A 72,089-nucleotide genomic window follows, 5' to 3' on the forward strand; every position below is an offset into this window, starting at 1 on the left:
TGGGATCAGCAACTTCCATTATCAGAGTAATCAAGCACAGCGGAAATTCTTCAAGTTGCAAATCTACAAGTCTTCTCCAGGATGTCAAGACATCTCACGTGACATCAGCTTTCTGCTTCTGCTCCCCCTGTCTTCATGCTTACTGCAGCATCTTCTATCAGCTACTAGTCTTTTCCAGAATGTCAAGACATCTCATGTGACATCCACTTTCTGCTCCCCCTGTCTTCATGCTCTTACTGCAGCATCTTCTATCAGCTTCTAGTAGCTTACATCAGTCATCCTCAGCAGCAGTCTCCCCCTCAAAATCATATTCATACAACTCCCCCTCAAAATCATGAATCATGCATACATCGTTTCCTACTGCCATACATCGTATCAATCATGCATAAGACGACTATGGCATACATAGTATCCTACTGCTCAAAATCATGCATAATAGCAAGCATAATACTATTACTCCCCCTTTTTAGACATAAATTTGGCAAAAGTAGGATGCATGAAATTAAAGTGCAAATATTACAGACCAATAGTAATCAATTGTTCAAAGGGACATGCCCCTTTAGCTAGTAAAAATAAAGATAACGGTCTGATGATCATGGGGTTGCTTCAGAATCATCATCTGATTCTGTCTCTTCTGCTGCATCTTCCTCTTCCTCAGCAGCTTCTTCTTCTTCTTCAGCTGCTTCTCCTTCTTCCTCAGCTGCTTCTTCATCATCAATGCCACTCTCTGAGAGCCTTTTGATAAGTAGTTCCAGCTCCATTTTCTTCTCTGTGGTGGCTTTGATGGTTGCTTCCAGCACCTTGCATGAGTCCTTGAGTTCAGCAATCAGAGCATCCTTGGACACAGCACCTGAAGCAGCAGCTTTCCCTGATGTCGAGACAATGTCTGGGACATGTGTCCCCTCAAACAGTTTGTAATGCAGGGATAGAGGAGATTCTCTCTTCATTACAGAGTCAATGTTGTTTAAAATATTTGAATGTTGACTCAACATAATGCCACACAATACAGTAGGGAAGGCAATGGGTAATTTGACAGCAAATGATTCTGAATGCTTAACAGTTTGATCAAAAATATAGTTTCCAAAATTAAATTTGGACTCGGTTCCAACAGCATACAGAAATTTACCCAAACCTGTGGCAACAGTGGAAGTATGATTGGTGGGAACCCAGTTTGCAGCTCCAATCCTGTGCAGAATTGCATACTTCACACTTAGCTTCCCTGCTGAAAGCTTCCCTTTCTTTGGCCAATGCTGGACTCGTTTGGCAGTGATTTCCTTGGCAATCTGATGCTCAGAAACATCAATATCTATCACTCCATCAGTAGGTCTGCCCAGATACTTGTTGATCACAGCAGGGGAGAATCTAACACACTTTCCTCTGACAAACACTCTTTGATAATCATCACTTTTTCTGTTTGATATGTCAGAGGGAATGTTGACAATGAATTCCCTGACTAGTCCTTCATAACAGTCTCCCAACTTGGTGACTGTCTTCAGTAGTCCAGCAGCCTTGATGAGGTCCATGGTCTCCTTGCAATCCAAGGCAGCTCTTCCCAGTTCTCTTTCCAAGGCAAGTCTCCGTTGATACACGAATTTCCACCTTTCTGCATTGCCAATGGAGTGGAAAGAGATGTTGTCCAATGGTGCATCAGGAACATTTCCAGGCACCTTCTTACCTGATGTCTTGGCCCTCTTAGATGTCGAGACATCTAGTTCGACATCATCATCAGAATCAGATGAGGAAATTTCTTTCCTCTTCTTGGAGGGGATAGCAACCTTGCTTCTTCTGGATGTGGCAGGAGTGATTGGAGTACTCTTCTTCTGTGCCATTGTCTTGATTCGTCCAGACCTCTTAAGGGGGGTTTTTCCCTTTCTGTTTTGAAGTCTTTCCGCAATGCCAGGTGCCAACCTGTTGGCAATGGGTTCTTCATCAGATTCGACTTCTTCCAGGTCAATGAGGTCACCTGGAGCAGGTTCTGGTGCCCTTGGTGCAGGGGTCTCCTCTGCGGCTTGATCCTCTTCTTCCGTTGATTCCTCTTCACTGGGTGAAGGGACGGCTTCAGCATTTGGAGCGGAAGATGTTGGAACATCTTTCTCAACATCAGGCACAGAAACACTTGGGGTGGAAGATGTTGGAACATCTTCATCAGCATCAGGAACAGAGGCATCTTTCAGAATGCTACTCACAATACTGCAGATTTTCTTGTCCATCTCCGTGTCTACTTCCCTAGAACCTGTTGCAAGGCTAGGGTTTTCCGCAATCTTCACTCCCTGTTGTCTTCTGGGGACCAGTTTCTCAGGGACAGAAGCTTGACCAGGAATTATTTGTATGGGTTGGATGTTGAATTTTGGTTGTTCCTGGTGCGGAGATGATGGTACAGCGGGTGAACCAGGAGCGGAAATTTCTTTTGGTGCGGTAGCCATGGAAAAACAAAGCGTTTGGAATGATTTCGTAAATCTCAGAAAACTATTGGGAAATGCTGGTGAAAACACGAATGTCAAGCAGATATAAATTTGAATGAAGAATGTAGAGGGGCGTGTGAAGCAACGGTCGAATTTGCTTTGTGGTGAACGTGCTATTAATGTTAAGTGATTCGTTTGGGCACGTTCAGATTGCAGTAGCTGCTATAATTCCTCTAGCAGACAAATGCCCAGCTTGCCCCTCAGTTTTTCAAACTGATTTGCATCCAAAGCCTTTGTGAAAATATCTGCTATTTGTTCCTCAGTGTCAACATGCTTCAGTGTGATCACTTTATCATCAACAAGATCTCTGATATAGTGATGTCCAATGTCAATGTGCTTGGTTCTGCTGTGTTGAACAGGATTTTTAGAAATATTAATAGCACTCATGTTGTCACAGTACAATGTCATGACATCTTGTTCGACATTGTACTCCTTCAGCATCTGCTTCATCCAAACTAGTTGTGAACAGCTGCTTCCTGCTGCAATATACTCGGCTTCTGCAGTAGATAGGGACACACAGTTCTGCTTCTTGCTGAACCATGAAATAAGATTGTTGCCCAGATAGAAACATCCACCAGAAGTGCTTTTTCTGTCATCTGCACTTCCAGCCCAATCAGCATCACAATACCCAACCAGCATTGAATCTGAACAATGACAGTACATAATCCCATAGTCACTGGTGCCATTTATATATTTCAGAATTCTCTTTACTTGAGTCAAGTGACTTATCTTAGGATTGGCTTGATATCTTGCACAAACACCTACTGCATAGGTGATGTCGGGTCTGCTAGCTGTTAAATACAGTAAGCTCCCTATCATGCTTCTGTACAGACTTTGATCAACACTGGTGCCTGCTTCATCCTTTGACAGCTTCAAGTGAGTAGGTGCAGGTGTTCTTTTATGGCTGGCATTCTCCGTCCCAAACTTCTTGACAATGTTCTTTGCATACTTGCTTTGTGAGAGGAATATGGAGTCTTCCATCTGCTTCACTTGGAGTCCCAGAAAATAAGTCAGCTCTCCAACAAGACTCATCTCAAATTCAGATTGCATCTGTTGAACAAAATGTCGGAGCATCTCATTCGACATCCCTCCAAACACAATGTCATCAACATATATCTGTGCAATCATCAAGTTTTCAGCATCTTGTTTGACAAAGAGAGTCTTGTCAATTCCTCCCTTCCTATACCCTTGCTGAGTAAGGAACTCTGTTAGCCTTTCATACCAAGCTCTTGGAGCTTGCTTCAATCCATAGAGAGCCTTCTTGAGCCTGTATACATGATCTGGATGAGTTGGATCTACAAATCCCTTTGGCTGCTCCACATAGACTTCTTCATTCAGGTATCCATTCAGAAATGCGCTCTTCACATCCATCTGGTACAGCTTGAATTTGAGGATGCAAGCAACACCAAGTAATAATCTGATGGACTCAAGTCTAGCAACTGGGGCAAAAGTCTCATCAAAGTCTACACCTTCAATCTGAGTGTAGCCTTGAGCAACCAGTCTGGCCTTGTTTCTGGTTATGACACCTTCTTCATTGGTTTTGTTCTTGAAGATCCACTTGGTGCCAATCACATTAGTTCCCTCGGGCCTAGGAACTAGCTCCCAAACTTCATTCCGTTTGAATTGCTCCAATTCTTCTTGCATAGCATTGATCCAGAACTCATCAGTCAGTGCCTCTTTCACATTCTTGGGCTCAATTTTGGAGACAAAACATGAGTTGGAGACAATTTCAATCTCCCTTGATCTTGTAGTGACTCCTCTGTTTGGATCTCCTATAATCAGCTCCTTGGGGTGCATTTTCTGGATTCTAATGGAGGGTTTCTTGTCAGGTTGGTTGATGTTTGATTCATCTGTAGCAGAATCAGAGTTTTCTGCATTTTCTCCACTTTTAGCTGCATCTGCTACATTGTCTCCAGATGTTCTGACATCTTCTTCGACATCCTTCTTTCTTGCTGGAGTTAGATCATCAACAACCACATTGATGGATTCCATCACAGTTCTGGTTCTGGAGTTGAATACTCTATATGCTCTGCTGTTTGTAGAGTATCCCAGGAATATTCCTGCATCACTCTTGGGATCCATCTTTCTCCTTTGCTCTCTATCTGCCAAAATGTAACATGGACTTCCAAAGATGTGGAAGTGCTTGACAGTTGGCTTCCTCCCTTTCCAGATTTCATACAGAGTGGTTGGAGTCCCTCTTCTAAGTGTGACTCTGTTGTGGATGTAGCATGCTGTGTTCATGGCTTCAGCCCAGAGATTATAGGGAAGTTCTTTGGCATGAAGCATGACCCTAGCAGCCTCTTGCAAAGTCCTGTTTTTCCTCTCCACTATGCCATTCTGTTGTGGTGTAATGGCTGCAGAGAACTCATGAGTGATGCCTTCAGATGTGCAGAATTCAGTGAACCTGCTGTTTTCAAACTCTCTGCCATGGTCACTCCTGATTCTCTTGATGACACAGTCCTTTTCTCTTTGAAGTCTTAGACTCAACTCCTTGAATACTTCAAAGGTTTCTGATTTCTCTCTGATAAAGTTGACCCAGGTAAATCTGGAGAAATCATCCACAACAACATAGGCATACCTCTTTCCTCCAAGGCTTTCAACCTGCATAGGCCCCATCAAATCCATGTGAAGTAGTTCCAGCACCCTGGAAGTGGTCTGATGTTGAAGCTTCTGGTGGGACATCTTGACTTGCTTTCCAATCTGACATTCACCACAGATTCTGCCTTCTTCTATTTTCAGATTGGGAATGCCTCTAACAGCACCTTTGTCAATGATTTTCTTCATGCCTCTTAAGTGCAGATGTCCAAATCTTTGATGCCATATTCTGACTTCATCTTCTTTGGAGGATGGACATGTGGAGGAGTAGCTTGTTTCTTGAGGTGTCCATAGGTAACAGTTGTCCTTTGATCTGCTGCCCTTCATTAGAACTTCACTCTTCTCATTTGTCACCAAGCATTCTGACTTTGTGAAGTTTACATTGAATCCTTCATCACACAGCTGACTGATGCTGATCAAGTTTGCAGTCAGTCCCTTCACCAGCAGTACTTTGTCCAGACTAGGAAGTCCATCATGAACTAGCCTTCCCATTCCAATGATCTTTCCTTTAGAGCCATCTCCAAATGTCACATAGCTAGTGGAGCAGGGCTCAATGTTCACCAGGAATTCTTTAACTCCTGTCATGTGTCTGGAACAGCCGCTATCTAGGTACCAATCTTCCTTAGCTGATGCTCTAAGTGAAGTATGAACAACAAGACTAACAGTCTTGTGTTTTGGAACCCACATCATCTTCCTTCCACTGCTGCTCCCTTGAGTTCCATGATGTGGATGGCCATGCAAATGATAGCAGAAGGGCTTTATGTGACCATACCTGCCACAGTAGTGACACCTCCACTTCTTTCTTTTGTTCTTTTTCTGCTGCGTTCCATGATGTCGAGACCGATGTTGTGACATCGTGGCTCCAGTGCTGGTTTTGGCAGGAACAAATTCTGTCATGGTTTTTCTGCCAGCAGATTTACGATTAAGGCCAAGTCCTCTCTGGTCTCCAACATTCTTCCCAAGCTGTAGCACCTCATCAAGCATATCTGAGCCTTTATTCAACATCTTTATTGATTTGGTCATGTTTTCCAGTTTAGAGTTCAGAAAACCGACTTCTCCTTTAAGCTCAGAGATCTCCTCTTTATGTGCCTCCTTCTCAGCCTCCAGATCTGCAATGATCTTCTTCAGTTGTGCTTCTTGCTGAAGAATCTTCTCACTTCTGATGCATAGTTCTCTATAGGAGGTAGCAAGCTCATCAAAAGTGATTTCACTGTCTGTATCACTTGAATCTTCAGCAGTTTCAAATCTCCCAGTGAGTGCATTCACATCTCTGTCAGAATCACTTTCTTGTTCACTCTCTGTATCAGATCGACATACAGAAAGTCCTTTCCTCTGCTTCTTGAGATGAGTGGGACATTCAGCTATGATGTGTCCATAGCCTTCACACCCATGGCATTGAATTCCTTTGCTGTGACTGGGCTTTACATCTGACTTTTTCTGGTATTTACTGCCTTTCCTGATGTCGAAAGGGATGTTCTGGACATGTGGTTTCTGCCTCCTGTCCATTCTGTTCATCACTTTGTTGAACTGTTTTCCAAGGAGCACAACTGCATTAGTCAGACCTTCATCAGTATCCAGGTCATACTCACCTTCTTCTCCTTCATCATTGGACACGAAAGCCAGATTTTTACTCTTCTTTTCAGCCCTATCCGAGAGTCCTAGCTCAAAGGTTTGAAGGGAACCAATGAGTTCATCTACTCTCATGTTGCAAATGTCTTGGGCCTCCTCTATTGCAGTGACTTTCATGTCAAATCTCTTAGGCAAGGATCTGAGGATCTTTCTCACCAGCTTTTCATCTGTTATCCTCTCTCCCAAGGCAGTGCAAGCATTGGCAATTTCAAGAATGTTCATGTGGAAGTCATGAATACACTCTTCCTCCTTCATCTTCAGATTTTCGAATTTTGTAGCCAATAGTTGCAGTCTGGACATCTTCACTTTGGAGGTTCCTTCATGAGTGGTTTTCAGGATCTCCCATGCATCTTTGGCCACTGTGCATGTGTTGATTAGTCTGAAGATATTCTTGTCAACTCCATTGAATAGAGCATTCAAAGCTTTGGAGTTTCCAAGTGCCAATTCGTCTTCTTCTTTAGTCCAGTCTTCTTCTGGCTTCAATTCATCAGTGGGCTTTCCTTCTGTGTCCAGCATCTTGGGATGTTCCCAGCCTTTGATGACAGCTTTCCAGGTTCTGCTATCCAGTGATTTGAGGAAGGCCACCATTCTTGCTTTCCAGTATTCATAGTTGGTTCCATCAAGAATTGGTGGTCTGTTCACTGGTCCTCCTTCTTTCTCCATGTTCATCAGAATTTATCTCCCTAGATCTCACTCTGTGATTTCGAGTGTTGGCTCTGATACCAAATGAAATTCTGATACTGGGGACAGATGTCGTACAGGATGTCACGACATCACGCTTCAGAACATGCAGTTTATGTGTGTCTGTATGAACAGATTAAACAAGTAAATAACACAAGAGAATTGTTAACCCAGTTCGGTGCAACCTCACCTACATCTGGGGGCTACCAAGTCAGGGAGGAAATCCACTCTCAATAGTGTTAGTTCAAGGTCTAACAGCCCCTGTTTACAACCTTCTCACCTAACCACTACCCGTGCGATCTCTACCTAAGAGCCACTCTTAGATATGAGAACCTCTGCTCACTCCCTCTCACTCACACTCCCGTGTTTACAATTAAGTCAAATACACACCAGAGTTCAACTCTGAACAAAAGAGATCAACTCTACACACTAGAGATCAACTCTACACACTAGAGATCAACTCTACACACTAGAGATCAACTCTACACACATAGGTCCAACACTTGATGTTAGGATAACACCAAGGTGGCTCACAAAAGACTCAAGTCCCAAAACTCACAAAATAACTCTTCAATCCCGGACTTGGTACAGAACTCGTGCAGCCTCCATGATTATATAGCAATTTGCGTTTCAGGGCTGCAACGGCTTGTGCTGGAGGAGATCTATCTTCTTCTGAAAAAAATCTGCAGTTAAAGAACTAAAAGATAACTTTTGATCTTTTAGTTTGAATCTTTAATCTTTAATCTTTAATCCCTGAACGAACTCTTCTTCTTTGAAATTCGAACTTTAATTATCTTTTAATTCGTTCTAGAAGATAGATCATCTAATCTCTTGCTAACTGCACAATAATCTGTTAAAGATATAACAGATTTATATGTCCAGTATTATCGGGCCGGATGTCAGGACATCGTGTCCGACATCGTGGATCCTGCAGCTTCACTTCTGCACTTGACTTTTATCTTGCATTGTACAGCAACTCCAGTATTCTCGGGCAGGATGTCAGGACATTGTATCCGACATCGTGGATCCTGCAACTTCAATTCTTCATTTGACATTTTATCTTGCCTTGTGCATTGTGCAGCCCGATCTTATTCCTTGACATATCGTTGGACATCATGTGCAGCAACTCCAGCTTTCCTTCATTGTCTAAGTGCTTATGTTTTAACAAAATCTTAGCCAATCTTTTAAAGCTCAGTAGAGCTAAACACTAACAATGCGCACCAACATGACCACTCTTACACAGATATAGATGACATTGCTACTTAGCAACATTCTGCCCAGCGACCGCAATGCCAATCTCCCCCTGCAAAAGTATCAGTTGGTCTGTGTCGTCCCGACATGGGTAAGTATGCATATGGTTCAACTGATTTCTGATACCATCTATTGTTTGCAAGGATCGCACCCACAGAGACACCCAGTGGACCTGAAGAAGTCCAACAGGGCCCTGGGGTTTCCAGCTCTGGTTACGGGCCTCTGTCGGCCCTACAGGGCGCCCGTTCCCCCCAGCAAGTTCATGTCGTCGTGGCATAGGTAAGTATGCACCTCCCCCAACTGATTTCTGATGTCATCTATTGTTTGCAGGGATTGTGCCCGCAAGACACCTAGTGGACCCGAAGAAGGCCAACAGGGTCTTGGAGTTGCAAGCTCTAAATACGGGTCTCTGTCAGTTCTAGGGAGTGCCTGTCGCCCCCAGCAAGGTCATCAGGCCCCCCTACCAATCGAGCTTTCATCAAGAAGTACTGCGCCCCCAGGCAGGCGCAGGGCGAAACACCACATCAGCATTGGGATGGCCGGTAGTGGGCAATAGACACACCGCCACCACCTCTAGAGTTCACCTCAGCTCATCCATAAAAAGGTTAGAGCGTTGCCTACGACACATGGCCGACCAATAGGCGACCAAGTCCAAAGCCAAAGGTAAGCAAAGTACTAGGTCCATGACCGACAAATCATTAGGCGTCCAACTCAAGACGTTAAAGAAGCGCTACTAGGAGGCAACCTAGTAACTTTTAAATTTCTGCTTGCTATTTGATCACCTTTTGTTTCTCAAGTCATATTGGGACACACCTAGTTGCTCATGATCCTAAGAATTTAAATAAAATGAGCACAAGCTCGGAAGGTAGTCATACCTCACAAAATATATGTATGCGTGTTTAGGTAGTGAAAAATACCTTAGATATGCATGTATGTAATTTAGGTAGCAAACAACTACCTCACAAAATATATATGTATGTTTAGGTAGCAAGATACCTTAGATATGCATGTATGTAGCAAAAAGATACCTCATAAAATATATATATGTATGTTTAGGTAGCAAGATACCTTATGCATGTATATAGCAAAAATACCTCACAAAAATATACACATGTTTAGGTAGCAAAATACCTCATGGAAAAAAAGGGAAAAAAAAGCAAAAACAAACAAGAAAAAGAAATAAACAAATAAAAAAAAGAAAAAAAAGAGAAAAAAGAAAAATAAGTTGTCTAGCTGAAAAACCAACATGCTTTTGAAAAGAGATGACTTCCAACTTTTCTTTGAAAAAATTCACTGATCATAACTAGTTTTTGAAAAAATGTGTATACACCTGAAGGGTGAATGCTGTGAAATTTTCCCGAGTACCCAAAATGGACTAGGATGAATGCACAAATTGGTAAAAGAACATATTTTGGAAACATTGGGTTGACTAAAAATAGAGGAAATGAATCCTGAGCCCTAGCATCACATGACCATAAAAATTTGACACTTGAGTGTCCGCATAGGTGCATGCATGACCAGTTTTGCATAAAATTTCCAAATCATCATTTTTGCATTTATGTCATGGAAATAATGTGGGGCATCCCTTTTATCCTTGAACCAAACCAAACCCCGACATGTATCATGTCTAGCCATTCTACAAGCCTTGAGCCAAAATCCTGACTCACCATAAACCTTGACCCAAGGTGAGAATGTCAATCCTTACCCTCGGAAGCAAAAAAAGAAAAGAAAGGAAATTCCCAATCAAAGAGTGGGAGAAAGCGAAAAGAAAAGAAAGAAAATTCTCAATCAAAGAATGGGAGAAAGTAAAAAAGGAAGAAGAAAAAGGAAGGAAAGAAAGTTCCTGATCAAGGAAGCAGAAGAAATGTGCAGAAAGGTCTTTTGACCAGACAATATCTGAACAATACAGAATTGTCACCAAATGAACAAAAGGAAGAAAAGGAAACCATGACCTAAAGTGGTCTTCCCCCTTTGATTACCAACCAAAATCCTGTGCGTCGGTGACTTATTCGCCTCGCGTCAAACAAAAACAGAAAAGGAAGAAAGCCAGAAAAAATCAAATCAATCAAAAGCCGAAAAAAAACCACCAAAAGAACCTGTCCCCCCAGAAAAGTCCTATTGATCCATGATCACGCATGTAATCTTTGATTTGATAGGAAATGATTTGAAAAATCAAGTCATGACATATCTATGGTTCGGAATTAGGATAAAACACTTACCTGTGCGAGATTGATACACTTTGAGTGGATTTCTTCTATTTTTGTCGAACCCAGTGTTTCCTCTAAATGGTCATTTAGAAACGAAATGCTAAACATCCAAAATCTCATTTGTGGTTATGAGAAAATTTCATCAGCATACTCTCCTTCCCCGGTAGACGCATTGTTTTTCACTCAAAAAAGCATATGCTGCTCTAATAAGTTGGAATATTTGTCTCTTTGCTAAAGCATGTTTGCATTTTAGTGGAGAAAACACCGAGACTTTTTCAAGTCTCACAAGTTATCCAGAACTACGTAGGTCTGAGTTCCTCATTTGAGGATACGTAGGAGCAAAAGCCTTGCTTTTGTCGACCACACCGCTTTTGTTACCATGACCCAAGAGCTGGTAGCCCGCGGAGACACCTTACAGTTATCCGCACCTCGTCATTCACTGACCCCAAGTGTGATTGATGAGCAGAGGCCAATGTGGTCATCTGCGCCCTTTCCGGAGATGTCAACATCTTCCGGTGGAGACTTTTTCAAGTCTCACAAGTTATCAAGAACTACGTAGGTCTGAGTTCCTCATTGGAGGATACGTAGGAGCAAGAGCCTCGCTTTTGTCGGCCACCCTCACAAGTTCTGTCATGCTGGCACTGGAGTCGCGTGACATGCGGAGATACCCAAGTGGTTGTCCACACTTTCAAAACTTTTTGCTGTTTGTAAGACGAAAAGCCTGATAGCATGCAGAGACTAACGTCGTCTTCTGCGCCCTTCGTCAACCGCGGCCGACAAGCCCGTTGACACGCGGAGATTTACGTCATCTTCCGCGCTCACAAGATCTGTCATACTGACATTTGAGTCACGCTGACGGGCGGAAATACCCGAGAGGTTATCCGTATAAACTTTCTTTTGCTATCTGTAAGACAGAACGCTTGATAGCATGCAGAGACTGACATTGTCTTCTGCACCTTTTGTTCCCCCGGGGACAACAAGTCATTTACATGCGGAGGTATTTTATGGTCACCTGCGACTCTCGTCAACCGAGAGGAACGAAATTAGTGTCTTATCTTTACTCCCCTTTTATCTCCAATAAAAGACGAGTAAAGAGGGGCTACTGTCATACCCTAATTTCGTCCGGGGACCTTTGCTTGGTGGCATGCAACTTTTGTTTGGTCCTTGTGAGGTGCTTGGCACCCATCATTAGGCAATTTGTGAAGTTCCGGGACATGCCGAAAATCAAAAGAAGGTATTGATGCACAATCCGTAAGGTTCCGTGACACACCGGAAATAAAAAAGGAAGCATCGTTGCACAATTCGTGAGGTTCCGTAACATTCCGTAAGTCAAAAAAAGGATGATTATGTAATCCGCAAGGTTCCGTAACATTACGGAAAGAAAACAAGTATCGTTACGAAATTCGTAAAGTTTCGTAACGTTACGAAAAAAATCACCAAAAAAAGGCAAATGGGGGTGTATTTAGTAAAATGGGGGGTGCAAATAGCAATTTTTGAATCTGGGCCCTTCTAGAGGTTTCTGGGCAATTTCTTGCTTAAGGTTGAAGCAACCTAGCTCGCCTGGGCGAGCTAGGTGGCCACCACACCCCCTGTTTTGTTGAAAAATGGGATTCCGGGGCTTCTGGGACACCCGTAATGCTTCCGTAAAATTCCCATAACTCAAAATAAGCATAATTAACGTAATACAGGTGAGACGGAAGACAAAAAAAGAAGAAAATCAAGTCCTATATGCTTCCGTAAGGCTTCCGTAACTTTTCCGTAAATTACGAAAGAAGGGGGTGAACTTATCAAAATTGGGGGGTGCAAATAGAAATTTCAAAATTTTGAATTGGGCCTTCCAGAATGTTTTTTGAAGCTGGGTTGCTTCTAGAGGAAGCAACCCAGCTCGCCTGGGCGAGCTGGGCGGCAACCTCCTCCCCCTTTTTCCTATAAATAGCCTGAAGGGGGCTGTTCTAAGGATCCCGGAGCCCCTGGCTATGTATTTAAGCTGTTTTGGGTGAAAAAAATTGTTTCCGTGAAGAAAATCCAAGCCGAGGTGCTTCCGTAACGCTTCCGAGATGTTTCCATAAGCAAATCCGTGAAGGTTTTCGTCCGTTCTTCACCGTCCTTCATCCGTTCTTCGTACTTCAACGGGTAAGTATTCGAATCTGAGACTTTCAATTCATTTCTTGTTTTTTTAAGCTTTCATCTTTATTTCGTTCATTTTCGATTTCATTTCTTTTGTCTTTAACGCGCTTTTACCGTTTATTTAAGCCGTTTTCTCACCTAATAAATGATAAAATGAATTTCAACCAATCATTTGTGTTGTAATCTCATTTAATCACTTTTAAAACGAAATCTAACCGATCGTTCACGCTATAACCTCGGTCAAACCAAAAAATGTAAAATAATCAAAATATCTTTAAAAATAATAATAAAATAATCAAAATATCTTTGAATAAAATAACCAAAAAAATCAATTGGACGTTTTTCTTTGAAAGTTTCCTTGAATGAATTGATTAATAACCAAAGTGAAACTAAGACTAAAATCAACTCACAAATCAAGTTTTGTCCGAAAAATCACTAAAAACCGTTTTAAGGTCCAACGCCTTAAACGGTCCTCTTTGCTTTTATCGGTTAACATGGACCGTTCAAAAGCATAAAATCAACATGTGACTTTACCGCTTTTGCAAGAACTACGTAGGTCTGATTTCCTCATCGCAATTGAGGATACGTAGGAGCAAAAGCCCCGCTTTTGTCGACCACCCCAAGAGATCGCTAATGGTCCAAATGCCTTAACGTTTCTCTCCTTTCAAAAACAAGAGATCGTTAATGGTCCAACGCCTTAACGTTTCTCTCCTTTCAAAATCAAAAGACCGTTTAATGGTCCAATACCTTAAATGACCTTTTGTTCAATCAAAATATATCTTGCAAAAAAAGATAAAAAACAACTTAACCAACACTTTGTTCTGAAAGAACTACGTAGGTCTGATTTCCTCATCACAAATTGAGGAATACGTAGGAGCAAAGGGAAAACACCCTTGTCGACCACAAAAAGAGAAAAATATAAAAAGGGCATAAAAGATATAAGAACGTAAAGGGAACGTAAAAATCAAAGTCATGTTTGCACATTCAATTAAAGGCTGTCGTCCCTTGTGACGGACGTGTGGGGTGCTAACACCTTCCCCGTGCGTAAATACAACTCTCGAACCTTTCACTTAAAAATTCGTAGATCGCGTCTTTTCCGGTTTTTCCGACGTTTTCCTCAAATAAACATTGGTGGCGACTCCGCGCGTATTCCTTTCGTGGAACACGCATCCCGCGAGCCACGCGTCGCCCTCCCGCCGAAGGGTAGGTTGCGACAGGTGGTGAGCTGCGCCTCGGTGGAACTAAGTCCGTCCCTACCTTCTCTCTCCAACGCGGCCATAATGGTGGCACGTGTTATGCTTAGGAACGGATTTGAGCCCGGAATGGGTCTAGGCAAGGACTGCCTCGGGAATGCCGACGTGGTCGATATCAAGGGAAATCCATACAAGTATGGATTAGGGTACGAACCCGGGATGTCGGGGAGGAGGAACGTGCCGTCAAGATTTCGGGCGGATAGGGTATGGCCCGGCCGTATTAGCCAGTGTTTCACCAGCGCTGGAATGGTGTCCGAGGAGGAGGTGGCCGCAATAGAAGAGGAGTTCCCTCAAGACCCACCAAGTTTTGTGCAACGATGCCACCCCGATTCCCAAGTGGGGAGCTGGCGCGTGATAAGCCAGTCAGAAGTCTATGCCGCTGATTCGATGTAATTAGAGCCTTTAGATTTCCTTTCTCTTTTGTTTTGTGAAACCTACCTTATTAAATAAACAAAGAGATCTTGTTTCATCTGTTCTAGCAGTACCACCCTTTCTCATATCATTTTGCATGTTTTTTGTTTCTTTTGTCTTGTTTGGTATAGATATGAGGGTCGATTCTTTGAGGATCCTAACAACGAGGGTTTGACAATCGATTTCGATCGAGATATAAGCCAAACGATAAACGAGGAAGAGGAAGAGGACGTCCTGTCACCAGAGTTGGAGAGGTTGGTCGCTCAGGAAGAACGTGAAATGAAGCCTCACCAAGAAGAAACCGAATTGGTAAACTTGGGGACCACGGAGGAAAAGAAAGAGGTAAAGGTAGGAACCGGTATGACCGCGCCTATCTGCCAAGGCTTGATAACCCTTCTTGAAGAGTATCAAGATGTCTTTGCGTGGTCGTATCAAGACATGCCCCGTCTGGATTCCGACATTGTGCAGCATAAGTTGCCTTTGAATCCTGGGTCTTCTCCAGTTAAGCAAAAGTTACGAAGAATGAAACCCGAGATGTCTTTAAAAATTAAAGAAGAAGTAAGAAAGCAGTTTGATGCAGGATTCTTAGTTGTGGCACGGAACCCGGAGTGGGTGGCCAACATTGTCCCAGTCCCGAAAAAGGACGGCAAGGTTCGAATGTGTGTAGACTACCGGGACTTGAACCGAGCCAGTCCTAAAGACAATTTTCCCCTGCCACACATTGATATATTGGTAGATAATACAACCAAATTCGCCCTTTTCTCATTTATGGATGGTTTCTCGGGGTATAATCAAATAAAGATGGCACCCGAAGATGTAGAGAAGACCACTTTCGTCACCCTATGAGGGACATTCTGCTATAAGGTGATGGCCTTCGGGCTGAAAAATGCTGGGGCAACCTATCAGCGTGCCATGGTGGCGTTGTTCCATGATATGATGCATAAGGAAATAGAGGTCTACGTAGATGACATGATTGCCAAGTCTCGGACTGAGGACGAACACCTTGTCAATCTGCGTAAGCTGTTTGGAAGGTTGCGGAAATACCAATTAAAACTAAACCCAACCAAATGCACCTTTGGGGTGAAGTCGGGGAAGTTGCTAGGATTTATCGCAAGTCAGAAAGGGATAGAGATAGATCCCGAGAAAGTGAAGGCCATCCTTGAAATGCCGGAACCACGCACGAAGAAGCAGGTTCGGGGGTTTTTGGGCAGGTTGAATTATATCGCGAGATTTATCTCGCAACTCACCCCTACCTGTGAGCCCATTTTTAAGTTTTTACGTAAGAACCAGGCGGTCCTGTGGAACAGTTACTGCCAAGAAGCCTTCGAGAAGATCAAGCAGAGTCTCGCGAATCCCTCGGTGCTCATGCCACATGTAACAGGAAGACCTCTTTTCCTGTACATGACCGTGTTGGACGAGTCTATGGGGTGCGTGTTGGGTCAGCATGATGATTATGGGAAAAAGGAGCAAGTCATCTACTATCTGAGCAAGAAGTTTACCGCATGTGAGATGAATTACTCAATGCTGGAAAGGACGTGTTGTGCTCTGGTGTGGGCATCACATCGGCTTAGGTAGTACATGCTCAGCCACACCACGTGGCTTATTTCCAAAATGGATCCCGTGAAATACATCTTTGAGAAACCGGCCCTCACGGGACGAATCGCTAGGTGGAATGTACTGTTATCTGAATTCGATATCATTTATGTCACCCAAAAAGCGGTAAAGGGAAGTGCTTTGGCGGATTATTTGGCCCAGCAACCCCTCCAGGATTATCGACCGATGCACCCCGAGTTCCCAGATGAAGATATCATGGCCCTGTTTGAAGAGAAGCGGACCTATGAAGACATAGACAAATGGATTGTTTGCTTCGATGGGGCATCCAATGCTTTGGGCCACGGAGTAGGGGCAGTCCTTGTATCCCCGAATGATCAGTGTATTCCTTTCACGACTAGGCTAGGTGTCATACCCTAATTTCGTCCGGGGACCTTTGCTTGATGACATGCGACCTTTCTTTGGTCCTTGTGAGATGCTTGGTACCCATCATTAGGCAATTTGTGAAATTCCAGGACATGCCGGAAAACCAAAAAAAATATTGATGCACAATCCGTAAGTTTCCGTGACACACCGGAAATCCAATGGAAGCATCGTTGCATAATTAAGTGAGGTTCCGTAACATTCCGTAAGTCAAAAAGGGGATGATTATGTAATCCGCAAGGTTCCGTAACATTACGGAAAGAAAACAAGTATCGTTACAAAATTCGTAAGTTTCCGTAACTTTACGAAAAAAGAATCACCAAAAAAAGCAGAGGGGGGTGTACTTAGTAAAAATGGGGATGCAAATAGCACCCAGGCCCACTTGGGCCCTCCAGAATATTCCTCCAGAAGGCTGTTGCTTCTGGAGGAAGCAACCTGGCTCGCCTGGGCGAGCTGGGCGGCAACCACCTCCCCTATTTTGCTATAAATAGGGGAGGAAGTGAAGAAGAAAAGGGTTCAGCCCCTTAGGCACTTCTCTCTCTTTCGAATTTTCTTGGAAAAATTGTTTCCGTGAAGAAAATCTAAGCCGAGGCGCTTCCGAAACGTTTCCGTAACGTTTTCCGTGAGGAATTTCGCAAAGGTTTCAACCGTTCTTCGACGTTCTTCTTTCGTTCTTCATCGTTCTTCGATCTTCAACGGGTAAGTACCTCGAACCAAGCTTTTCGATTCATTCTATGTACCCGTAGTGGTCCACATTGTGTTTCGTGCATTTCTATTCTCGTTTTGTTTACTTTTTATACCCCCTGTTGACGTGCTTAAGCCATTTTACTTAAGTCATTTCTCGCTTAACTTAAAAATGAAATAAATTTCCACCGAACGTTTGAATTGTATTATCCATTAACTTCGGTTAAAATGAATTCCGACCGTTCGGTCGTGCCGTAACCACGTTGGAAATCAAAAAGAGGTAAAATAATAATATAATAATCATAAAACATCTTTTAGTAAAATAAAGCGGAAAATCAATCGGACGTTTTCTCTTTGGGATTTCTCATTCTTAATCGAATTGACTAATAACTAAAGTGAAACTAAGGCTAAAATCAACTCGCCTAGTCAAGCTCGTCCACAAAAATAGGTTTTTGAAGTTTGTCATTTCAATTTCTTACTAAGTAAAATGGATCATTTTTAAGGTCCAACGCCTTAAAATGATCACCACTAAAATAAAAAGAATCACTTGATAAGAAAGAACTACGTAGGTCTGATTTCCTCATCGCAAATTGAGGAATACGTAGGAGCAAAGGGAAACACCCTTGTCGACCACAAAAAGAGAAAAATTATAAAAAGGGTATAAAGGACATAGAAATGTAAAAAGGAACATAAAAAATCAAAGTCATGTTTGCACATTCGATTAAAGGCTGCCGTCCCTTGGGACGGACGTGTGGGGTGCTAATACCTTCCCCGTGCGTAAATACAACTCCCGAACCTTTTCACTAAAAAGTTCGTAGATCGCGTCTTTTCTGGTTTTTCCGACGTTTTCCTCAAATAAATGTTGGTGGCGACTCCGCGTGTATTCCTTTCGTGGAACACGCATCCCGCGAGTCACGCGTCGCCCTCCCGCCGAAGGGTAGGTTGCGACAGTTGGCGACTCCACTGGGGACTGTTTTTAGAGAGTTAGGCCATTTAATTTTGTGCAATGTTTTACCGTGACTTACCCCTTTGTTGGTTTCCTTTCATTATGTTCTTATGTATATAAACTCTTTGTTGCTTTTAGTGCGTTTTAAATGTATGCATGAAGTAAATATTTATTCATTTGATGCACACAAACACCAACACTATTTGCACACACTGTGAGTGAAAAAGGGCCCTATACCCGGGTTCATGGGAGCATAAGGAGCGGAGGTGAATCTGTGATCATGCTAGGTCTCCGACTTGCTTGATTACAGTGAACCCTCATCTAGAGCTTTTCTCTTTGAAAACCTATTGTTGCTAGTAGTCCCTACTGCTACAATATGTTCTTCAAAGGGGATGATACCTCTAGAAACCATCAAGAGAGATATAACTACCTTGGGGATTATTGCTAAAAGCCTAGTTAGTTCTCTCCCTTATAGGTCCCTTAAACAGGGGCACGAAGCAAACACGCTGCGTGCCATTTTTCACACTGCCATGCATGAGTATCATATACCCTTTTGCTTATGTTCGGTAAATATTGTCATACTGTGCACATTCCCGCATTGTGTCTTTTGCATAGGCATTGCATATAGGTTCTGTCTTGATCCCTACTGTAAACAAACCAACGGAGGGTCCGGGTCGCCTTCTTAAAAACGTGTGTTGGGGCATTTCGCTACCCCTAGACGTCGTATCTAAGAAGGGGACAAATTCCCCGGACCCCCGCTTTCCTAGATTGCATCTGTGTCATATGCATTCCATCATGCATTCATCCATCCCACCCATGAGATACCGGAGTTTTGATTTGCACCAGCTTTTATCTCACTTTAGTAAGCATGGGAACAAATCAAACCAGCAAGAGGTTCTACCAAGTCAAGGTCAAAAGCCTAGATACCACCAGCATCAAGGAATTAGGGCGGTTGATGGAACCCCTCCAAATGCAAACCTTCCGCAAGACTTACGGAAAGATCTTAGAGTTGACCATAGCAGAGGTGTCCATAGAAGCCATTGTATCACTTACCCAATACTACGACCGGCCTTTGAGGTGTTTCACATTCGGAGACTTCCAATTAGTACCAACCATTGAAGAATTTGAGGAAATTCTAGGATGTCCTCTCGGGGGAAGAAAACCATATCTTTCCTCCGGGTGTCTCCCCTCTTTGAGCAGAATTGCAACTGTGGTCAAGGATTCAGCAAGAGGTTTGGACCGCATAAAACAGACTCGGAACGACATAGCGGGCCTACCACAGAAGTACCTAGAAGACAAGGCAAGGGGTATGGCCAATCTAGGAGACTGGGTCCCGTTTATGGATGTGTTAGCTTTGCTAATTTTTGGGGTCGTCCTCTTTCCAAACGTGGATGGTTTGGTAGACCTAGCAGCAATCGACGCTTTCCTTGCCTACCACCATAGCAAGGAAAGTCCGGTGGTAGCTGTCTTGGCAGATCTATTTGACACATTTGACCGAAGGTGCGAAAAGAGTAGCGCACGGATCATCTGTTGCTTACCTGCCCTCTGTGTTTGGTTGGTTTCGCACTTGTTCCAACAAGACACAAGACATCCATGTCCGCTCCTGAGCCATCGCTCGTGTACTGAAAAGGGGAGAATAGATTGGGACCAGCTTTTGGCCGGGATAGGAGGTAGAACAATCAGTTGGTTCCCCCGATGGAAGGAAGGAAAAGAAGGAGTCCTTTTCTCATGTGGAAGATACCCAAACATTCCGCTGGTAGGAACGAGGGGTTGTATTAACTACAATCCCGCGCTCGCTATAAGACAACTAGGGTACCCCATGAGGGGAGCACCGACGGAAGAAAGCATCTCTCCTTTCCTTGTGAGGGATCTCGGCGCACAAAATTCCAAGACTATACAAAGAATCCATAAGGCATGGGAAACCCCGTTAAGGAAAGATCAAGAGCTTAGAGGCATTCCTAATGGCATCATTGGTGGGTACCACGAATGGCTGAAAGTTCATATACGAGGTTTAGATTGGCTCGCCAAGTTAAAAGTCGTCAGCGAAGAGAATTTTGAAGCACCGGAAGAGGACGAAGAAGTCCAAGCTCTCAAAAGCAAGTTAGGAAAGGCAAAACTTGCCAAGGAGAAGTTCAAGTTGGCCGCTACACACGTTCGGAAGGAGTGTGCCGGGTTACGGGAAGAGAATGCAATTACCGCAAGAGCCCTTGAACAAGAGACCAAGAGGGCTCGCAAGGAAGAGTATGGCCGGGACAAATTTCGCGGAGCTCTATGGGGTAGCAATAGTGAACTCAAGTTGCGAAGGGAAGAAAGGGACCAGTCGCGAGCACATAGCATGGTTTTGAAAGAGGAGTTAGTTGCCTGTTCAAGGTCCAAAAGAAGCTTGTCTCAGCGTTTATGCGAGACGGAGACCAACATGCTAGCTATCATCGCCAAGTACCAAGAAGAGTTAGGTCTAGCCGCGGCCCACGAGCATAGGATTGCGGACGAATATGCCCAAGTATACGCGGAAAAAGAGGCTAGAGGAAGGGTGATCGACTCTTTACACCAAGAGGCAACCATGTGGATGGATCGGTTTGCTCTTACCTTGAACGGGAGTCAAGAACTTCCCCGATTGTTAGCCAAGGCCAAAGCGATGGCAGACACCTACTCCGCCCCCGAAGAGATTCACGGGCTTCTCGGCTATTGTCAGCATATGATAGACTTAATGGCCCACATAATTAGAAATCGTTAGGAAACTTGTATGGTCTCTCAGACCTTGACTAGATATGACTTCCTTTTTGAAATAAAATGAGTTGGTCCCATGTTTCTACTCCAAAAAACTTGTGCAAATCAAATCACTCCTACGTTTCATCTCTAGCATGCATTTTCTTTCTTTTACCCACTGTCATACCCTAATTTCGTCCGGGGACCTTTGCTCGGTGACGTGCGACCATTCTTTGGTCCTCGTGAGGTGCTTGGCACCCATCATTAGGCAATTTGTGAAATTCCAGGACATGCCGAAAAACCAAAAAAATATTGATGTACAATCCGTAAGTTTCCGTGACACACCGGAAATCAAATGGAAGCATCGTTACATAATTAAGTGAGGTTCCGTAACATTCCGTAAGTCAAAAAGGGGATGATTATGTAATTCGCAAGGTTCCGTAACATTACGGAAAGAAAACAAGTATCGTTACGAAATTCGTAAGTTTCCGTAACTTTACGAAAAAAGAATCACCAAAAAACAGCAGAGGGGGTGAACTTGGTAAAAATGGGGGTGCAAATAGCACCCAGGCCCACTTGGGCCCTCCAGAAGATTCCTCCAGAAGGCGGTTGCTTCTGGAGGAAGCAACCTTGCTCGCCTGGGCGAGCTGAGCTCGCCTGGGCGAGCTGAGCTCGCCTGGGCGAGCTGAGCTCGCCTGGGCGAGCTGGGCGGCAACCACCTCCCCTATTTTGCTATAAATAGGGGAGGAAATGAAGAAGGAAGGGACCCCCAGCCCCTTAGGCACTTCTCTCTCTTTCGAATTTGCTTGGAAAAATTGTTTCCGTGAAGAAAATCTAAGCCGAGGCGCTTCCGAAACGTTTCCGTAACGTTTTCCGTGAGGAATCTCGCAAAGCTTTCAACCGTTCTTCGACGTTCTTCATTCGTTCTTCATCGTTCTTCGATTTTCAACGGGTAAGTACCTCGAACCAAGCTTTTCGATTCATTCTATGTACCCGTAGTGGTCCACATTGTGTTTCGTGCATTTTTATTCTCGTTTTGTTTACTTTTTATACCCCCTGTTGACGTGCTTAAGCCATTTTACTTAAGTCGTTTCTCGCTTAACTTAAAAATAAAATAAATTTCCACCGAACGTTTGAATTGTATTATCCATTAACTTCGGTTAAAATAAATTCCGACCGTTCGGTCATGCCGTAACCACGTTGGAAATCAAAAAAGAGGTAAAAAATAATATAATAATCAAAAAGACATCTTTTAGTGAAATAAAGCGGAAAATCAATCGGACGTTTTCTCTTTGGGATTTCTCATTCTTAAATCGAATTGATTAATAACTAAAGTGAAACTAAGGCTAAAATCAACTCGCCTAGTCAAGCTCGTCCACAAAAATAGGCTTTTGAAAGTTCGTCATTTCAATTCCTCACTAAGTAAAATGGATCGTTTTTAAGGTCCAACGCCTTAAAATGATCACCTCTAAAAGTAAAAAAGAATCATTTGATAAGAAAGAACTACGTAGGTCTGATTTCCTCATCACAAATTGAGGAATACGTAGGAGCAAAGGGAAACACCCTTGTCGACCACAAAAAAGAAAAAATATAAAAAGGGTATAAAGGATATAAGAACATAAAAGGGAACATAAAAATCAAAGTCATGTTTGCACATTCGATTAAAGGCTGCCGTCCCTTGGGACGGACGTGTGGGGTGCTAATACCTTCCCCGTGCGTAAATACAACTCCCGAACCTTTCAATTTAAAAGTTCGTAGATCGCGTCTTTTCCGGTTTTTCCGACGTTTTCCTCAAATAAACGTTGGTGGCGACTCCGCGCGTATTCCTTTCATGGAACACGCATCCCGCGAGTCACGCGTCGCCCTCCCGCCGAAGGGTAGGTTGCGACAGCTGGCGACTCCACTGGGGACTGTTTTTAGAGAGTTAGGCCATTTAATTTTGTGCAATGTTTTACCATGACTTATCCCTTTGTTAGTTTCCTTTCATTATGTTCTTGTGTATATAAACTCTTTGTTGCTTTTAGTGCGTTTTAAATGTATGCATGAAGTAAATATTTATTCATTTGATGCACACAAACACCAACACTATTTGCACACACTGTGAGTGAAAAAAGGGCCCTATACCCGGGTTCATGGGAGCATAAGGAGTGGAGGTGAATCTGTGATCATGCTAGGTCTCCGACTTGCTTGATTACAGTGAACCCTCATCTAGAGCTTTTCTCTTTGAAAACCTATTGTTGCTAGTAGTCCCTACTGCTACAATATGTTCTTCAAAGGGGATGATACCTCTAGAAACCATCAAGAGAGATATAACTACCTTGGGGATTATTGCTAAAAGCCTAGTTAGTTCTCTCCCTTATAGGTCCCTTAAATAGGGGCACGAAGCAAACACGCTGCGTGCCATTTTTCACACTGCCATGCATGAGTATCGTATACCCTTTTGCTTATGTTCGGTAAATATTGTCATACTGTGCACATTCCCGCATTGTGTCTTTTGCATAGGCATTGCATATGGGTTCTGTCTTGATCCCTACTGTAAACAAACCAACGGAGGGTCCGTGTCGCCTTCTTAAAAACGTGCGTTGGGGCATTTCGCTACCCCTAGACGTCGTATCTAAGAAGGGGACAAATTCCCCGGACCCCCGCATTCCTAGATTGCATCTGTGTCATATGCATTCCATCATGCATTCATCCATCCCACCCATGAGATATCGGAGTTTTGATTTGCACCAGTTTTTGTCTCACTTTAGTAAGCATGGGAACAAATCAAACTGGCAAGAGGTTCTACCAAGTCAAGGTCAAAAGCCTAGATACCACCAGCATCAAGGAATTAGGGCGGTTGATGGAACCCTTCCAAATGCAAGCCTTCCGCAAGACTTACGGAAAGATCTTAGAGTTGACCATAGCAGAGGTGTCCATAGAAGCCATTGCATCACTTATCCAATACTACGACCAGCCTTTGAGGTGCTTCACATTCGCAGACTTCCAATTAGTACCAACCATTGAAGAATTTGAGGAAATTCTAGGATGTCCTCTCGGGGGAAGAAAACCATATCTTTCCTCCGGGTGTCTCCCCTCTTTGAGCAGAATTGCAACTGTGGTCAAAGATTCAGCAAGAGGTTTGGACCGCATAAAACAGACTCGGAACGGCGTAGCGGGCCTACCACAAAAGTACCTAGAAGACAAGCCGAGGGGTATGGCCAATCAAGGAGACTGGGTCCCGTTTATGGATGTGTTAGCTTTGCTAATTTTTGGGGTCATCCTCTTTCCAAACGTGGATGGTTTGGTAGACCTAGCAGCAATCGACGCTTTCCTTGCCTACCACCATAGCAAGGAAAGTCCGGTGGTAGCTGTCTTGGCAGATCTATTTGACACGTTTGACCGAAGGTGCGAAAAGAGTAGCGCACGGATCATCTGTTGCTTACCCGCCCTCTGTGTTTGGTTGGTTTCGCACTTGTTCCAACAAGACACAAGACATCCATGTCCGCTCCTGAGCCATCGCTCGTGTACTGAAAAGAGGAGAATGGATTGGGACCAGCTCTTGGCCGGGATAGGAAGTAGAACAATCAGTTGGTTCCCCCGATGGAAGGAAGGAAGAGAAGGAGTCCTTTTCTCATGTGGAAGATACCCAAACATTCCGCTGGTAGGAACGAGGGGTTGTATTAATTACAATCCCACGCTCGCTATAAGACAACTAGGGTACCCCATGAGGGGAGCACCGACGGAAGAAAGCATGTCTCCTTTCCTTGTGAGGGATCTCGGCGCACAAAATTCCAAGACTATACAAAGAATCCATAAGGCATGGGAAACCCCGTTAAGGAAAGATCAAGAGCTTAGAGGCATTCGTAATGGCATCATTGGTGGGTACCACGAATGGCTGAAAGTTCGCATACGAGGTTTAGATTGGCTCGCCAAGTTAAAAGTCGTCAGCGAAGAGAATTTTGAAGCACCGGAAGAGGACGAGGAAGTCCAAGCTCTCAAAAGCGAGTTAGGAAAGGCAAAACTTGCCAAGGAGAAGTTCAAGTTGGCCGCTACACACGTTCGGAAGGAGTGTGCCGGGTTACGGGAAGAGAATGCAATTACTGCAAGAGCCCTTGAACAAGAGACAAGGAGGGCTCGCAAGGAAGAGTATGGCCGGAATAAATTTCGCGGAGCTCTATGGGGTAGCAATAGTGAACTCAAGTTGCGAAGGGAAGAAAGGGACCAGTCGCGAGCACATGGCATGGTTTTGAAAGAGGAGTTAGTTGCCTGTTCAAGGTCCAAAAGAAGCTTGTCTCAGCGTTTATGCGAGACGGAGACCAACATGCTAGCTATCATTGCCAAGTACCAAGAAGAGTTAGGTCTAGCCGCGGCCCACGAGCATAGGATTGCGAACGAATATGCCCAAGTATACGCGGAAAAAGAGGCTAGAGGAAGGGTGATCGACTCTTTACACCAAGAGGCAACCATGTGGATGGATCGGTTTGCTCTTACCTTGAACGGGAGTCAAGAACTTCCCCGATTGTTAGCCAAGGCCAAGGCGATGGCAGACACCTACTCCGCCCCCGAAGAGATTCATGGGCTTCTCGGCTATTGTCAGCATATGATAGACTTAATGGCCCACATAATTAGAAATCGTTAGGAAACTTGTATGGTCTCTCAGACCTTGACTAGATACGACTTCCTTTTTGAAATAAAATGAGTTGGTCCCATGTTTCTACTCCAAAAAGCTTGTGCAAATCAAGTCACTCCCGCATTTTATCTCTAGCATGCATTGTATGTTGGTCTCGTCCTTTGTCACGGGAAGCCGGAAGGTCCATATCACTTTCTTAATTGTACACATGGGGCACTGCGCCCCCAAATGCGCAAGTAAGAAGAGATAATTTTCCGGGCTCTCGTGTCCGTAAAATGCATTCATATCATGCATCGCATAAGCATCTCTTCATAACATCATAATGGACATATCCTGCATTTGTCCGTTATCATATTCCGGCCTCACATTTTGCATGAGTCATGACATCATCATGCATATGCGTTCAACAAACTTTTAATCTGCAAAATTGCATACCATTTGTTTTCATGTTTGCTCATCCTTGCGTTTTCCTCTACAAAACAAAAACAAAAAAGGGGGAAGCGTGAAACTTCACACTACATTCTTAGTTTCATGTGTTAGGCACCACGAGCCAACCATGTTGGGATCATAAACCCGTTTCACTTAAAAACAAAATAATTGAACATGGTACCTAATGCATGGTTAACTAGGAAATGGTGTTTCTTCGGGCATCTCAAATTTCATAATTACATTTTCCATGCATAAGCTTAAAGAATGCCCGAGTCATTCATCCCTATGAGATGTTGTTGAAGTATTGGCGATCAGAATTGCCATTTCTTGGATTATAGGGTTGAACCAAGCTCACGCTTTTACAAAAAGGTTCATCAAGTCAAGTTGAAATATGGAAGTAACCGTCTTGCAAAATTGGGGCAAAAGATGAATCGAGTCACATCACTGCTTCGTCTACTGCCAAACATATTTAGGATTATTGATGTCCTTGTTACTTCCAGTTTCACCTTGACAAAGATGTCATGGACCATGTTGAAAATCTAAATTGATTCAACCCCATATCTTGCGTAAAAGTTCGCAATACTTCAACTGTACATCATTCGCATGCATCCATGCTTTTCATTAGTTGCATTGCTCATTGCATTCTTTCCTTGAAAAATAAAATAAAATGAACTTAATCATTGTTATTAAAAAGAAAAGGACACGCTTTACGGCGCCCTTACCGAACTCGTGCTAAAGCTAGAGTAATGGGTGAAGCAGAGGAGGTGCAAGAGAAGATGAAGGCCGAAAATGGAGGCCATAAAAGAGCAAAGGGCCACAATGATGAAGACCATGATGAGCATGAAGAAGATAATGGAAGCCAATGCGGTTATAATCGCCGCTATTAGCGCTGTCACTAAGGTGAACCCGATGCTCCCATCTGGCCTCAAGCAAATGAATCATCCAACCTCAAATATGGTAGGCAAAGATTTGGGAAGTACGGATGACCCCATGATGTGCAAATTCAAAACGAGCACGCCTTCCCATCATATGGCTTGCCTCCCAACTATACACCACCCAATGTGGCATACACTCTCAATGAAAATCTCAATAACTCCACTCCGATACTCATTGAGAACAAATAACCTCATCAGGCACATATCTCTCAAATCATAGGGGAGACACAAGAAATTCCCCACCACAATCTAGCTGACTTCGAGCCTTGGCTCGGATATGCCACTGAAGGACAAGCAGTTGGTGGTATACCCTTTGAAAACACTTTGGAGGGCCCTCAGTTTCGCCCACAACCACAACCATTGCATTTTGCGGTGGGAAGAGCCCCTCCTGCTATGGCCGAAAAGGGAGAGGTGGATCATCTAAAGGAAAGGCTCAGGGCCATTGAAGGAGGTGAAGATTATGCCTTTGCTAACCTAGAAAAGTTGTTCCTAATACCCAAATATGGTCATTCCCAAGTTCAAGGTGCTGGACTTTGACAAGTACAAGGGGACTACTTGTCTCAAGAACCATCTAAAGATGTATTGTCAGAAGATGGGGGAATACGCAAAAGATGAGGAATTGCTGATACTTTCCTCCCAAGAAAGTCTTACTGGGGTAGCTGTTACCTGGTACACTAACTTGGAATCTTCCCGAGTCCATTCTTGGAAGGACCTAATGGTTGCCTTTGTTAGGCAGTATCAATACAATTTTGATATGGTTCCGGATAGGATGCAACTACAGAACATTTGCAAAAGGGGGACGGATCTTTCAAAGAACACGCCCAAAAGGTGGAGGGATCTGGCGGCCCAGGTGGTACCCCCAATGATGGAAAGGGAGACGATGATCGTGATGGTAGACACATTATCGGTACTCCACTATGAAAAGATGGTGGGCTGCGCACCCTCAAAGCTTTGCAGATTTGGTCTTCGCCAGTGAAAGGATCAATGTGGGTCCAAAAAGAGGCAAATTTGATCATCCTACTAGGACGACTGAGAAAACTGGGGCAAATAAAGAGGGTGAGGATGAGGGAGAAACCCATGCTGTGACTGCCATTCCTGTACGGCCAAATTTCCCACCAACCCAACAATATCTTTACTCAGCCAATAACAAACTTTCTCCTTACCCACCACCCAGTTATCCACAAAGGCCATCCCTAAATCTACCACAAAGTCTGTCTACCGCACTTCCAATGACGAACACCACCTTTAGCACAAACCAAAAACACCAACCAAGAAGTGAATTTTGCAGCGAGAAAGCCTGTAGAATTCACCCCAATTCCAGTGTCCTATGCTGACTTGCTCCCATATCTACTTGATAATTCAATGGTAGCCATAACCCTAGCCAAGGTTCATCAACCTCCATTTCTCCGAGAATACGACTCGAACGCAACGTGTGCTTGTCACGGAGAAGCCACGGGGCATTCCATTGAGCATTGTAGGGCTCTGAAGCGTAAGGTGCAAGGTCTAATTGATGCGGGCTGGCTGAAATTTGAGGAGAATTGCGTGTAAATCCTGACATTCACAAGAGATGCCACACATGGGGCAATTTTGAAAGCTGTTGTTAGGTGTCCCTAATAACTCATCAGGGTTTCCAAGTTTATGCCATTATTGTAAACCACAGCTACAATGTTAAATGAAATGGATAAAGTTGATATCTTTGTCCCTCATCCTCTCACGAACATATCTTTGCTTATTCAACTTCCACCGGAATGTGAGTGTAAGCCATTGGTTTGTTTGCTCAAGCAACCTGCGCTCCTGAGTGTTGACTTCCAAGACCGTTCAATCAGAGATTACTCATCTTGCACGTCGGTGGGGGTGCCGTAAAACAACGAGCAAAGTTCAAAACAAATAAGTTTCAAAATAAAAAAATAGGTTTCAAAATAAAAAATAAAAAGGCATTTGATTGACTGTGTTTTCAAGTAAAAATATAGACGTTCATGTGACCTCATTTTGTCTTTTTAGAGAGAAGTGAGTTATCAAGAATAGGATGTTGGACAAATGGCCTCAGTTACCTTAAGGAAAAGGGGGGTTGAATTAAGATGTAAAGACTATTCCCACAATTGAACTATCAATCTCTCTTTTCGGATTAACAATGCACACAGGGATAACCCTTCCCTGGTGTTCAAGAATCCTCTACTACTAGAGACCCACGGTCTCTTAATCCCTTTTCAGAAATAAGAAGAAGAAATCTCTCTTAAAAGGGATAGATTGTACAATGAAGACCAATCAAAATTCCTTATTGAATAAGCAAGTGGTTGACCAAGGAATCTTTTTGAGAGGATAAGACATTTCAGTTCAGAAAAACTCTTGATCTTTCGAGAGGATAAAACTGTTTGGGCAATGAAAACTCTCTTTAAAACATTTGAATGGCCATTCATAAAACATTTGAATAGATATGTCTCTTGGAAATTATTTTCTGAAAATCCCCTCTGGTAATCAATTACAAGACTTATGTAATCGATTACAGGTTTTAAAAATTTGAATTAAAACATTTTCAAACTGCTGGTAATCGATTACCAGAGAGCAAATCTCAATTTGAAAGGATAGAATTCCTTGGTCAAACCTTTTGCTTCTTCAATTTGGAAACTTCTTCCTAAGATTCTAGAGATCAACTTGATCATATATCTTGATTTTCTTGGATTCTTGTCTTGAATAAAACTTGGAAGCACTTGATCCTTTGGCATCATCGAAACATCAAAACATCTTAATCCATCAACGGAAAAAAATCCTTCAATTATTTCTCGTCCTTGGAAAATTCTTTTTGCAAGAATCAACTGCTTCTTTCATTCTTCCTCACTACGAGGTTGTGAAAACAAGACAACGATTGGTACCTCAAAGCCCTACACTGGGGCAATGAAAGGCACCATGCATAAACCTCAAGTGAACCTAGGGGCAGATTAGAAGTTCTCACCCAATAGGTTCCCTCCTACAAGGTCATGACGAAAGACAACGATTGGTACCTCAAAGCCTTACACTGGGGCAATGAGGGGCATCGTGCATGAGCCTCAAGTGAACATAGGGGCAGATCAAAAGTTCTCACCTGTCGATGTCTTTAAACAAGAAAAAGAAAAGGAGGGACAAACCCTAGGATTTCAATGGATTGATCAAACATCAAACGACTCCATTGCCGTCACTCCAAAATGGTCAAGTGACTAAATCAAACAGAACACACACTCTGAGGGAGTTCCCGGAGAGATTTGCAAAAAAGATAGGATGAGGTTGCATGAATTATCAACTCTTTCAAAAGGACAGTCAATCTGTGTTTTCCAAAAAAATTTTAAATCAAAATCAAAATCACAAAATAGGGAAAGAATGTCATGAACATTGTACAACTTTCCATTACATTGCATTGTTTCATATGAAGTCTGCATTTACCAAAATTTCACGACAAAGGTTGCATGCATCTGCATCCCCAAAAATTATGTTAACTGCATAGATTTCCTACATCTGATGTCCAAATCTTGTGGATTTGGGATGACCGGCCCTCTCGATGAGTCGATCTCTTGCTTTCTCATAAGGGTGGACCCTTGGGTACTTGTACCTATCACCTTTAGAGGACTACACGTCCTCGCCTTGAGAGGACTACATGTCCTCGCCATCAGAGGACTACATGTCCTCGCCATCAGAGGACTACACGTCCTCGCCTTGAGAGGGCTACACGCCCTCACCTTGGGTACTAGTTACCCTCACCTTTAGAGGACTACACGTCCTCGCCTTGAGAGGACTACATGTCCTCGCCATCAGAGGACTACATGTCCTCGCCATCAGAGGACTACATGTCCTCGCCATCAGAGGACTTCATGTCCTCGCCATCAGAGGACTACATGTCCTCGCCATCAGAGGACTTCATGTCCTCGCCATCAGAGGGCTGCACGCCCTCACCTTCAGAGGACTACACGTCCTCGCCTTGAGAGGGCTACACGCCCTCACCTTGGGTACTAGTTACCCTCACCGTTGAGAGGACTACACGTCCTCGCCTTGAGAGGACTACACGTCCTCACCATCAGAGGGCTGCGCGCCCTTACCTCCAGAGGACTACATGTCCTCGCCTTGAGAGGGCTACACGTCCTCACCTTGGGTACTAGTTACCCTCATCGTCAAAGGGCTACACGCCCTCACCTTGAGAGGACTACACGTCCTCACCATCAGAGGGCTGCACGCCCTCACCTCTAGAGGACTACATGTCCTCGCCATCAGAGGACTTCATGTCCTCGCCATCAGAGGACTACATGTCCTCGCCATCAGAGGACTTCATGTCCTCGCCATCAGAGGGCTGCACGCCCTCACCTTCAGAGGACTACACGTCCTCGCCTTGAGAGGGCTACACGCCCTCACCTTGGGTACTAGTTACCCTCACCGTTGAGAGGACTACACGTCCTCGCCTTGAGAGGACTACACGTCCTCACCATCAGAGGGCGGTATGCCCTCACCTCCAGAGGACTACATGTCCTCGCCTTGAGAGGGCTACACGCCCTCACCTTGGGTACTAGTTACCCTCACCGTTGAGAGGACTACACGTCCTCGCCTTGAGAGGACTACACGTCCTCGCCTTGAGAGGACTACACGTCCTCACCATCAGAGGGCTGCGCGCCCTTACCTCCAGAGGACTACATGTCCTCGCCTTGAGAGGGCTACACGTCCTCACCTTGGGTACTAGTTACCCTCACCGTCAAAGGGCTACACGCCCTCACCTAGAGAGGACTACACGTCCTCACCATCAGAGGGCTGCACGCCCTCACCTCTAGAGGACTACATGTCCTCGCCTTGAGAGGGCTACACGCCCTCACCTTGGGTACTAGTTACCCTCACCGTCAGAGGACTACACGTCCTCGCCTTGAGAGGACTACACGTCCTCACCATCAGAGGGCTGCACGCCCTTACCGTCAGAGGGCTACACGCCCTCACCTTGAGAGGACTACACGTCCTCACCATCAGAGGGCTGCACGTCCTCACCTTCAGAGGACTACATGTTCCCCATTTTCAAAGAGGGGCATGCCCTCACCTTGAGAGGACTACACGTCCTCACCATCAGAGGGCTGCACGCCCTCACCTCTAGAGGACTACATGTCCTCGCCTTGAGAGTGCTACACGCCCTCACCTTGGGTACTAGTTATCCTCACCACCAGAGGGCTGCACGCCCTCACCTCCAGAGGACTACACGTCCTCGCCTTCAAAGGGTCATGTGCCTTCACCTTTGTAGGGCTACACGCCCTCACCTTCAGAGGACTACACGTCCTCACCTTTAGAGGACTATACGTCCTCGCCATCAGAGGACTACATGTTCCCCATTTTCAAAGAGGGGCATGCCCTCACCTTTAGAGGATTGCACGTCCTTGCCATCATAGGACTACACTCCCTCGCCTTCGAAAGGCTACACGTCTTGAACTTCAGAGGGCTACACGCCCTCGCCTTTAGAGGACTATGCGTCCTCACTTTCAGTGGGCTCCATATCCACACCTTAAGATAATTTAAGGTCCTCTGTCCTTAAATGCTTAACCGAGACTTGCACTTCCGGTTAAGGGGCCAGTAGTTTCCTTTTAACGGTTCCTGGGCCACCCCCTGATATTGGAGGAGGGCCAACTGTGCGAGCACAACCAGAAAGGGAGGCTATTACACAGCTACTATGCATACCGGGGCAAGATTTCATTCGTGCCGCTGTAAAGAGACGAGTGCGGATCATGCGCACCAACATGACCACTCTTACACAGATATAGATGACATTGCTACTTAGCAACATTCTGCCCAGCGACCGCAATGCCAATCTCCCCCTGCAAAAGTATCGGTTGGTCTGTGTCGTCCCGACATGGGTAAGTATGCATATAGTTCAACTGATTTCTGATACCATCTATTGTTTCCAGGGATCGCACCCACAAGACACCCAGTGGACCCGAAAAAGTCCAACAGGGCCCTGGGGTTTCCAGCTCTGGTTACGGGCCTCTATCAGTCCTACAGGGTGCCCGTACCCCCCGGCAAGGTCACGTCATCATAGGTAAGTATGCACATTGCTCAACTGATTTCTGATTTCATCTATTGTTTGCAGGGATCGCGCCTGCAAGACACCCAGTGGACCCGAAGAAGTCCAACAGGGTCTTGGAGTTGTCAAGCTCTAAATACGGGTCTCTATCAGTTCAAGGGAGTGCCTGTTGCCCCCAGCAGGGTCATCAGGCCCCCTACCAATCGAGTTTTCATCTAGAAGTGTTGCGCCCCCAGGCAGGCGCAGGGCGAAACACCACAGCAGCATTGGGATAGCCGGTAGCGGGCAATAGACACACCGCCACCACCTCTAGAGTTCACCTCAGCTCATCCGCAAAAAGGTTAGAGCGTTGCCTATGACACATGGTCGACCAGCAGGCTACCAAGTCCAAAGCCAAAGGTAAGCAAAGTACTAGGTCAGTGACCGACAAGTCATAAGGCGTCCAGCTAAAGACGTTAAAGAAGCGCTACTAGGAGGCAACCTAGTACCTTTTGAATCTATGCTTGTTATTTGATCATTTTTTATAGTAGGACGCACCTAGTTGCTCATGAGCCTGTGAATTTAAATAAAACAAGCGCAAGCTCGGAAGGTAGTCATACCTCACAAAATATATATATGTATGTTTAGGTAGTGAAAATACCTTAGATATGCATGTATGTAAACAAAAAAATACTTCACAAAAATATATATATATGTTTAGGTAGAAAGATACCTCAGATATGCATGTATGTAAACAAAAAATACTTCACAAAATATATATTTGTATGTTTAGGTAGAGAGATACCTTAGATGTGCGTGTATGTAGCAAAAAATACCTCACAAAACATATATATGTATGTTTAGGTGGCAAGATACCTTGGATATGCATGTATATAGCAAAAATACCTCGCAAAAATATACACATGTTTAGGTAGCAAAATACCTCATGAAAAAAAAAGGGGAAAAAAGAAAACAAACAAGAAAAAGAAATAAACAAATGATAATGATAAAAAAAAAAAAAAAAAAAAGAAGGAGAAAGAAGAAAATAAGTTGTCTAGCTAAAAAACGACATGCTTTTGAAAAGAGACGATTTCCAACTTTTCTTCGAAAAAAAATTCACTGATTATAACTAGTTTTTGGAAAATGTGTCTACACCTGAAGGGTGAATGCTGTGAAATTTCCCCGGACGCCCGAAATGGACTCGGATGAATGCACAAATTGATAAAAGAACATATTTTGGAAACATTGGGTTGATTAAAAATAGAGGAAATGAATCCTGAGCCCTAGCATCACATAACCATAAAAATTTGACATTTGAGTGTCCGCATAGATGCATGCATGACCAGTTTTGCATAAAGTTTCCAAATCATCATTTTTGCATTTGTGTCATGGAAATAGTGTGGGGCATCCCTTTTATCCTTGAGCCAAACCAAACCCCGACATGTATCATGTCTAGCCATTCTACAAACCTTGAGCCAAAATCCTGACTCACCATAAACCTTGACCTAGGGTGAGAATGTCAATCCTTACCCTCGGGAGCAAAAAAGAAAAGAAAGAAAATTCCCCAATCAAAGAGTGGGAGAAAGCAAAAAAAGAAAAGAAGGAAAATTTCCAATCAAAGAGAAAGTCAAAAAGAAAAGAAAGAAAATTCCCAACCAAGGAATGGGAGAAAGTAAAGAAAGAAGGAAAGAAAGTTCTTGATCAAAGAACTAGAAGAAATGTGCAGAAAGGTCTTTTGACCAGACAATATCTGAACAATACAGAATTGTCACCAAATGAACGAAAAAAGAAGGAAAGAGAACCACAACCTAAAATAGTCTTCTCCCTTTGATTACCAACCAAAATCCCGTGCGCTAGCGACCCTTTTTTTCTCGCCCCGCACTAAACAAAAAAAACAGAAAAAGAAAAAGCCAGGAAAATCAAAAGCCAAAAACACACAAAAGCCGAAAGAAAAAACCACCAAAAGAACCCATTCCCAAGGGAAGTCCTATTGATCCATGATCACGCGTGTAATTTTTGATTTGATAGGAAATAATTTGCAAAGTCAAGTCATGACATATCTATGGTTCGGAATTAGGATGAAACACTTACCTGTGCGAGATTGATACACTTTGAGTGGATTTCTTCTATTTTTGTCGAACCCAGTGTTTCCTCTAAATGGTCATTTAGAAACGAAATGCTAACATCCAAAATCTCATTTATGGTTATGGGAGATTTCATCAGCAGACTCTCCTTCCCCGGCAGACGCATTGTTTTTCACTCAAAAAGCATATGCTGCTCTAAATCAGTTGGAATATTTGTCTCTTTGCTAAAGCATGTTTGCATTTTAGTGGAGAAAACACCGAGACTTTTTCAAGTCTCACAAGTTATCCAGAACTACGTAGGTCTGAATTCCTCATTGGAGGATACGTAGGAGCAAGAGCCTCGCTTTTGTCGACCACACCGCCTTTTGTCGCCATAACTCAAGAGCTGGTAGCCCGCGGAGACACCTTACGGTTATCCGCACCTCGTCATTCAGTGACCCCAAGTGTGATTGATGAACAGAGGCCAATGTGGTCATCTGGCCTTTTCCGGAGATGTCAGCATTTTCCGATGGAGACTTTTCAAGTCTCACAAGTTATCCAGAACTACGTAGGTCTGAGTTCCTCATTGGAGGATACGTAGGAGCAAGAGCTTTGCTTTTGTCGGCCGCCCCATAATCTTTGTCATACAGACCCTTAGGTCATGTGACGCACACCCCTTTTGTCATCCAGAGGCGGCGGGCCCGATGACAAGCAAAGACCAAGTTTGGTCATTCTGCACCCATGATACGCGGAGATACCTTACGGTTATCTGCACCCCTTTGCTAGGCAGACACAGTTGTGTCCGATGGCACGCAGAGACCAAGTTTGGTCATTCTGCACCCATGATCCGCGGAGATACCTTACGGTTATCTGCACCCCTTTGCTAGGCAGACACAGTTGTGTCCGATGGCACGCAGAGACCAAGTTTGGTCATTCTGCACCCATGATACGCGGAGATACCTTACGGTTATCTGCACCCCTTTGCTAGGAAGACACAGTTGTGTCCGATGGCACGCAGAGACCAAGTTTGGTCATTCTGCACCCATGATACGCGGAGATACCTTACGGTTATCTGCACCCCTTTGCTAGGCAGACACAGTTGTGTCCGATGGCACGCAGAGACCAAGTTTGGTCATTCTGCACCCATGATACGCGGAGATACCTTACGGTTATCTGCACCCCTTTGCTAGGCAAACACAGTTGTGTCCGATGGCACGCAGAGACCAAGTTTGGTCATTCTGCACCCATGATACGCGGAGATACCTTACGGTTATCTGCACCCCTTTGCTAGGCAGACACAGTTGTGTCCGATGGCACGCAGAGACCAAGTTTGGTCATTCTGCACCCATGATACGCGGAGATACCTTACGGTTATCTGCACCCCTTTGCTAGGCAGACACAGTTGTGTCCGATGGCACGCAGAGACCAAGTTTGGTCATTCTGCACCCATGATACGCGGAGATACCTTACGGTTATCTGCACCCCTTTGCTAGGCAGACACAGTTGTGTCCGATGGCACGCAGAGACCAAGTTTGGTCATTCTGCACCCATGATACGCGGAGATACCTTACGGTTATCCGCACCCCTTTGCCATTCAGACACAGTCATGTCCGTTGGCACGCAGAGACCAAGTTTGGTCATTCTGCACACATGATACGCGGAGATACCTTATGGTTATTCGCACCCATTCTTTTGCTATCTGTAAGACAGAACGCTTGATAGCATGCAGGGGCTGACACAGTCTTCTGCACCTTTTGTTCCTCCGGGAACAACAAGTCATTTGCATGTGGAGATTTTATGGTCACCCGCGACTCTCGTCAAATCGAGAGGGACGAAATTAGTGTCTTATCTTTACTTTTCTTTTATCTCCAATAAAAGAGAAGTAAAGAGGGGCAACTGTCATACCCTAATTTCGTCCGGGGACCTTTGCTCGGTGACGTGCGACCATTCTTTGGTCCTCGTGAGGTGCTTGGCACCCATCATTAGGCAATTTGTGAAATTCCAGGACATGCCGAAAAACCAAAAAAATATTGATGTATAATCCGTAAGTTTCCGTGACACACCGGAAATCAAATGGAAGCATCGTTACATAATTAAGTGAGGTTCCGTAACATTCCGTAAGTCAAAAAGGGGATGATTATGTAATTCGCAAGGTTCCGTAACATTACGGAAAGAAAACAAGTATCGTTACGAAATTCGTAAGTTTCCGTAACTTTACGAAAAAAGAATCACCAAAAAATAGCAGAGGGGGTGAACTTGGTAAAAATGGGGGTGCAAATAGCACCCAGGCCCACTTGGGCCCTCCAGAAGATTCCTCCAGAAGGCGGTTGCTTCTGGAGGAAGCAACCTTGCTCGCCTGGGCGAGCTGAGCTCGCCTGGGCGAGCTGGGCGGCAACCACCTCCCCTATTTTGCTATAAATAGGGGAGGAAATGAAGAAGGAAGGGACCCCCAGCCCCTTAGGCACTTCTCTCTCTTTCGAATTTGCTTGGAAAAATTGTTTCCGTGAAGAAAATCTAAGCCGAGGCGCTTCCGAAACGTTTCCGTAACGTTTTCCGTGAGGAATCTCGCAAAGCTTTCAACCGTTCTTCAACGTTCTTCATTCGTTCTTCATCGTTCTTCGATTTTCAACGGTTAAGTACCTCGAACCAAGCTTTTCGATTCATTCTATGTACCCGTAGTGGTCCACATTGTGTTTCGTGCATTTTTATTCTCGTTTTGTTTACTTTTTATACCCCCTGTTGACGTGCTTAAGCCATTTTACTTAAGTCGTTTCTCGCTTAACTTAAAAATAAAATAAATTTCCACCGAACGTTTGAATTGTATTATCCATTAACTTCGGTTAAAATAAATTCCGACCGTTCGGTCATGCCGTAACCACGTTGGAAATCAAAAAAGAGGTAAAAAATAATATAATAATCAAAAAGACATCTTTTAGTGAAATAAAGCGGAAAATCAATCGGACGTTTTCTCTTTGGGATTTCTCATTCTTAAATCGAATTGATTAATAACTAAAGTGAAACTAAGGCTAAAATCAACTCGCCTAGTCAAGCTCGTCCACAAAAATAGGCTTTTGAAAGTTCGTCATTTCAATTCCTCACTAAGTAAAATGGATCGTTTTTAAGGTCCAACGCCTTAAAATGATCACCTCTAAAAGTAAAAAAGAATCATTTGATAAGAAAGAACTACGTAGGTCTGATTTCCTCATCACAAATTGAGGAATACGTAGGAGCAAAGGGAAACACCCTTGTCGACCACAAAAAAGAAAAAATATAAAAAGGGTATAAAGGATATAAGAACATAAAAGGGAACATAAAAATCAAAGTCATGTTTGCACATTCGATTAAAGGCTGCCGTCCCTTGGGACGGACGTGTGGGGTGCTAATACCTTCCCCGTGCGTAAATACAACTCCCGAACCTTTCAATTTAAAAGTTCGTAGATCGCGTCTTTTCCGGTTTTTCCGACGTTTTCCTCAAATAAACGTTGGTGGCGACTCCGCGCGTATTCCTTTCATGGAACACGCATCCCGCGAGTCACGCGTCGCCCTCCCGCCGAAGGGTAGGTTGCGACACCCACTCCTCACGTTTGGTTTTTTAGGGAAAAACACCATAACTAAACGCGCCGCAAGGGATCCCTATCGCACCAGATCCAAATCTAGAACGATGGGTGATCAAGAGGAGACGCAGGAACAGATGAAAGCCGACATGTCGGCTCTGAAAGAACAAATGGCCTCCATGATGGAGGCCATGTTAAGTATGAAGCAGCTTATAGAGAAGAACGCGGCCACCGCCGCCGCTGTTAGTTCGGCTGCCGAAGCAGACCCGACTCTCTTGGCAACTACGCACCATCCTCCCTCAAACATAGTAGGGCGGGGAAGGGACACACTGGGGCACGATGGCAGCCCTCACCTGGGATACAACCGAGCGGCTTACCCTTATGGATTGCCGCCCAACTATTCACCACCTGTCTTGCAAGAAGATGCGGGCCATATTGCTTCTCCCGTCCATGAAAGAGAGCCTCCTCAGCAGCCCGACGAAGTCCACAAAGACCCTCAAGATTATGCTCGAAGGGATGTCGAGTTCTATCCCCCGATCCCCGAAGGGCCAGCACCAGGCACGTTGCCTCAACCCAACATCGCAGCATCACCAATAGTTTTGTCCACGGAAGGGCTGCCCCCAGCAACTGAAGAAAGGAGGAAGCTCGATCTCCTTGAGGAAAGATTGAGGGCTGTGGAAGGATTTGGGGACTATCCGTTCGCAGACATGACGAATCTTTGCTTAGTACCCGATGTTGTTATTCCCCCGAAGTTCAAAGTGCCGGACTTCGACAAGTATAAAGGGACGACTTGTCCCAAAAACCATCTCAAAATGTACTGCCGTAAGATGGGCGCCCACTCTAAAGATGAAAAGCTGTTGATACACTTCTTTCAGGATAGCTTGGCCGGAGCTGCGGTAGTGTGGTACACTAATTTGGAAGCTTCCCGTATCCGTACTTGGAAGGATCTGATTACCGCCTTCCTAAGGCAGTATCAGTACAATTCTGATATGGCTCCTGACCGTACTCAACTGCAGAATATGTTCAAGAAAGAGGGTGAAACCTTTAAAGAATATGCGCAGCGATGGAGGGATTTGGCGGCACAAGTAGCTCCTCCCATGGTTGAGAGAGAGATGATCACCATGATGGTAGACACTCTGCCAGTATTCTACTATGAGAAGCTAGTAGGTTACATGCCGTCCAGCTTTGCGGATCTGGTGTTTGCCGGGGAAAGAATCGAGGTAGGATTGAAAAGAGGAAAGTTTGATTACGTTTCCTCCACAAACGCGAATGCCAAAAGAATCGGGGCAACAGGGGCAAAAAGGAAGGAGGGAGATGCCCATGCCGTCTCTTCAACACCCGCGTGGGTCAAAACCCAGCAAACACCTCATGGTACCCATCAGTACGCGCAACATCACCCAAGCTTCTCGACTCATACTGGGAATGCCTCTAGTTCAACACCCGTGCAGCCTAAGGCACCCACCCAGAGGGAAGCTCCCCAAGTTCCAACTCCGAACACGACTCGACCGGCCGGTAATTCCAACACAACAAGGAACTTCCCTCCGAGGCCATTTCCGGAATTCACCCCACTCCCAATGACGTACGAAGATCTTCTGCCATCCCTCATCGCCAATCATTTGGCCGTGGTAACTCCCGGAAGGGTCCTCGAACCCCCTTTCCCGAAGTGGTATGACCCTAACGCAACTTGCAAGTACCATGGGGGTGTCCCGGGGCATTCCGTCGAAAAATGCTTGGCCCTTAAATACAAGGTCCAACATTTAATGGATGCTGGATGGCTGACTTTCCAAGAGGATCGGCCCAATGTGAGAACCAACCTGCTCGCCAATCATGGAGGGGGAGCAGTTAATGCAGTTGAATTCGATAGGCCGCACAGGTCTAAACCTTTAAGGGATGTGGCAACCCCTAGGAGGTTTATCTTTGAGGCCCTACAAAAAGGAGGTGTGATTCCCCATAGTGGGTGTAAGGAAGATTCCTGTCTGCTACACTCCGGCGAGATGCATGACATGGAGACGTGTTTGGAAGTAGAGGAATTGTTACAGCGGATGATAGATCAAGGTCGACTGGAAGTCGGCATTGAAGGAAAAGAAGAGCAGCATATATGCATGCAATCTACGGAGGGGAGCGGTGTTGCGAAGCCCAAACCCTTGGTGATATACTTCACTAAAAGCGCAGCTTCGCAAAAGCCCGGACACCCCTTAATAGCCAAACCTGTTCCTTTCCCGTACCAAAATAGTCACGCGGTCCCGTGGAGATATACACCTCCGGGGAAGAAGGAAGAAGAAGTCACTGACGTCAGCTCGCTGTCAGCTAAAGTAACAAATATCACGGGACTGAGTGGTGTGACCCGTAGTGGTCGTGTGTTCGCACCTCCGGACCTACCAGTCCAACCCGCCGACGTCAAGGGAAAAGGAAAAGTGGTGGAGGAACAAGATGGCGAAGCACCCCACGCTTCGAATAAAGATATTCCAGCAAAGGGGCCCCCGGAGAAAAAGGATGGTAGAAAGGAGGTGTCGCTAGAGGAAGCCAGCGAGTTCCTTCGGATAATTCAGCAGAGCGAATTCAAGGTTATCGAACAGCTCAACAAAACCCCGGCTAGGGTCTCGCTGTTGGAGTTACTTATGAGCTCCGAGCCTCATCAGGCTCTGCTAGTAAAAGTGCTGAATGAGGCTCACGTGGCCCAAGATATCTCGGTAGAAGGTTTCAGAGGGCTGGTCAACAATATCACTGCCAACAACTATCTTTCCTTCGCCGAAGAAGAAATCCCCGCCGAGGGGAGAGGGCATAATAAGGCTTTACACGTATCAGTCAAGTGTATGGACCATATCGTAGCCAAGGTGCTCATCGATAATGGTTCCAGTTTAAACGTGATGCCTAAGAGCACTTTGGAGAAGTTACCATTCAATGCTTCCCACTTAAAACCAAGTTCAATGGTGGTTCGGGCCTTCGACGGCACTCGCTGAGAGGTTAGGGGAGAGATCGATCTCCCAGTACAAATAGGCCCTCACACCTGTCAAGTCACCTTCCAAATAATGGATATTAACCCCCCCTACAGCTGCCTGTTGGGGCGCCCGTGGATCCACTCAGTGGGAGTTGTGCCTTCTACACTCCACCAAAAGCTGAAATTCGTAGTGGAGGGGCACTTGGTCATCGTGTCAGGCGAGGAAGATATCTTGGTAAGCTGCCCATCCTCCATGCCTTATGTAGAAGCCGCAGAAGAATCGTTAGAAACTGCTTTCCAGTCTTTTGAGGTGGTCAGCATTTCCTCCGTGGACTCCCTCTTTGGGCAGCCTTGTCTGTCCGATGCAGCGGTAATGATGGCCCGAGTTATGTTGGGGAACGGTTATGAACCCGGGATGGGTTTAGGCAAAGACAACGGCGGCATAACTAGCCTGATAAATACCCAAGGAAATCGTGGGAAGTATGGTTTAGGCTATAAGCCCACTCAGGCGGACATGAAAAGAAGCATCGCGGGAAGGAAGAACAGTGGTCAAAGCTCGCGTTGGAGACAAGAAAGTGAAGGAAGCCCGCCCTGCCACATAAGTAGAAGCTTTATAAGCGTGGGTCTGGGAGACAAAGGTCAAGCGTTTGCGATATGCGAAGATGATATTCCGAGTACTTTGGATTTGGTACGACCATGCCCTCCTGATTTCCAGCTGGGAAATTGGCGAGTGGAGGAACGCCCCGGCATTTATGCAATGAGCATAATGTAAACCTTTACGGTTTTAAAAGCTCTATAGTTGGGCCTAGGCTTTAGAGTTTTTCCTTTTGTTAAGGCTTTGTGTCTTTTGTTTTTGAATTTATAATACAAGGATCTTTCTTCATCTGTTCCTGGTCTCTACCCATTCTCATTCATTTGCATGTTTACTTCTTTTTCTAAAACGGCAGATCCGATGACGAGTCCCCCGAAGGTACTAATACCTGGGACCCGCCTATCGACTTCGAGCAAGAAATGAATCAAACGGAAGATGAAGGAAATGAGGATGTGGGACTTCCCCCAGAACTAGAAAGAATGGTCGCCCATGAGGACCAAGAAACGGGGCCTCATCAAGAAGAAACAGAGCTAGTAGACTTAGGAATTGGCAGTGGAAAGAGGGAAGTAAAGATAGGTACAGGTATTACCGCACCTATCCGTGAAGAATTAATAATCCTGCTAAAAGACTACCAAGACATCTTTGCTTGGTCATACCAAGATATGCCCGGTTTGAGTTCTGACATTGTACAGCACCGATTACCTCTAAATCCCGAGTGTTCCCCAGTAAAACAGAAACTGAGGAGGATGAAGCCCGAAACATCCTTGAAGATAAAAGAAGAAGTGAAGAAGCAATTTGACGCTGGGTTTCTGGCCGTCGCTCGGTATCCAGAATGGGTTGCCAACATCATACCAGTTCCTAAAAAAGATGGGAAAGGACGAATGTGTGTAGATTATCGGGACCTGAATCGGGCCAGTCCCAAGGACAATTTTCCTTTACCACACATCGATATCCTCGTAGATAACACGGCCAATTTCGCTTTATTTTCCTTCATGGACGGTTTCTCTGGTTACAATCAGATAAAGATGGCGCCCGAGGATATGGAAAAGACTACTTTCGTCACCCTGTGGGGAACGTTCTGTTACAAGGTGATGTCCTTTGGACTCAAGAATGCCGGGGCAACTTATCAACGGGCCATGGTAGCTTTGTTCCATGATATGATGCATCAAGAGATCGAGGTCTACGTGGACGACATAATTGCTAAATCTAAATCTGAGGAAGAACACCTTGTCAACTTGCGGAAATTGTTCGAAAGGCTTAAGAAATATCAATTAAGGTTGAACCCCGCTAAGTGTACCTTCGGGGTCAAATCAGGGAAATTGCTTGGTTTCATTGTAAGCCAGAAAGGGATAGAGGTAGACCCCGAAAAAGTGAAGGCTATCCTTGAGATGCCAGAACCCCGTACAGAGAGGCAAGTCCGAGGTTTCCTGGGGCGCTTGAATTATATTGCCAGATTCATATCGCAGCTCACCGCCATTTGTGAGACGTTGTTTAAACTCTTGCGCAAAAACCAAACTGATCGGTGGAATGAGGATTGCCAAGAGGCTTTTGGAAGGATCAAAAAGTGCCTAATGAATCCTCCCGTGCTTATGCCACCAGTACCTGGAAGGCCCCTCATTTTGTACATGACAATCTTGGATGAGTCAATGGGGTGTATGCTGGGGCAACATGACGAATCCGGGAAGAAAGAGTGCGTTGTTTACTACCTAAGTAAGAAGTTCACGACCTGTGAGATGAATTACTCCTTGCTCGAAAGAACGTGTTGTGCTTTAGTATGGGCATCCCATCGCCTAAGGCAGTACATGCTGAGCCATACTACCTGGTTGATATCCAAAATGGACCCGGTTAAGTACATCTTTGAAAAGCCAGCTCTCACAGGATGAATCGCCCGGTGGCAAGTCTTGCTATCTGAGTTTGATATAGTCTACGTCACCCAAAAGGCGATAAAAGGAAGCGCTTTGGCAGATTATTTGGCTCAACAGCCTCTTAACGACTACCAGCCCATGCATCCAGAATTCCCGGATGAGGACATCATGGCCTTGTTTGAGGAAAAGTTGGACGAAGATCGGGACAAATGGACTGTATGGTTTGACGGAGCGTCAAACATTCTAGGTCATGGCGTTGGGGCAGTGTTGGTCTCTCCGGACAATCAATGTGTACCTTTCACAGCCAGGCTAGGATTCGACTGCACCAACAACATGGCCGAATATGAAGCATGTGCCCTAGCCGTCCAGGCAGCAATTGACTCCAATGTCAAACTACTCAAGGTGTACGGCGACTCAGCATTGGTAATCCATCAGCTGATAGGGGAATGGGAAACTAGAGATCCCAAGCTGATACCCTACAAAGTCTATATCAAGGAATTGGCTAAGACTTTCGATGAGATCTCCTTCCATCATGTTCCCCGCGAGGAAAATCAAATGGCGGATGCACTTGCTACGTTGGCGTCTATGTTCCAGCTAACACCGCACGGGGATCTTCCCTACATTGAATTTTGGTGTCGTGGCAAACCCGCGCATTGTTGCCAAGTAGAAGAGGAACGGGACGGAAAGCCTTGGTATTTCGACATCAAGCGATATGTCGTAAGCAAAGAATACCCGCCAGAGATTGCCGACAATGATAAGAGGACATTGAGAAGGTTGGCAGCCGGTTTCTTCATGAGCGGAAGCATACTGTATAAAAGAAATCACGACATGACACTCCTACGGTGTGTGGATGCCAAGGAGGCAAATCACATGATCGAAGAAGTCCATTAGGGCTCGTTTGGAACGCACGCCAACGGACATGCTATGGCCAGGAAGATCCTAAGAGCAGGTTATTACTGGCTTACCATGGAAAGTGATTGTTGTGTCCATGTGAGGAAATGCCACAAATGTCAAGCATTCTCAGATAATGTCAATGCCCCACCACACCCTCTGAATGTCATGTCCGCCCCTTGGCCTTTCTCCATGTGGGGAATAGATGTCATCGGGGCCATCGAGCCCAAGGCCTCGAATGGTCATCGCTTCATCCTCGTAGCGATAGATTATTTCACCCAGTGGGTCGAGGCGGCTTCATATACCAATGTCACGAGGAATGTGGTGGTCAGGTTCATTAAGAAAGAGATCATCTGCCGATATGGTTTGCCAAGGAAGATTATCACGGACAACGGCACCAACCTGAACAATAAGATGATGGCGGAAATGTGCGAGGAGTTTAAAATCCAGCATCACAATTCCATGCCCTACCGGCCAAAGATGAATGGAGCCATGGAAGTGGCCAATAAGAATATCAAAAAGATTATGCCAAAGATGACCGTGTCATACAAGGATTGGCACGAGATGCTCCCCTTCGCGTTGCACGGTTACCGGACTTCAGTGCGAACGTCAACTGGGGCAACGCCGTTCTCATTGGTATATGGGATGGAGGCTGTGTTACCGTTTGAGGTAGAAGTCCCGTCATTAAGGATCTTGGCAGAATCCGGATTAAAGGAATCAGAGTGGGCTCAAACACGCTATGATCAGCTCAACCTCATTGAGGGTAAGCGCTTAACGGCCATGAGTCATGGGCGCTTATACCAGCAAAGAATGAAGAGTGCATTCGACAAGAAAGTACGCTTACGCAAGTTCCATGAGGGAGACCTTGTGCTAAAGAAAATGTCCCATGCTGTCAAGGACCATCGAGGGAAATGGGCCCCGAACTACGAAGGGCCTTTTGTTGTGAAGATGGCTTTTTCCGGAGGAGCCCTGGTGCTTACCAACATGGATGGCGAAGAGCTACCTTCACCCGTGAACTCTGATGTCGTCAAACAATATTATGCTTAGAAGCTGGGGCAATTAAGGATGTCGCTGCATGTTCTTTATCTTTATGCGTTTTCTGGGTTCCCCCAGGGATTTCCTCTCTGTTGTATCTCTCGTTACAATCTTTCAAAGAAATGAACGTGGATTCGAGGCTTTTGGTCCTCACGTTAGTTTCACACCTTGCGTTAATCTGTGATCACCTGAGCCCTTCCGCTCAGTTCATGGGATCCCCCAAGTGCTTAATTAGAATTGAACCTGAACCAACTTTCCCTAAATTTGCTGCGTTTGAAAACATTCATGCATACGCATACGCATACGCATGTATATTGTTGTGGTAAAACAGGGGCAGGATCACCTTGGGCTACCTTCTGAGGTAGAGACAAAACGTGAGCGGCAGAAACCAATCAAGGTAGGGTAATGACGCGGTCAAGATTGGCCATACCTGGTTGTTTATTACTTGCAGGTACTAAAGGACGGATGCAAGTGGGGATGGGGTCACGACCGACCGATCGTTGCCCCTTCTCTGTGCGAAACAAGCAGAGAATGTCGCTGCAAGGCAGCCCCGTATCCTTTGTATTTTGCAGCTTTCTTTTACTATTTGTTTGTTTTAAAAAGTAAAAAAATAAGTAATCAACGCCTAATTCTAACATAAGTAAGTTCAAGTTAGGCAAGATGCTAATCCATGAGAAGGGAGGGGACATGGTTAATGTTCCCCCCAAAAAAAAAAAAAAACAAATGTGCAGGTTAGCTCGCCTGGGTGAGCTGGGCTCGCCTGGGCGAGCCACCCCTGCACCAAATTATAAGAATGACGAAAGGGGGGGCATTTTTGCATTCAAAAACTTCTTTTCCCCCTTTCAAAAGCCATACCCACGGGATTGACGAGTTTGCAGCCCTAGGGTCATCCTTTTTTGCATTTTTTTGATTCCGTTTTGCGCTTTTGTTCATCACCAACAAGTAAGTGTTTCATCCCTAAGCTTTCTAGCTTTTCATTGGTGTATTTTGATCTCCTTTTGGTGCTCTAAATTGTGGGAGTGTGCTCAAATATATAGGGCAATTTTGGTTGTTTTCTTGCTTGATTAGGTTGAATTAAGGGTGTGTATGGGATGGCCCTAGGCCTATAATGCATTTTGGAACAATGGGACATGCCACATTGTCCCCGTTCTCTTGCTATTGACGCCTAAACGCGCGCCCACCAAGTGTTCGGTGAAATGCCTCAATGGCATTAGCGCGTGACTTTTGTAAGGAAACAACCCATGGGGCATTTTGGTTTGTACACATTTTCTATTTTTGGAATATGTATTCGTTCCCGAAAAAGGCTAGAGTAATTGCCCCGCATATATCCTAGGCCTAGGAACTACAATTTTATGCAAAAAGAACACAAGAGGAGGTGCATATTGGGTAAAGTTACCCTTTTTGGCCAGCAATCAGCTATGGGCCATGCTACAATAATTTCCCTACGCCTAGATGTTTAGGAATTTTGCTCGTCATGAATGTGTTGGTTTAGAATAGGTAGCAAAATACCTTTGGCAATTTACACTTTGGGTGTGATAGCAAAATACTTGGATGTATGTACATATAATTTTTGGTAGTCAAAATGTCTCACAAAAAAAAAAAATAAATAAATAAATAAATAAATATAAATATGTTGCATGTTATGTAAAGAAAATACATTACAAAAAGAATATATACCTTTTAATACAATTTTAGTCAGCAAAGGAAAATATACTTGAATTTGCATGCGGCTTTAGGTAGCAAAAACTTGAAAAGAGCATGAAATGTAGCACTTTATTGTGTAGATAGTCAATATTCATCATGAAGTTTGTGTATGTATAGGTATTAGAAATACTAAGATGTGCACATGTGCAATTTTTGGTACCCCAAAATGCTTTGAGTATGCATGTATGTAAATTTAGCCAAGGAGATGTGTGTGATGTAAGTAACAAATACACCTTGGAAGTACATGTAAATAATCTAGGTAACGAAGCTGCCTTGATTGTATATGGGTGCATTTTTCTTAGTTAAAAGAATGTCTTGTGCAAGCGAACGTTCGTAAGGAAATATGCGCATAGGCTTGCTCTAAATTTACATTGATGTTTATGGGAAGAAGTTGTATGCCATTTTTGTTTTAAGAGTAGGGTCCCACTGGTAAAACTAACTTTCCAAATGTTTGCCTTCGCAGGAAATGGCCCCAAGGAAGCTTGCCTCAAAGAGGTCCAGGAAGGACAAGGCAACCGAAGGAACTAGTTCCGCTCCGAAGTATGACAGTCACCGCTTTAGGAGCGCTGTACACCAGCAGCGCTTCGAGGCCATCAAGGGATGGTCGTTTCTCCGGGAGCGACCCGTCCAGCTCAGGGACGACGAATATACTGATTTCCAGGAGGAAATAGGGCGCCGGCGGTGGGCATCACTGGTTACTCCCATGGCCAAGTTTGACCCAGAAATAGTTCTTGAGTTTTATGCCAATGCTTGGCCAACAGAGGAGGGTGTGCGTGACATGAGATCCTGGGTAAGGGGTCAGTGGATCCCGTTTGATGCCGACGCTATCGGCCAACTCCTAGGATATCCGTTGGTGTTGGAAGAGGGCCAGGAATGTGAGTATGGCCAGAGGAGGAACCGGTCTGATGGGTTCGATGAGGAGGCCATCGCCCAGCTGCTATGTATACCGGGGCAGGATTTTGGCCGAATTGCTGCAGGGAGGCGAGTGCGAATCATGCGCACCAACATGACCACCCTGACCCAGATATGGATGACGTTGCTCCTCAGCAACATCCTGCCCACCGATCATAATTCCGACCTTCCCATGCCGAAGTGTCAACTGGTGTACGCCATCCTGACACGGATGAGCATCCATGTGGCTCAGTTGATCGCTGATGCCATCTATATTTTTGCAGGTATGGCACCTACTAGGCACCCTTTGGACCCAGACAAGTCCAACAGGGCCCTGGGATTCCCCGCACTGATCACAGGACTCTGCCAGTCGTTCGGAGTCCCCGTTGCACCTACCAAGGTGATTCGGCCGCCCATCACCCGGGCTTTTATTGAGAAGTACTGTACCCAGAGACAGGCTCAGGGTGATGCTCCACAGGCCACAGGCGCGCCACCACCACCTCATCAGGCTGGCCAGGCTGGGGCATTTGACATGGAGCAGTATTTACGGCATTTGGTTCGCCAGCAGGCGGCCAACCACCGAGCACATGTACGGACCCATGATTGTCTGTACCAGATGAGCCTTAGCATGCAGAGCCAGGGCTTCGCTTCTTCTTCATGCCCTACTCCAGACCAGTTCAGGGCAGAGGTTGCATGGCCTGGAGATTGGCCCGAGGCCCAAGCAGGAGAGGCACCCCCAGAAGCTCCCGACGATGGAGAAGAGGCCCACGAGGATGAGGAGATGGCCGATTTGCTTGACTTCTTGGGAGGGAGTGGAGATACGTGACTGGGAGATCCCCAGATTCATGTTTTCTTTCATATTTATTTTGTCATTTTTATTCTATGTTATTGTTTGGACTTGAGAGACTAATGTTTGTTTTTGTTGTTTCGATTGTCATTTGTACAGCGCATACATTTTTGTTTAGATTGTTGCGTTAGTGTTTATATATCATTACTATTGATGATGTTTGAAATTCTGGAACCGTGTAGAGTTCTTCGTTTAGGAACATCGTCCAAAAAATATGTGTAAAATAAACAAAAAAAATCATGATAAAAATAAAAATAGAAAAGAAAAAATGAAATGAATGAAATGGAAAAGAGAACAAAAAGGAAAAGAAGAAAGCAAGTAAGGAAAAAGGTGGAAAAAGAGAAAATAAGTTGTCTAGCTAAAAACCGACATGCTTTTGAAAAGAGACGATTTCCAACTTTTCTTTGAAAAAATTCATTCATTGATCATAACCGATTTTTGAAGAAAAAACGTGTCTACACCTGAAGGGTGAATGCTGTGAAGATTTTCCCAGACGCCCAAAATGGACTCGGATGAATGCACAAATTGATAAAAGAACATATTTTGGAAACGTTGGGTTGACTAAAATAGAGGAAATGAATCCTGAGCCCTAGCATCACATGACCATAAAAATTTGACACTTGAGTGTCCGCATAGGTGCATGCATAACCAGTTTTGCATAAAATTTCCAAATCATCATTTTTGCATTTGTGTCATGGAAATAATGTGGGGCATCCCTTTTTATCCTTGGACCAAACCAAACCCTGACATGTATCATGTCTAGCCATTCTACAAGTCTTGAGCCAAGATCCTGACTCACCATAAACCTTGACTCAGGGTGAGAATGTCAATCCTTACCCTCGGAAGCAAAAAAGAATAGAAGGGAAATTTCCAATCAAAGAGTGGGAGAAAGAGAAAAAAGAAAAGAAAGGAAATTCCCAATCAAAGAGTGGGAGAAAGAAAAAAAGAAAAGAAAGAAAATTCCCAATCAAGGAATGGGAGAAAGTAAAAAAGAAGGAAGCTCCTGGTCAAAGAAACCAGAAGAAATGTGCAGAGAGGTCTTTGGACCAGACAATATCTGAACAGTACAGAATTGTCACCAAATGAACAAAAAAGAAGGAAAGGAAACCACGACCTAAAATGGTCTTCTCCCTTTAATTGCCAACCAAAATCAGTGCGCTAGCGACTTTTTCGCCCCACACTAAACAAAAACAGAAAAGGAAAAGCCAACAAAAAATCAAAAGCCAAAAACACACAAAAGCCGAAAAAAAAAACCACCAAAAGAACCCATTCCCAAGGGAAGTCCTATTTGATCCATGATCACGCATGTAATTTTTGATTTAATAGGAAATAATTTGCAAAGTCAAGTCATGACATATCTATGGTTCGGAATTAGGATGAAACACTTACCTGTGCGAAATTGATACACTTTGAGTGGATTTCTTCTATTTTTGTCGAACCCAGTGTTTCCTCTAAATGGTCATTTAGAAACAAAATGCTAACATCCAAAATCTCATTTATGGTTATGGGAGATTTCATCAGCAGACTCTCCTTCCCCGGTAGACGCATTGTTTTTCACTCAAAAAAGCATATGCTGCTCTAAATCAGTTGGAATATTTGTCTCTTTGCTAAAGCATGTTTGCATTTTAGTGGAGAAAACACCAAGACTTTTTCAAGTCTCACAAGTTATCCAGAACTACGTAGGTCTGAGTTCCTCATTAGAGGATACGTAGGAGCAAGAGCTTCGCTTTTGTCGACCACACCGCCTTTTGTTGCCATGACCCAAGAGCTGGTAGCCCGCGGAGACACCTTACGGTTATCCGCACCTCATCATTCAGTGACCCCAAGTATGATTGATGAGCAGAGGCCAATGTGGTCATCTGCGCCTTTTCCGGAGATGTCAGCATTTTCCGATGGAGACTTTTCAAGTCTCACAAGTTATCCAGAACTACGTAGGTCTGAGTTCCTCATTGGAGGATACGTAGGAGCAAGAGCCTTGCTTTTGTCGGCCGCCCCATAATCTTTGTCATACTGACCCTGAGGTCATGTGACATGCACCCTTGTATCATCCAGAGGCGGCGGGCCCGATGATACGCGGAGATACCTTACGGTTATCCGCACCCTTTTGTCATCCAGAGGCGGCGGGCCCGATGACAAGCAGAGACCAAGTTTGGTCATTCTGCACCCTTGTATCATCCAGAGGCGGCGGACCCGATGATATGCGAAGATACCTTACGGTTATCCACACCCTTTTGTCATCCAGAGGCGGCGGGCCCGATGACAAGCAGAGACCAAGTTTGGTCATTCTGCCCCCTTGTATCATCCAGAGGCGGCGGGCCCGATGATACGCGGAGATACCTTACGGTTATCCGCACCCTTTTGTCATCCAGAGGCGGCGGGCCCGATGACAAGCAGAGACCAAGTTTGGTCATTCTGCACCCTTGTATCATCCAGAGGCGGCGGGCCCGATGATACGCGGAGATACCTTACGGTTATCCGCACCCTTTTGTCATCCAGAGGCGGCGGGCCCGATGACAAGCAGAGACCAAATTTGGTCATTCTGCACCCTTGTATCATCCAGAGGCGGCGGGCCCGATGATATGCGGAGATACCTTACGATTATCCGCACCCTTTTGTCATCCAGAGGCGGCGGGCCCGATGACAAGCAGAGACCAAGTTTGGTCATTCTGCACCCTTGTATCATCCAGAGGCGGCGGGCCCGATGACAAGCAGAGACCAAATTTGGTCATTCTGCACCCTTGTATCATCCAGAGGCGGCGGGCCCGATGATACGCGGAGATACCTTACGGTTATCCGCACCCTTTTGTCATCCAGAGGCGGCGGGCCCGATGACAAGCAGAGACCAAGTTTGGTCATTCTGCACCTTTGTATCATCCAGAGGCGGCGGGCCCGATGATACGTGGAGATACCTTACAGTTATCCGCACCCTTTTGTCATCCAGAGGCGGCGGGCCCGATGACAAGCAGAGACCACATTTGGTCATTCTGCACCCTTGTATTATCCAGAGGCGGCGGGCCCGATGATACGCGGAGATACCTTACGGTTATCCGCACCCTTTTGTCATCCAGAGGCGGCGGGCCCGATGACCAGCAGAGACCAAATTTGGTCATTCTGCACCCTTGTATCATCCAGAGGCGGCGGGCCGGATGATACGCGGAGATACCTTACGATTATCCGCACCCTTTTGTCATCCAGAGGCGGCGGGCCCGATGACAAGCAGAGACCAAATTTGGTCATTCTGCACCCTTGTATCATCGAGAGGCGGCGGGCCCGATGATACGCGGAGATACCTTACGGTTATCCGCACCCTTTTGTCATCCAGAGGCGGCGGGCCCGATGACAAGCAGAGACCATGTTTGGTCATTCTGCACCCTTGTATCATCCAGAGGCGGCGGGCCCAATGATACGCGGAGATACCTTACGGTTATCCGCACCCTTTTGTCATCCAGAGGCGGTGGGCCCGATGACAAGCAGAGACCAAATTTGGTCATTCTGCACCCTTGTATCATCCAGAGGCGGCGGGCCCGATGATACGTGGAAATACCCGAGTGGTTATCCGTATAAACATTCTTTTGCTATCTGTAAGACAGAACGCTTGATAGCATGCAGAGGCTGACATAGTCTTCTGCACCTTTTGTTCCTCCGGGAACAACAAGTCATTTACATGCGGGATTTCATGGTCACCCGCGACTCTCGTCGACCGAGAGGAGCGAAATTAGTGTCGTACACTAATTTTCGTCCGGGTACCTTTGCTTGATGACATGCGACCTTTCTTTGGTCCTTGTGAGGTGCTTGACACCCATCATTAGGCAATTTGTGAAAATCCGGGAACGACAAGTCATGGTCACCCGCGACTCTCGTCAACCGAGAGGAGCGAAATTAGTGTCATACACTAATTTTCGTCCGGGTACCTTTGCTTGATGACATGCGACCTTTCTTGGTCCTTGTGAGGTGCTTGGCATCCATCATTAGGCAATTTGTGAAATTCTGGGAACAACAAGTCATTTGCATGTGGAGATTTTATGGTCACCCGCGACTCTCGTCAAATCGAGAGGAACGAAATTAGTGTCTTATCTTTACTTTCCTTTTATCTCCAATAAAAGACAAGTAAAGAGGGGCAACTGTCATACCCTAATTTCGTCCGGGGACCTTTGCTTGATGACATGCGACCTTTCTTTGGTCCTTGTGAGGTGCTTGGTACCCATCATTAGGCAATTTGTGAAATTCCAAGACATGCCGGAAAACCAAAAAAAATATTGATGCACAATCCGTAAGTTTTCGTGACACACCGGAAATCCAATGGAAGCATCGTTGCATAATTAAGTGAGGTTCCGTAACATTCCGTAAGTCAAAAAGGGGATGATTATGTAATCCGCAAGGTTCCGTAACATTACGGAAAGAAAACAAGTATCGTTACGAAATTCGTAAGTTTCCGTAACTTTACGAAAAAAGAATCACCAAAAAAAGCAGAGGGGGTGTACTTAGTAAAAATGGGGGTGCAAATAGCACCCAGGCCCACTTGGGCCCTCCAGAATATTCCTCCAGAAGGCTGTTGCTTCTGGAGGAAGCAACCTGGCTCGCCTGGGCGAGCTGGGCGGCAACCACCTCCCCTATTTTGCTATAAATAGGGGAGGAAGTGAAGAAGAAAAGGGTTCAGCCCCTTAGGCACTTCTCTCTCTTTCGAATTTGCTTGGAAAAATTGTTTCCGTGAAGAAAATCTAAGCCGAGGCGCTTCCGAAACGTTTCCGTAACGTTTTCCGTGAGGAATTTCGCAAAGGTTTCAACCGTTCTTCGACGTTCTTCTTTCGTTCTTCATCGTTCTTCGATCTTCAACGGGTAAGTACCTCGAACCAAGCTTTTCGATTCATTCTATGTACCCGTAGTGGTCCACATTGTGTTTCGTGCATTTCTATTCTCGTTTTGTTTACTTTTTATACCCCCTGTTGACGTGCTTAAGCCATTTTACTTAAGTCATTTCTCGCTTAACTTAAAAATGAAATAAATTTCCACCGAACGTTTGAATTGTATTATCCATTAACTTCGGTTAAAATGAATTCCGACCGTTCGGTCGTGCCGTAACCACGTTGGAAATCAAAAAGAGGTAAAATAATAATATAATAATCATAAAACATCTTTTAGTAAAATAAAGTGGAAAATCAATCGGACGTTTTCTCTTTGGGATTTCTCATTCTTAATCGAATTGACTAATAACTAAAGTGAAACTAAGGCTAAAATCAACTCGCCTAGTCAAGCTCGTCCACAAAAATAGGGTTTTGAAGTTTGTCATTTCAATTTCTTACTAAGTAAAATGGATCATTTTTAAGGTCCAACGCCTTAAAATGATCACCACTAAAATAAAAAGAATCACTTGATAAGAAAGAACTACGTAGGTCTGATTTCCTCATCGCAAATTGAGGAATACGTAGGAGCAAAGGGAAACACCCTTGTCGACCACAAAAAGAGAAAAAATATAAAAAGGGTATAAAGGACATAGAAATGTAAAAAGGAACATAAAAAATCAAAGTCATGTTTGCACATTTGATTAAAGGCTGCCGTCCCTTGGGACGGACGTGTGGGGTGCTAATACCTTCCCCGTGCGTAAATACAACTCCCGAACCTTTTCACTAAAAAGTTCGTAGATCGCGTCTTTTCCGGTTTTTCCGACGTTTTCCTCAAATAAACGTTGGTGGCGACTCCGCGCGTATTCCTTTCGTGGAACACGCATCCCGCGAGTCACGTGTCGCCCTCCCGCCGAAGGGTAGGTTGCGACACTAGGTTTTGATTGTACCAACAATATGGCCGAGTACGAGGCATGCGCCCTCGGGGTTCAGGCGACCATTGATTTTGATGTAAAACTACTCAAGGTGTATGGAGACTCAGCTTTGGTGATACGCCAGTTAAAGGGAGAATGGGAAACTAGGGATCCGAAGTTGATACCCTATCAAACTCACATCTTGAGGTTAGCCAAGTACTTTGACGACATTTCCTTCCACCACATACCTCGGAAAGAGAATCAAATGGCTGATGCGTTAGCCACCCTGGCATCAATGTTTCAACTTGCCCCACACGGGGATCTGTCGTACATCGAATTCAAATCTCAAGGCAGGCCGGCATATTGTTATGCAATAGAGGAAGAGCGGGATGGGAAACCGTGGTATTTCGACATCAAGCAGTATGTCAAGAACAAAGAATACCCACCAGGGATTTCTGACAATGACAAAAGGACGTTGAGGAGATTGCCTACTGGTTTCTTTGTAAGTGGTACCATCCTGTACAAACAAAACCACGACATGACCCTCCTACGATGCGTAGATGCCAAAGAGGCGAACTTCATGATTGAGGAGATCCACAAGGGTTCCTTTGGGACACATGTCAATGGGCATGCTATGGCCAGAAAAATCCTTAGGGCCGGTTATTATTGGCTCACTATGGAAAGCGATTGATGCGCTCATGTCAGGAAATGTCATAAATGTCAGGCATATGCGAACAATGTCAATGTTCCGCCACATCCTCTGAATGTTATGTCCGCCCCTTGGCCTTTTTCTATGTGGGGAATAGATGTCATTGGGGCCATCGAACCCAAAGCGTCGAATGGTCACCGCTTCATTCTTGTGGCGATAGATTACTTCACCAAATGGGTCGAAGCAGCTTCTTATACTAATGTCACAAGGAATGTGGTAGTTAGATTCATAAAGAAGGAGTTGATTTGTCGATACGGACTCCCCAGGAAGATCATTACTGACAATGGCACCAATATGAACAATAAGATGATGCAGGAGATGTGCGAAGGCTTCAAGATCCAACATCACAACTCTACCCCTTATCGGCCAAAGATGAATGGGGCTGTAGAGGCTGCAAATAAGAATATTAAGAAGATTGTTCAAAAAATGACAGTGTCATACAAAGATTGGCATGAGATGTTGCCTTTCGCCCTACACGAATATAGAACCTCGGTACGAACTTCTACTGGGGCAACGCCGTATTCCTTGGTTTATGGGATGGAAGCAGTGCTCCCATTTGAGGTAGAGGTTCCTTCTAAGAGGATCATGGCAGAGTCAGGCCTAGAAGAGTCAGAATGGGCTCAAGCACGCTACGACCAACTTAACCTTATTGAAGGTAAGCGTTTGGTCGCCATGAGCCATGGGCGTTTGTATCAACGAAGGATAAAGAACGCATTCGACAAGAAGGTACGCCCGCGCAAGTTCAATGAGGGGGACCTCATGCTGAAGAAGATGTCCCACGCTGTTAAAGATAATCGAGGCAAGTGGGCCCCGAATTATGAAGGACCTTTCGTGGTGAAAAAAGCTTTTTCTGGGGGTGCTCTGATACTCACCCACATGGACGGCGAGGAGTTGCCCTCACCCGTGAACTCCGATGTAGTTAAACGATATTACGCTTGAAATCTGGGGCAATCGAGAGGACCGTTGCATGTTCTTTTAATTCTGAGTTTTTGTTCTTCTTGGTTTCCTCCAGGGATTCCCTTCCTCTGTATTTGTCTCGTTCCTTTAAAAGAAGAAAGATGGGCGAGGTTTTAGTCCTACCTTTGATTTCAAACCTTGTGTTTTAGATTTGTTACAACTTGAGCCCTCTTCGCTCGGTGTATGGGGTGCCCCAAACGCTTATTTAAAATTGAATCTAACCAGCCTTCACTAAAATAAAATCATCGCATTAGAAACATTCATACATGCACATGCACATGCATATCTTGTGATAGCAAGGAGCAGAATTGTCTCAGGCCACGGTCAAAAGTCAAGACAAGTCAATCAACCAAGGTAAGACGATGACCGGTCACGATTGGTCGCATATCATTTGGCTCTTACTTGCAGGTACTTAGGGATGAAAGCGAATGAAGGATAGGATCGCGACCAACAAAGCGCCACCCCTTCCCGGCGCTAAACGAGCAGAGAACGTCGCTGCAAGGCAGCCCAGTATCCTTTGCGTTCGCTGTTTCTTTTACTATTGTTTGTTTTAAATAAGTAATCGACACCTAATTCTAACTTAAGTAGGCTCAAGTTAGGCAAAACGCTAACCCGTAAGAGGGGGGAGACATGGTTAATGCACCCCTAAAAAAAAAAGTAAAAAAGGTACAGGTTAGCTCTCCTGGGCGAGCAACCCCTGTACGAAAATATAAAGGGGTGGAGGGGGAACGTTTTCTTCACCCGAAACTCTTCCCCCTCACTTCAAAAACCCCCAAGCTCACGGGAACTACGAGAACAGCAGCCCCCAAGCTTCCATTGTTGAATTTTTGCTTCCCTTTTCACGCTTTAATTCACTCCCCACAAGTAAGTGCAATTTCCCTTGGTTATTTGGCTCTCCATTGATGTGTTTTGGTGCTTTAGTTGCTCATTTTTTGCAAAATTCGTGAAGGAATTTGCATCTGAATCCATGCTTGATTTCTTGAGTTAAGGATTTGAATGAGAAGGCCTTAGGCCTATGTTGTATTCTGAAGCAATGGGGCATGCCACATTGTCCCCATTCTCTTGCAATTTGTGTCCAAACGTGCGCCCACCAAGTGCTTGGTGAAATGCCCCAATGATATATGAATATGATTTTTGCAAAATTGGGATGGTGGGGCTGTTTTATGTATGTAGAGGCGGCATAGGAAAGTCAAAATAGATGCCCAAATGCAATCCCAAGCTTAGGAACCCAAACTTTTTAAGCTTCAATGCAAGAAAACATACTCATGACTAGGGACCCAAAATTTGGTTTTAGAATTAGAAAAGCATGAAAATAGGGACTTGTTTGTAAGAATTTGGGCTGCCTCATGATTGGTACTTTGCACCTAAGTAACGTGGGAAATGCTTTTCAATGGTGTGTAGATATATGTGTAAATATAAGGGACATGAAATTCCTAGCAAAGTGTGAATGATTGTCTTTCTAAATAAATGGTATGATAGCACGAAATTCCCTTTTAAATGCAAGTGTGTGCATAATGTAAATAGCTTGCCAATATGAATAAATGTGGATGAAACAATAAAATTTTTTTATGATATATATTTCAAACGTATGTAAATAGTTTGTGATAGCAGATGTTTAGGATATAAATTTAGGTGTAAAGTTTGACGCAACACTTTGAGCATGAAAGTGTGTTTTTCTTTTTCAGAATGTATATAGGTGTATGGCAATTAGAATATGTTGGATGTTCTTGTATGTTGACATGAGTAATAGGATATTTTCTACACATGCGCGTGTGCATGAATGGATCATATGAGTTTGGTCTAAATCAGAGGGATTGGCATGACATATTTGCGTTAATATAAGCATTATGTTGTAAAACTAACTTCTAAATGTTTGTTCTCGCAGGAAATGGCCCCGAGGAAACTTGCCTCAAAGAGATCCAGGAAGGATAAAGCGGCCGAAGGAACCAGTTCCGCTCCCGAGTATGACAGTCACCGCTTTAGGAGCGCTGAACACCAGCAGCGCTTCGAGGCCATCAAGGGATGGTCATCTCTCCGGGAGCGACGCGTCCAGCTCAGGGACGATGAGTATACCGATTTCCAGGAGGAGATAGTTCACCGGCGGTGGGCATCACTGGTTACCCCCATGGCCAAGTTCGATCCAGACGTAGTCCTCGAATTTTATGCCAATGCTTGGCCTACAGAGGAGGGCGTGCGAGATATGAGGTCCTGGGTGAGGGATCATTGGATCCCGTTTGATGCAGATGCTATCAGCCAGTTCCTGGGATATCCTTTAGTGCTGGAAGAGGGTCAGGAGTGCGAGTATGGCCAGAGGAGGAATCGGTCCGATGGGTTCAATGAGGAGGCCATCGCCCAGTTGCTATGTATACCGGGGCAAGATTTTGCCCGGACTGCTGTCGGGAGACGGGTGCGGATCATGCGAACCAACATGACCACCCTGACTCGGATCTGGATGACTTTGCTGCTCAGCAACATCCAGCCCAGCGACCATAATTCCGACCTCCCCCTGCCGAAGTGTCAGCTGGTGTATGCCATCCTGACGCGGATGAGTATTCACGTGGCTCAGTTAATCGCTGATGCCATCTATATATTTGCAGGTATGGCGCCTACCAGGCACCCTCTGGACCCGGATAAGTCCAACAGGGCCCTGGGTTTTCCCGCCTTGATCACAGGACTCTGCCAGTCGTTCGGAGTCCCTGTCGCACCTAGCAAGGTAATTCGGCCGCCCATCACCCGAGCTTTTATTGAGAAGTATTGCACGCAGAGACAGGCCCAGGGGAATGCTCCGCAGGCCGCAGACGTGCCGCCACCTCATCAGGCCGGTCCAGCCGGATCGTTTGATACGGAGCATTATTTGCGGCATTTGGTTCGCCAGCAGGCGGCCAACCACCGAGCACATGTACAGACCCATGATTGTCTTTATCAGATGAGTCTCATCCTGCAGAGCCAGGGCTTTACTTCTTTTCTGTGCCCTACTCCGGACCAGTTCAGGGCAGAGGTCGCATGGCCTGGAGATTGGCCTGAGGCTCGGGCAGGAGAGGCACCAGCAGAGGCTCCCGACGAGGCAGATGAGGCCCGCGAGGACGAGGAGATGACCGATTTACTTGATTTCTTAGGAGGAAGCGGGGCCACATGATTGGGTGATTCCTTGATCCATATTTCTTTTTTGTTTCCATTTGTTTTTTCTGTTTACATATCATCTTATTTTTGTTTGCCTAAGGGACTAACGTTTGTTTCATGTTTTGACTTTTGTTTTGTACATACATATCGTTTGAGTTGTTATGTTGATACTTGTTTCATTGTTGTCAATAATGTTTGTTGAAATGTCGGGACCGTGTAGAGTTTTTCATTTAGGAACGTCGTTCTAAAAATAAAATGAACCAAAAATCCTAATAAAAAGAAAGAAGCGTTGTGAATAAAAGTCATGTTCGTAAAGAAAAGAAAAAGTGTTTTTGTATATATACCTGTATATAAAAGGAAAATGTGTATAGAAGGTTTTGTGTGTGTAAGTGATGCGTGGAGAGAAATTCTTGTGTGTGTGAGAGCAACGGATGTATATAAAGAAACTTTTGTATGAGCCATAGGTGTGTGTTGAAGAAAAACGAAAAAGATCTTTGAATGTAAATAGGGTTTGATCATGTGACGTAAAGAGAAAGAGTTCCAATGCGTGTACAGAAAAATTTTGTCATGTATAAGAATATAGATGTACAAATAAAGGTTTTCCTCATAAAAGATCATAGGGGTATAGTTTTGTGAATATATAAAAATGAAACAAAAAGGAAAAAGAAAGAAAGACCGCAAAGGTCGACATGTTATAGTTAAGAAGTATAAATCATTCGTAAAGAGCAAACGTATCTTCTCGAAACAAGGGACTGATGCTAAGAGTTTATTTTCCGGAATGAACCGAGATAAGGATGGATGAATTCATTGAACTGATGAAAGAACATAACTTGGAAACGTTGGGTCTGTCTGTGTAAATTCCCAACCGTAGTATCACAATGCCATAAACAGGATGCTTGAGTGCCCACCTGGCTGTAGCCATGACTAATTTTGCACGTTGTTTTCAAATCATCATTGTCACGCGTGCCTTGTGGAACAATATGGAAGCTCGGTCCGAGACCGACACCTTGACACCCAAATTTGTTTCGCCCCAGATATCAAGATTGGGTTCCCACGATAAAAGACCCCATTGAAACACAACCTTAGACCTTTTTGAACCTTGGCCTGTAAAAAAGGGAATCCTCATTCTTTCCCCCGAAGCAAAGGACAACGGAATCTCCTCAAGGGAGAGCAAATAGAATGCTAAAACCCGATTTCCCAAAGAAAGGGATGGGGAAGGAAAAAGTGAAAAGAAAGAAAAGGAAGAAATGGAAAGAAAGAAAAAAAGAAAAAAAAAGATGAAAATAAAGGAAATAACAGAAGAAAGGAAAGAAGGATTCCCGATCAAAGATCGAAAAGAAGTGAAAAAGGAAAAGAAGCAATTCTCGATCAATGAAGGAAAGAGGGCGAAAATTCTTCAAGCCAGATTGCCACTCAAAATCATTTTTCTACTGGCAATATTCCACCCCACATGGACAAAGAGGAAAAGACCGAAACACCCAACATCCTCTCCAAAAACACTACCCTCAAGAAATTCCTATTGGTCCGTGATCGTACGTTTGATCTTTGATTCGATAGGAAGTTGTTTGCAAAATAAAGTCATGGTGCAGTTATGGTTTGGGAATAAGATAAAATACTAGCCTGTGTGAGTTTTATACACTATGAGTGACATATTTTCAGTTTAGCCCGATGTTTCCTCTGCATGTTCATTTGAAAGCTAAAAGTTGACATCCTGCCCTTCATTCTAAGTTACAAGGAAAATTACCTGTGGCACAAGTATATTGTTTCTCTAAGATATGGTGCTCTCGCGAATGATTTATTTTTCTTTACAAAAAGCATGTTTGCCTTTCAGGTGGAAAAACCCATTGGACCGTTCGGTCCCGCCAACCCCCTTTTTTGGGAGCTCCATGAATTGCGTTTTCGTTCATGTGTCCTCCACTTTCAAGTTTGGAGTTGTGTTTCATGATTACCTAAGTGCGGACCCTCAAGGCAATCCTCTATTCTCACCCTTTTTCGGAGCCCCATGAATGTTATTGCCTAGCGCTGTTCATGTGTCCTCCACTTTCGAGTTTGGAGTTGTGTTTCATGATTGCCTAAGTGCGGACCCTCAAGGAAATCCTCCATTCTCCCTCTTTTTTCGAAGCCCCATGAATGTTATTGCCTAGGGCTGTTCATGTGTCCTCCACTTTTGAGTTTGGAGTTGTGTTTCATGATTTCCTAAGTGCGGACCCTCAAGGCAATCCTCCATTCTCACCCTTTTTCAGAGCCCCATGAATGTTATTGACAAGGGATGTTCATGTGTCCTCCACTTTCAACTTTCGAGCTGTGTTTCATGATTGCCTAAGTGTGGACCCTCATGGCAATCCTCCATTCTCACCCTTTTTCGGAGTCCCATGAAAGTTATTGCCTAGCGCTGTTCATGTGTCCTCCACTTTCGAGTTTGGAGCTGTGTTTCATGATTGCCTAAGTGCGGACCCTCAAGGCAATCCTCCATTCTCCCCCTTTTTTTCGGAGCCCAATGAATGTTATTGCCTAGCGCTATTCATGTGTCCTCCACTTTCGAGTTTGGAGCTGTGTTTCATGATTGCCTAAGTGCAGACCCTCAAGGCAATCCTCCATTCTCCCCCTTTCTTCGGAGCTCCATGAACTACCTTTTCGTTCATGTGTCCTCCACTTTCGAGTTTGGAGTTGTGTTTGATGATTGCCTAAGTGCGGACCCTCAAGGAAATCCTCCATTCTCCCCCTTTTTTTCGGAGCTCCATGAATTGCGTTTTCTTTCATGTGTCCTTCACTTTCGAGTTTGGAGCTGTGTTTCATGATTGCCTAAGTGTGGACCCTCAAGGCAATCCTCCATTCTCCACCCTTTTTCGGAGCCCCATGAATGTCATTGCCTAGCGCTGTTCATGTGTCCTCAATTATCAAGCGCGAAGCCTCTGGTGACTGGGAAACACGTTCTTCTGTTGTTTTCCGGATCGGTTCCTTCGCCAAATATGTGTATATGTGTATATGTATATTATATTCGTTGTTCTGGTTGTTGTTTGTATTTTGTTTTGTGCAGAAGAAAAAAGAAGGAGTAGAGACGAGAGTCTTCATCACGGAAAGGGCAGGATGGACAAAATCAGTGTGCTATCTTTGCTTTCCTCTTATCTCCGATGAGAGGTAAGTAAAGAGGGGTGTCGCAACCTACCCTTCGGCGGGAGGGCGACGCGAGACTCGCTGGATGCGTGTTCCACGAAAGGAATACGCGCGGAGTCGCCACCAACGTTTATTTGAGGAAAACGTCGGAAAAACCGGAAAAGACGCGATCTACGAACTTGTAAGTTGAAAGGTTCGGGAGTTGTATTTACGCACGGGGAAGGTATTAGCACCCCACACGCCCGTCCCAAGGGACGGCAGCCTTTAATTGAATGTGCAAACATGACTTTGGTTTTTATATTTCCCTTTTATGTTCTTATATCCTTTATACCCTTTTTATATTTTTTCTTTTTTGTGGTCGACAAGGGTGCTTCCCTTTGCTCCTACGTATTCCTCAATTTGTGATGAGGAAATCAGACCTACGTAGTTCTTTCGGAACAAAGTGTTTGGTTTAAGTTGTTTTTGTCATTTTTGCAAAATATGTTTTTATTGAACAAAAGGTCATTTAAGGTGTTGAACCATTAAACGGTCTTTTGATTTTGAAAGGGGAGAAACGTTAAGGCGTTGGACCATTAACGATCTCTTGTTTTTGAAAGGAGAGAAACGTTAAGGCATTGGACCATTAACGATCTCTTGGGGTGGTCGACAAAAGCGGGGCTTTTGCTCCTACGTATCCTCAATGAGGAACTCAGACCTACGTAGTTCTTGCTTTTTGTCAAGTGATTCTTTTTTACTTAAGTGGTGATCATTTTAAGGCGTTGGACCTTAAAAATGATCCATTTCACTTAGTGAGAAATTGAAATGACGAATTTCAAAAGCCTATTTTTGTGGACGAGCTTGACTAGGCGAGTTGATTTTAGCCTTAGTTTCACTTTAGTTATTAATCAATTCGATTAAGAATGAGAAATCCCAAAGAGAAAACGTCCGATTGATTTTCCGCTTTATTTTACTAAAAGATGTTTTTTTGATTATTATATTATTTTTTACCTCTTTTTGATTTCCCAACGTGGTTACGGCACGACCGAACGGTCGGAATTCATTTTAACCGAAGTTAACGGATAATACAATTCAAACGTTCGGTGGAAATTTATTTTAGTTTTAAGTTAAGCGAGAAACGACTTAAGTAAAATGGCTTAAGCACGTCAACAGGGGGTATAAAAAGTAAACAAAACGAGAATAGAAACACACGAAACACAAGGTGGACCACTACGGGTACATAGAATGAATCGAAAAGCTTGGCTCGAGGTACTTACCCGTTGAAGATCGAAGAACGATGAAGAACGAATGAAGAACGTCGAAGAACGGTTGAAACCTTTGCGAGATTCCTCACGGAAAACGTTACGGAAACGTTTCGGAAGCGCCTCGGCTTAGATTTTCTTCACGGAAACAATTTTTCCAAGCAAATTCGAAAGAGAGAGAAGTGCCAAAGGGGCTGGGTCCTTCCTTCTTCATTTCCTCCCCTATTTATAGCAAAATAGGGGAGGTGGTTGCCGCCCAGCTCGCCCAGGCGAGCTCAGCTCGCCCAGGCGAGCAGGGTTGCTTCCTCCAGAAGCAACCGCCTTCTGGAGGAATCTTCTGGAGGGCCCAAATGGGCCTGGGTGCTATTTGCACCCCCATTTTTACCAAGTTCACCCCCTCTGCTGTTTTTTGGTGATTCTTTTTTCGTAAAGTTACGGAAACTTACGAATTTCGTAACGATACTTGTTTTCTTTCCGTAATGTTACGGAACCTTGCGAATTACATAATCATCCCCTTTTTGACTTACGGAATGTTACGGAACCTCACTTAATTATGCAACGATGCTTCCTTTTGATTTCTGGTGTGTCACGGAAACTTACGGATTGTGCATCAATATTTTTTTGGTTTTCCGGCATGTCCTGAAATTTCACAAATTGCCTAATGATGGGTGCCAAGCACCTCACGAGGACCAAAGAATGGTCGCACGTCATCGAGCAAAGGTTCCCGGACGAAATTAGGGTATGACAGTTGCCCCTCTTTACTTGTCTTTTATCGGAGATAAAAGAAAAGTAAAGATAAGACACTAATTTCGTCCCTCTCGATTTGACGAGAGTCGCGGGTGACCATAAAATTTCCGCATGTAATTGACTTTGTTGTTCCCGGAGGAACAAAAGGTGCAGAAGACTGTGTCAGCCTCTGCATGCTATCAAGCGTTCTGTCTTACAGATAGCAAAAGAATGGGTGCGAATAACCATAAGGTATCTCCGCGTATCATGGGTGCAGAATGACCAAACTTGGTCTCTGCGTGCCATCGGACACGACTGTGTCTGAATGGCAAAGGGGTGCGGATAACCGTAAGGTATCTCCGCGTATCATGGGTGCAGAATGACCAAACTTGGTCTCTGCGTGCCATCGGACACAACTGTGTCTGCCTAGCAAAGGGGTGCAGATAACTGTAAGGTATCTCCGCGTATCATGGGTGCAGAATGACCAAACTTGGTCTCTGCGTGCCATCGGACACAACTGTGTCTGCCTAGCAAAGGGGTGCAGATAACCGTAAGGTATCTCCGCGTATCATGGGTGCAGAATGACCAAACTTGGTCTCTGCGTGCCATCGGACACAACTGTGTCTGCCTAGCAAAGGGGTGCAGATAACCGTAAGGTATCTCCGCGTATCATGTGTGCAGAATGACCAAACTTGGTCTCTGCGTGCCATCGGACACAACTGTGTCTGCCTAGCAAAGGGGTGCAGATAACCGTAAGGTATCTCCGCGTATCATGGGTGCAGAATGACCAAACTTGGTCTCTGCGTGCCATCGGACACAACTGTGTCTGCCTAGCAAAGGGGTGCGGATAACCGTAAGGTGTCTCCGCGTATCATGTGTGCAGAATGACCAAACTTGGTCTCTGCGTGCCATCGGACACAACTGTGTCTGCCTAGCAAAGGGGTGCGGATAACCGTAAGGTATCTCCGCGGGCTACCGGCTCTTGAGTTATGGCAACAAAAGGCGGTGTGGTCGACAAAAGCGAGGCTCTTGCTCCTACGTATCCTCCAATGAGGAACTCAGACCTACGTAGTTCTGGATAACTTGTGAGACTTGAAAAGTCTCCATCGGAAAATGCTGACATCTCCGGAAAAGGCCAGATGACCACATTGGCCTCTGTTCATCAATCACACTTGGGGTCACTGAATGACGAGGTGCGGATAACCGTAAGGTGTCTCCGCGGGCTACCAGCTCTTGAGTTATGGCAACAAAAGGCGGTGTGGTCGACAAAAGCGAGGCTCTTGCTCCTACGTATCCTCCAATGAGGAATTCAGACCTACGTAGTTCTGGATAACTTGTGAGACTTGAAAAAGTCTCGGTGTTTTCTCCACTAAAATGCAAACATGCTTTAGCAAAGAGACAAATATTCCAACTGATTTAGAGCAGCATATGCTTTTTGAGTGAAAAACAATGCGTCTGCCGGGGAAGGAGAGTCTGCTGATGAAATCTCCCATAACCATAAATGAGATTTTGGATGTTAGCATTTCGTTTCTAAATGACCATTTAGAGGAAACACTGGGTTCGACAAAAATAGAAGAAATCCACTCAAAGTGTATCAATTTCGCACAGGTAAGTGTTTCATCCTAATTCCGAACCATAGATATGTCATGACTTGACTTTGCAAATTATTTCCTATCAAATCAAAAATTACATGCGTGATCATGGATCAAATAGGACTTCCCTTGGGAATGGGTTCTTTTGGGGAGTTTTTCGGCTTTTATGTGTTTTTGGCTTTTGATTTTTCTGGCCTTTTTCTTTTTCTGTTTTTGTTTAGTGCAGGGCGAGAAAAAAGGCCGCTAGCGCACGGGATTTTGGTTGGTAATTAAAGGGAGAAGACCATTTTAGGTCGTGGTTTCCTTTCTTTTTTTGTTTCATTTGGTGACAATTCTGTATTGTTCAGATATTGTCCGGTCCAAAGACCTCTCTGCACATTTCTTCTGTTTTCTTTCGATCCTTGATCAGGAGCTTTCTTTCCTTCTTTTCTTTTCCTTTTTCTTTGATTGGAAATTTTCCTTCTCTTCCTTTTAGCTTTCTCTTTGATTGGAAATTTTCCTTCTCTTCCTTTTAGCTTTCTCTTTGATTGGAAATTTTCCTTCTTTTCCTTTTTGCTTCCGAGGGTAAGGATTACGGTGAGTCAGGATTTTAGCTCAAGGTTTGTAGAATGGCTAGACATGACACATGTCGGGGTTTGGTTTGGCTCAAGGATAAAAGGGATGCCCCACATTATTTCCATGACACAAATGCAAAAATGATGATTTGGAAACTTTATGCAAAACTGGTCATGCATGCATCTACGCGGACACTCAAATGTCAACTTTTTATGGTCATGTGATGCTAGGGCTCAGGATTCATTTCCCCTATTTTTAATCAACCCAATGTTTCCAAAATATGTTCTTTTATCAATTTGTGCATTCATCCGAGTCCATTTCGGGCGTCCGGGAAATTTCACAGCATTCACCCTTCAGGTGTAGACACATTTTCCAAAAATTGGTTATGATCAATGAATTTTTTTCAAAGAAAAGTTGGGAATCGTCTCTTTTCAAAAGCATGTCGTTTTTTAGCTAGACAACCTATTTTTTCTTTTTTCTACCCTTTTCCTTACTTGCCCTTTTTCCCCTATTTGCCCTCTTTTTCTTTTCACTTTCTTTTCTTTTCTATTTCATTTTTATCATGATTTTTTGTTTATTTTACATATATACTTTTGGACGATGTTCCTAAACGAAGAACTCTACACGGTTCCAGAATTTCAAACATCATTGATAGTAATGATATATAAATACTAACGCACCAATCTAAACAAAAATGTATGCGCTGTACAAATGACAATCGAAACAACAAAAACAAACATTAGTCTCTCAAGTCAAAACAATAACATAGAAAAAATGACAAAAGAAATATGAAAGAAAACATGAATCTGGGGATCTCCCAGTCACGTGTCTCCACTCCCTCCCAAGAAGTCAAGCAAATCAGCCATCTCCTCATCCTCGTGGGCTTCTTCTCCATCGCCGGGAGCTTCTGGGGGTGCCTCTCCTGCTTGGGCCTCGGGCCAATCTCCGGGCCATGCAACCTCTGCCCTGAACTGGTCTGGAGTAGGGCATGAAAAAGGAGCGAAGCCCTGGCTCTGCATGCTAAGGCTCATCTGGTACAGACAATCATGGGTCCGTACATGTGCTCGGTGGTTGGCCGCCTGCTGGCGAACCAAATGCCGTAAATACTGCTCCATGTCAAATGCCCCAGCCTGGCCAGCCTGATGAGGTGGCGGTGGCACGCCTGCGGCCTGTGGAGCATCACCCTGAGCCTGTCTCTGGGTACAGTACTTCTCAATAAAAGCCCGGGTGATGGGCGGCCGAATCACCTTGGTAGGTGCAACGGGGACTCCGAACGACTGGCAGAGTCCTGTGATCAGTGCGGGGAATCCCAGAGCCCTGTTGGACTTATCTGGGTCCAAAGGGTGCCTAGTGGGCGCCATACCTGCAAAAATATAGATGGCATCAGCGATCAACTGAGCCACGTGGATGCTCATCCGTGTCAGGATGGCGTACACCAGCTGGCACTTAGGCATGGGGAGGTCGGAATTATGATCGGTGGGCAGGATGTTGCTGAGGAGCAACGTCATCCATATCTGGGTCAGGGTGGTCATATTGGTGCGCATGATTCGCACTCGCCTCCCTGCAGCAGTCCGGGCAAAATCCTGCCCCGGTATACATAGCAGTTGGGCGATGGCCTCCTCATCGAACCCATCAGACCGGTTCCTCCTCTGGCCATACTCGCATTCCTGGCCCTCTTCCAACACCATCGGATATCCCAGGAGCTGGCTGATAGCGTCGGCATCGAACGGGATCCACTGACCCCTAACCCAGGATCTCATGTCACGCACGCCCTCCTCTGTTGGCCAAGCATTGGCATAAAATTCAAGGACTATTTCTGGATCAAACTTGGCCATAGGAGTAACCAGTGGTGCCCACCGCCGGCGTCCTATTTCCTCCTGAAAATCAGTATACTCGTCGTCCCTGAGCTGGACGCGTCGCTCCCGGAGAAACGACCATCCCTTGATGGCTTCGAAGCGCTGCTGGTGTACAACGCTCCTAAAGCGGTGACTGTCATACTCCGGGGCGGAACTAGTTCCTTCGGCCGCCTTGTCCTTCCTGGACCTCTTTGAGGCAAGCTTCCTCGGGGCCATTCCTGCGAAGGCAAACATTTGGAAAGTTAGTTTACAAGAAATATAACAATCATTACAAACAAGGGCCAAACAACACTTCTCATGGCACGAGTGTCAACATGCACTTTATAAAATAATCATATTGAGGTCGTGCTATTTTATGACACATACGTATTTGCACACATAAAAATTTTGTATGAAGCATTTTACGACACCTATCCATGTACATATTTTTTTGACAAACCTTTTCATGCTACATCCTATATATATACACACATTTTTTTTGGAAGGCTTCTTTTGTTACCTACTCACAAATACACATATTTTGAAAAACACTTTTACGCTACCCATCCAACACTTTGTAAGGCACTTCATGCTATATATATTCATATTATGCAAGGCATTTTCATGCTATACATATTCATATTTTGCAAGGCATTTTATTCAACTTTCTGCAAGGCATTTTATTCAACATTTTGCAAGGCATTTCCATGCTATATATATTCACATATATACATACCGTTGAAAGGTATTTTCCATGCTACCTAGGTGCAAGGTATTCCTCATGGGGCAGCCAAATTTAAATTCTAATAACAACCTCTCAAACATGTCCTAATATTCATGCCTTTTTTCATTCAAAACCAAAACTTAGATTCCTAGGCGTAAGTCATGCTTTCTTGTATTGAAATTAAAAGCTTGGGTTCCTAGGCCTAGAATTGCATTCGGGCACTCATTGTAAATCCTTCATGCTGTCCCTATACATATAAAACAGTCCCACAACCCAAAGCTCACAAAACCATGCTCATATCTCGTTGAGGCATTTCACCGAGCACTTGGTGGGCGCATGTTTAGGCACGAATATCAAGAGAATGGGGACAATGTGGCATGCGCCATCACTTCAGAATACACCCTAGGCCAAGGCCATCCCTTACAACCCCTCAATTCAACAAAAACAAGCAACAATTTGAGGATAAATCCCTCACATTTTTTAGCAAACACATGCAATTTAGAGCACCAAAATACATCAATGGAAAGCTAGAAAGCCCAAGAATGAGGTACTTACTTGTTGGAGACGAATAATAGAGCAAAACGGAATCAAAAACGCAAAAAATGGTGACCTAAGGGCTGCAAAATCCGTGAGTCCCGTGAGCTTTCTTTTTTGAATGAGGGGGGGAAGTTTTTGAATGAAAAAACGTCCCCCCCTTCGTCATTTTTATATTTTGGTGCAGAGGTGGCTCGCCCAGGCGAGCCCAGCTCGCCCAGGCGAGCTAACCTGCACTTTTTTTTTTTTTTTTTTTTTTTTTTTTTTTTGAGGGGAACATTGACCATGTCCCCTCCCTTCTCATGGATTAGCATTTTGCCTAACTTGAACTTACTTAGGTTAGAATCAGGCGTTGATTACTTATCTTATTATTACTCCTTTCCTTTTTAAAACAAACAAATAGTAAAAGAAAGCTACAAAATAGAAAGGATACGGGGCTGCCTTGCAGCGACATTCCCTGCTTGTTTCGCACAGAGAAGAGCAACGATCGGTCGGTCGTGACCCCATCCCCGCTTGCGTTCATCCTTAAGTACCTGCAAGTAATAAACAACCAGGTATGGCCAATCTTGGCCGCATCATTACCCTACCTTGACTGGTTTCTGCCATTCATGTTTTGTCTTCACTCCAGAAGGTAGCCCAAGGTGATCCTGCCCCTGTTTTACCACAACAATATACATGCGTATGCGTATGCGTATGCATGAATGTTTTCAAACGCAGAAAATTTAGGGAAAGTTGGTTCAGGTTCAATTCTAATTAAGCGCTTGGGGGATCCCATGAACTGAGCGGAAGGGCTCAGGCGATCACAAATTAACGCAAGGTGTGAAACTAACGCGAGGACTAAAAGCCTCAAATCCATGTTCATTTCTTTGAAAGATCGTAACAAGAGATACAACGGACCGGAAATCCCCGGGGGGAAATCTAGAAAACGCATAAAGATAGAGAACATGCAGCGACATCCTTAATTGCCCCAGCTTCTAAGCATAATATTGTTTGACGACATCAGAGTTCACGGGTGAAGGTAGCTCTTCGCCATCCATGTTGGTAAGCACCAAAGCTCCTCCGGAAAAAGCCCTCTTCACGACAAAAGGCCCTTCGTAGTTCGGGGCCCATTTCCCTCGATGGTCCTTGACAGCATAGGACATTTTCTTTAGCACAAGGTCTCCCTCATGGAACTTGCGTAAGCGTACCTTCTTGTCGAATGCACTCTTCATTCTCTGCTGGTATAAGCGCCCATGACTCATGGCTGTTAAGCGCTTACCCTCAATGAGGTTGAGCTGATCGTAGCGTGTTTGAGCCCACTCTGATTCCTTTAATCCGGATTCTGCCAAGATCCTTAATGACGGGACTTCTACCTCAAATGGTAACACCGCCTCCATCCCATATACCAATGAGAACGGCGTTGCCCCAGTTGACGTTCGCACGGAAGTCCGGTAACCGTGTAACGCGAATGGGAGCATCTCGTGCCAATCCTTGTATGACACGGTCATCTTTTGGATAATCTTTTTGATATTCTTATTGGCCGCTTCCACGGCTCCATTCATCTTTGGTCGGTAGGGCGTGGAATTGTGATGCTGGATTTTAAACTCCTCGCACATTTCTGCCATCATCTTATTATTCAGGTTGGTGCCGTTGTCCGTGATAATCTTCCTTGGCAAACCATATCGGCAGATGATCTCTTTCTTAATGAACCTGACCACCACATTCCTCGTGACATTGGTATATGAAGCCGCCTCGACCCACTTGGTGAAATAATCTATCGCTACGAGGATGAAGCGATGACCATTCGAGGCCTTGGGCTCAATGGCCCCGATGACATCTATTCCCCACATGGAGAAAGGCCAAGGGGCGGACATGACATTCAGAGGATGTGGTGGGGCATTGACATTATCTGCGAATGCTTGACATTTGTGGCACTTCCTCACATGGACACAACAATCACTTTCCATGGTAAGCCAGTAA

The sequence above is a fragment of the Glycine max genome, chromosome 15, assembly GCF_000004515.6.
Source record: "Glycine max cultivar Williams 82 chromosome 15, Glycine_max_v4.0, whole genome shotgun sequence".
Taxonomy (NCBI): domain Eukaryota; kingdom Viridiplantae; phylum Streptophyta; class Magnoliopsida; order Fabales; family Fabaceae; genus Glycine; species Glycine max.